Source organism: Melitaea cinxia, chromosome Z (assembly GCF_905220565.1).
Source record: "Melitaea cinxia chromosome Z, ilMelCinx1.1, whole genome shotgun sequence".
NCBI lineage: Eukaryota > Metazoa > Arthropoda > Insecta > Lepidoptera > Nymphalidae > Melitaea > Melitaea cinxia.
The window spans coordinates 18,262,806-18,334,894 of NC_059424.1; the positions used below are offsets into that span (position 1 = coordinate 18,262,806).

Below are 72,089 nucleotides of genomic sequence, written 5' to 3' on the forward strand. Positions count from 1 at the left end.
CTTTTGCTTCTGACCTTATCTCCTAAAATTGAGAACTTTGTGTAGTTATTTTTCTTCTTCGAGTTTCGTACAGTAAAAAGTCAAAAGTCAACTATATATATTAAAGGCATATTCAAGATAATATTAAATAAAATCCGCCGTTTGTGAATGCAAGATAAACTAGAAATTTAAATATTTAGAATTTAATTAGCATCGCATAAAAGATTCAAAGTCTTCCGCACCTGCTCTTAATCGTTTTCGCAATTACAAGCATCAAATATATGTGTTTTAATATTATTCTACGGTTCTTTATAATTATAAAACTATACAATAGCAGTATCATTTGACATTATTTTTATAATTGTCAGATAGGTATTTATTTTTAATTAATATCTTCGATTTTGAGTTCTTGAAGTTCTCTGTAAATGACCAAAGCTTTTGTCAAATATAGCTTGTTTGATCAAACGTTTGATCATTAGCAACTTTTTAAGCGTTTTTGGAGCAGTCTACATAACTGATCAAAACCTCACAATTTTAACATCATACATAATTTTTTTTTTTAATTTTTCATGTATTACATTAGTTATCCTATTAAATTATTGAAATGAACAAAAATTTGATTAAATTGTGTTCGCAGGCAAACGAAAAAAAAAACCGACTTCAATAATATCGACAAGTAATACAACGTAGGTAGACGAAAACATAGTCAAGTAAATATGCATTATCAAAGATTACTCCAAAAGTTGTAATCAGATCTCGATGAAATTTAAATGTGACCACATGATAAACATCGGCTTTAAAAATTATCAAAATCGGTATACCCTGTAAAAAGTGATGTGGATTTTCGAGTTTCATTATTTTCTCTGGGATCCCATCATCAAATCGTAGTTTCCTTATCATGGTATCACACCATATCTCCTTAAAAAAATAATTATTAAAATCGGTTCATAAACGACGAAGCTATCCCCAAATATACATATAAATATATATATACAGTTGAATTGAGTAACCTCCTCCTTTTTTGAAGTCGGTTAAAAATGGTCTTAACATATTCAATGTAAATTTTTAAATGAAATTAAAATTTTTCGCGTACGGTACGAGACTTTGCTTGAAAATATTGTTGCTATGATTGATTATACAATTGGCTTCGAACGTCCACCACGCTGCTCGAATGCGGGTTGGCTGATATATTCTCTACTACGAGTATGAGAAATATTCGCTATCAAGTGACAACAACACAATACAACAGTAAAAATACAAATATCCCAAACAGGAATCGAACCCTGTTCAGGAGTCGAACTGGTGTTTAGGCCCTGTATAGTATTTGTAATAATAATTCCGTACGAGAGTCATAAATCATATTACTAGAAAATAAGATGGGAAAAATGTTGCAAGAGACGGAAATGTTAACGATCTTACACAAAGCTTTTAAGGAGCGAAATAAGAAATTTGTTTAAAATTATCTGAAAATCCTGAGCCCCGGTCTAACGGGCGGAGTTGTTCCTAGTAATTTTGTTTTCCAAACTGATAACGTAAACAACGTTCAGGGTATAACACATTTAAAACTTTATTCATTTTGAAAGAAGCACCTGTATTACAATGTTAATATTTATTCAACCTTTTTTTTCCGTATAAATATGGATGTTTTACTTAATTTTTTTTTAGCATTCATATCCATACATATAAAAAAAATACACAGTCATGTGTATACTTTTGTACCTATCTCCTGTTTTAATTTTTTTAATTTTGCTCACTCTTGGTGTACAATAAATAGTTTTTATTATAATAATAATAATTATTAATATAGTATACAGACACCTCCTCTCCACACACACACACACACACACACACACACACACACACTTGTATAATAGAGACACGCGCAAACACAAACACCCTCGCATCCAGTTTAATATAAGAAAGTTGTGTAGAACACAACTGAGAACACTCAAGGAAACATTTATTTCTTACTTCAAAACTATAGTTAGATTCATTCAAAATACATACTTTCAACTAAATTTAATACGTTATCACATTAATCACTTATACGCCATTTATCGAGCAGCAACGCTAGCCACACAATAATTAAACAATAACTGCTATTTCATTTACAAATTATCATATTTATAGGGCAACACTGCCAATGTCATGACAAAGATGGCGACTGATCAAACAGAAAATTAGTAGGAACTATTCGGAAGATGGTCTCTCCATCTGTATGCTGTTCCCGTACTTCAGCGAGTAATAATCAGAATAAGAAAAATTAAATTATAATATTATTTATTGTTTAACTACCCTGCAAAATATATTACAAAGATAGTGTCGTAAATGGTTAATAGGTATTAACCGTTCGGTAGATGGCGTCACCATCTTTGCACTGTTCGGTACTAAGCGACTAAAAAATAAGAGTAATATCGATATAAAATCGAATATTTTAATAATTGTCAGAATTACAAATTTAAATGCTAGCAGTTGTGAGTTAATAGCTATAAAATATCACAGGCAAAGCGTTGCATCAACAAATGTCAAAATAATATAATATTGTTTAGAATTAGTTATATATAATACTGTAATAAAATTTCAGGAAACAAAAACTAAGATCAATCGATTAAATACATAACTACCAGTTAGTTGAGGCAATCTAAGAGTAATGCAAATATAAGAAGCAGTTCCAACATTTTCATCATTACAATCCTCTGCAGTCGTTGTGACGTTAATGATTCTGGAGTACAGTAGAGAAATTTTAATGTTCTTATAATAATGGATTTTTTCCTCATTTTTATCTTCCTTCCAACTTTTATGAAGAAAAAAATAGTCTTAAAGTTCGAATACCTACTTTTCAATGTGCATTTAAAGTCCGATAAAGTTTTCAACAAAGAATGAGAGCAATGTTATGATATTTATAATAAGATAATTTCAATAAGATTATGGAAAACGAAGCTATGCAAATATTATATACATGATTATGCAAATATTATTAAAAAAGAGTTGTTTGTGTTTCTCTTTATTTTTTTATACATAGTTTCTTTAAAAAAATGTCGGCAAACAAGCACACGGCTCATCTGATGGTAAGTGATTACCGTAGCCTGACGCCTGCAACATCAAAAACATCGTAATCGTATTGCTTACCTTACGACCTCTCCCCTAGGAGCTCTGTTCATCTTTCTCACCCCCCCCCCCCCGCCTAGGAGCGCTTTCCTGGTCACCTTTCACTCACCACAGGAACACAAGTACTATTTGGCTGTGATCTCCGGTACGGTCGAGGTTTTTCCTCTATTGGACTCCCACCTCAGTTAAATTGTATAATAAATTGCGTTACAGATAAACTCAACACTGGATCGATGTTAATAATTCTTTCGCTTGTAGAATTATGCGTTATCACTGAGCCATAGCGATATAGCATAGGCTATATTTTAATGGAAGTTATCGGACCAGCTAAAACTCTTTAATATACACAGGCGAAGCCACGGGTGACGTATGTACGTAGCATAAGATGTTTGTCTTTGGTTAGAGATTGGAAATCACCGTTAATACAATCTATATTTTTTCAATATCATCATCATCATCATCATCATTACAGCCTATACAGTCCACTGCTGGACATAGGCCTCCACAAGTTGACGCCAAAAATAACGTGAACTCATGTGTTTTGCCCATAGTCACCACGCTGGGCAGGCGGGTTGGTGACCGCAGTACTGGCTTTGTCGCACCGAAGACGCTGCTGCCCGTCTTCGGCCTGTGTATTTTAAAGCCAGCAGTTGGATGGTTATCCCGCCATCGGTCGGCTTCTTAAGTTCCAAGGTGGTTGTGGAACCTTGTTATCCCTTAGTCGCCTCTTACGACACCCACGGGAAGAGAGGGGGTGGCTAAATTCTTTAGTGCCGTAGCCACACAGCACACATCTATATTTTTTATGTTAATAATAAATGAATAAGACATTAATTTTGTGGTAAGACCGTTTTTTAAACTACATAACTTTTGTGGTAAGACCGTTTTTTTAAACTACATTAATTTTGTGGTAAGACCGTTTTTTAAACTACATTAATTTTATGGTAAAACGGTTTTTTAAACTACACAAATTTTGTGGTAAGACCGTTTTTTAAACTATTGAATTGAAACTTTTTTAGAATCGTTGTGATTTAAAATTCAATAATGCTATAATGTGTCACGATAAAGCAACAAACACATAAATGTATAAGAGAGTATGAGGAAGAATACATTACACAATATTTTAAATTCTCGGTGAAAAATATCTCTCATTGGCTACTTCTCGTAATTTTTAACTTCTGCCATTTATGAATTGCCCATACACATACTTTTTTCTTTTATTTTCCACATAACTAATTTTGTTTATAACTATTATTAGCGATATTCAATAAAACATTAACCGAAAATCAGAGACAGAGCAAAGCAAACTTATTTATTTGCTAAAAAGCGAAAAATTGTTTAAAACTCTCGTTATCGCAAAAAGTTAAATTATTTTCCTCGAAAATATTCATTATCAATATTTTTGTACGTCAAAAAGGTTCTTAGTTATAAATAAAATAAAAATATATCCTTGTTATAAATATATAATGAATATGTAAGAAAGTTTTTAAATCTTTAAAATCGTACCGAAAGCGAAATATTTGTAGAGTACTCTGCACTATGATTTAATAATACATGATAGGGAACAGCAGGAATTTCCTGTTCAAAATATGAAGACCAAAGCCAAATAATAATGTTTTCAAGCAGTATTGTGTTCCTGTTGGCGAGTATTACTGGGATTGGGAATTCGATCGGCAATGCGCTTGCGATGCTTCTGGTGTTGCAGGTGTCTATAAACTACGGTAATCGCTTACCATCAGGTGAGCCGTACGCTTGTTTACCGACCTAGTTTTATATAAAAAAGACAATATTTGCTTTTTTATTTGTTTCTAATTGATAAAATGAAAATAATGGACCTTATGTAGACTGTTCTTTCATCAGTAGAATGCTACCGAGAAAACGGAGCTGTCAAAATCTTATAATTATATAGGAATAGTATATCTGAATAAAATCACGCATGCGTGTATACAATAGCTATTCAATATATATTGTATATAGGGTATTGGATATTAATAGAATACACATAGAACAATTAACGGATTTCTGTCACCGTCACCTTGAGGTGCAATTCATCAAGTTAATGGTTGCATGGCAAGGTCTCCACAATCAATATGTCTAATCAGTTAATGTATACAAACTAAGACGGCATTTGTCATGCTTCTCTGACGTTTACTTAGATACATGTGTAATTTGAACGGATAATATTAATAAGACCAATGTAGTAGATAGTCGTGGCGCTGTGAATCAATTCAAGGTTTTAGTAAATCCTTAATTTTGCTAGGAATAAACTTTTATACTTTTAACAATTAAAGAGACATTGGTCTTTGTTAATGGAACTGTTTTTTTTTTTTGTATCAATTGTAATATACCTACTGATTTTCGATGGTTTGACTTTTTTTCACGATAAAAGCGTGTATAAGGCCAATCGTTGTTATTTCGTTTTTGTCAAGTTTTGCCTATTTGTGTTTGTGTGTGTTCTCCAACAGTATTTTCGTCGGGGTCGTTGAGTGCATGTTTATTATTTTAGACTCGCTGTTTAATAGTAAAATAATCGCCTACATATTTTCAACGTTATCAGTTCACCCAAAGTCCGAGGTATGTATTTGTCTAAATTACTATATTCAATGTCCTAGTATTTATAAAATAAAGGATAGTTTCTGAAATTGATACAAAAACAAGTCACAATATACGTTGTAGAGGAAATGTGCACACGCTGATGTATATTCTTGAAGTGAAGGCTATATCTCAATTTAAATAAACCTTATGCAGAATAAAGGTACATTCTGTCACTCCTTAAATGCAATTTCCGATTCTGAAATAGGTTTAGAGCATAAAATCATGTTAGTCACGTAACTATGGTATGACAAGTATGGTATGGCAGTATGTATTTTGTAGATTTAGTAATCATGTAGTTCCACTTAACCAATAATTCAGTCAACGCAGTTGTTAATAATAAACCTAAATTTATTTAAGTTTCAGTAGAAATGTAATCTGGACTTGTATTTGCTTGATTTTACTTAAAAACTGTTTAGAGTCACGTTGACAGTTAAAAGTTTTTATCTAAGTTGTCGAAAGAAAAACTTAAGTTTTAAAAACTTTTTGGAAATAGTTTTTAATTTATTAAGGATCTGTTATACATGTGATTGATAATTATCTTTAATAAAACCTATAACCTAAAGAATAGACGCAAGACGATTATGAGTATACGCTTATAAGTTTATGTACATTCTCGCTAGGATTCTGATGTTTGTAATTCCTGAACGGAAATTTTTGAAATACTTACTAAACAATCTTCGAATGATCTACTTAAAAAAATATGTCACTACTATACCTTAGCGAATTATAATTAATAACACATTTTGACGTTTATCGTCTTTGCCACGGAAGCAAATTTTGTCAAATGCTGGCGAAGGCTGAATTTTGTGATGAAATGTATACGCAGCGGTATACCTCCGAGTTGGAAGTCGAAATGTACCTAGTTTCATTTTTATTCGTCAAGTCATCAAGAAGACATTTGACGTAATGCTGCGACAGATACATATGACAAAAATTAAAAAAAAAAATACATTTCTGGTGTCAGAATGGACTAAAGAATGCCCTTCAAATGAAATTTTCAAATATCCTCAATGTCGAACTAGACTTGTTAAAGATTTATTGATATATATTTATTATATTATAAACATATACTTATGATATACAGGAATAGTCTGATAAAAAACAAGATAGTAAGACATACGTACTACATTTTTATTTCCACAACAAAACCATCCTTGTATGTAGCCATCGCTTCATGATCATTAAAAACGGTTGAGTTTCATCGATGAAAAAAAAGTCTCATGATCAATGAGGCGTCCCATTCCTTATAAATACATAAATCTAACCGATTTTCCGAATGTACGTAATTCTCGCATCAGCGAGAAAGATATAAAAATTGTGCAATAGATTACACTGACATTCTATCAACGGCAAGCCGAGTGGAAAAGATTGAAATGAACCAATACAAATCGTAATTCTATTGATTCGTATCGTCCAAAATTCCTTTGGGAGCTGTTTTTACTGATACTCTTGGTTTCGATTTTTAGAATACCGTTTTTTTTTTGCGGTTTCACTTACGTTGACATTATTTATTATTGCTTCAATTATTTAAGTTTTATGTAAGTCTCAAGGTCTATTACAATGTTAGCTGTATTTTTTGGTTAATAATCGTAGTTTATTAGTTGTAATGAGACGCACTCATACAAAAGTCGGTATTTTTGGCAGATTGGCAATATTTGTTAATTAGATTAGACTCGATAAAAGTGAGGGTATCCTTAAAGTAGTTTTTGAGTTTTGCGTTTTATTGCGAAAAATCGAATAATCTGACAATCATGTCAGATTATATTTGTTTAGGTATCATCCTTTCTCCTTCCTGTCTTTTCTATCTTACGTGACATTGGCAAACTTAATATTGCTCCTCTGGCACAACTGAAAGCTATTAAATCCAAAAATTAATTGATGATCTCGTCTACATATATTTTCACAAATAAAATATCGGCATATTATATATTATACGCATTTACAAGATATAAATAGATGATTTTTTTATAAAAATGTTATTAACTAAATCACCCGATAGACGCTGTCCTTTCTTGCCAACTGTCAAACGCGTAAAGTTTAAATAATCAGTAAGTTTTATATGAACAATTTTCCTTTTCCATAACAACCTTCTACAAATTATTTAAAAAAAAAGTGCCAAATTGGTCCAGTGGTTCATAAGTTTTACGTGTAGCTTTTTAGTGATTCATGTTTTCTTTATAAAGATAAACTAATAAAATTTAACAAAATAATTTTACTTATCTTATAAATTATAATGAAAAACTACAAAGGATTAACGAGATTTTAAATCAACTATGTAACACTGTCGATGATATTACCTTGCACGAACTTATGTTGTTCAGATAATAGGATGTTTAAGAAATTCTTTGAATTACTAACTACTCAGCGGCAGTCTTCTCTCAGTAAAGTGACATCGTTTATCATACACAGACATGGATCGTTGTATATTATATTCGTTAATTATACTCCTACTACTTCATAAACATGTGGTAAGAGTAATACGCTGTATAAAATATATAATAATTTTGTTTTCGTTTTTAAACGTAATTAACATTTAAATATAGAATGGTTTTAAAGAAAAAAAAGAAATAACTTCGGTGTTGTTTTATTCGATGTGTTGTTGTTGTTTTATATGACTTGTCAAATAAAATAAATCATCGCATACATTAAAAGCCATCTTTACTGCAGATAGTCACGAACAATTTAATATTATATAATATTTTTTGGTAAGTTCGAAATTTTATGAAACGAAAAATTGTTTGTCTTTAAAGATTTATTAAAATCGGAAAACGATATTTTCGTATGTTAGTCTCAGAGGTAAATTATTATGGAGTTAGTGTGAGTGATCTGAGTACGAAGTAATGTGATCTAAGTATAAACTTCGATATATTATTTTATTGTATACAAAGTACTATAAAAGTTTGTATATTTTTAATTTTTCGAATGACTTATGGAGAACTTTATCGAGGAGTAAGAACGGAGTATTATTTCAATATATATATTGTTATCATAGTTTGTATTTATTTTAATTGATTTCATTTAATTTATTCTCTTAGTTCGATTGTAGGATTGAGCTTATTGCTATTTGCAAATAACGTATAAATACTTTTCAGGTGCAAAGTCAGTCATATGACAAAAAAACTCTCGACGGAATGGTTTTGAAAATGCTATGGGAAAAGGTATACGCGCGTTATGATGCAAAAACGAAAGAAATGGCTATAAGAACAATAAGAGAAACTGGTGACTACGAACATCTCATTCAGCGTTTGATGAAGGTGAAGCGAGACAAAGTAAGGAAAATTATAAATTTAGTCGGAGAGGTTATGATAGTTTATATGAGCTGATTTTGAAATAAATTTCTTTAAATAATATTTATAACTTATTTTATTTTTCTTTTAGATCATAATTCATTCAGGTTTCAACTACGTATTATGAATTAATTATTTGATTATTTAATTAATTTTTATATCAAAATATTTTAGTTCTAACATATAAAAATCTGTTTCCTGTGTTTCTAAGTTTTTAATAAACTCCACGGGTGATAGGTAAATATTAGTGAGGATATGAACAGAATTATTTTACTTTTATCTGAATATTTTGTCACAATTCACGGAAGAGATAACTAACACATATTTGGAAGTTGCTTATTGTAATTTCTTTCTTAGCTTATGTCAAAGAAATTTCTTCACAAATTCATGCTAATTTCGTATAATCTAAATAAATCTGTGTGGTATATATTCTATATATTATATAATGAGAAATCACATCCGTTATTATCAGAGAATGACGATGCTTTGTGTTTTTTTTTTATTTTTGAATCGCTTTAAGGGATTAAGTATTATTGACAAAAAATAATAAGCTTCATAAAAATCATCATTACCTTCCAATTATTCCAGTTTTACAGATGTTCAAAAAAATATGCGACAGTGTTTTTATAATGAATTCCAGGATAAAAACTAGCCTGTATGTTGCTCCACAACCTCTTTTATCATCTATTGAAAGTCTCATAAAAATCGTTTCAGCCGCTCCGAAGATTAACCCGGACAAACAGAAAGACATGAATAGACAATTTTTTTATATCTTTTGTTTGTGTTTTAGTATCGTGTAAAAACACATTTTTAAATCACAGACATACATTTCAATGTTATTTTCATGTATTTAGATGTAGAGATTAATTAACTTCATTTAATATAATCACTCATAAATGACGATACAAAGGAAAAGGAATGAGTGTGTTCCAGTATTCTGAAAAGATTTATTAGGTACGAAATGCTAAATTTAATATGAAAAGGAAGTGGAGACAACACAGCGTGTACTAGATATGTTACAATACATCACGAGTTACACACAAAAAAAAATTTCAGACGTAAGACTGAATTATATTTTATTCCCATACAATATATTTAAGATATAATTTAATAAATAACCTAAAGATGATACGGCACTTTGTTTTTTATTTGTGGAATAATAATATTAAAAAAAATAATTGTGTTTGCTTCAAACGAAAAAAAACCGACTTCAATTACATCAACGAGTAATACAACGTAGATCGACAAAAAAATAGTCAAGTAACTACGCGTTATCAAAGATTACTCAAAAAGTAGTTATCAGATCTCGATAAAATTTATATGTGACCACATGATAAACATCAGATTCCGATTAAATTAAAAATTATCAAATTCGATACACCCAGTAAAAAGTTATTGCAGATATTCCAGAGTTTCCCTCGATTTCTCTGGGATCCCATCACTAGATCCTGGTTTTCTTATCATGGTACCAAACTAGGGATATTCTCTTTTCATCAAAAAAAAGAATTATCAAAATCGGTTCATCCAGTAGAAGGTTATGCGAAAAAAAGTGTCAAGTAAAAACGCATTATTAGATATAGCTCGAAAAGTAATTGTTAGATCTCAAATAAATTTAAATGGGATCAATTGACACACACCACCGTTCGATTTAAAAAAAAATGTCGAAATAGGTCTACCCGGTGAAAAGTTCTGATGTAACATAAATAAAATACAGTCGAACTGAGAACCTCCTCCTTTTTTGGAAGTCGGTTAAAAAACCCAAAAGAAGATGCATTGCACGCCTCCAAAGAGGCTTTGCTTTACTTTCTCAAAATGAAAAGTACGAGTAGCGGTTATTGTTAAGCTTCTATATTTTTATGGCAATGCATTAATATGCTATAAAATACAAACTTTTGTACTGAATACACATCATGCTATATATTAAATATCGTTTGAAGTTATTTTTGAATACTATTGTAGTCAAGCGAGAAAACGCGAGAACCATGAAATAAGCTATTTTTTATCATGCCAGAAAAATATTAACTAAGAATCCTATTTGATATGATGGCTGAAAAACTTTTATTCTATCGCCAAATGTTTTTTTGTTCATCCACCGCATGTCGCATGTCGCATTTGCAGCTATTCGCAGAGTAGGGATAAAGTGAAAGGCACATGGCAGAGTAACCAAAGCTAATATGGCAGCGCCCATAGCTCGCATCAGCTGACCCTGTAGCATTTATATGTATTTTTGTATTTTGATCTGTGAATTAATGTAAATATTTATATTCACTGAAGGTTCGCTTGTATATTGGTTTCATAAAACCACATACAAAATAAATATTTTTTTTACGTTTCTATCATAATAATATAGAATCAGAATCATCTGTCACTATCTGCAAGAACCATACCAACTAATCGACCTTATCACCGTTAAATGGTCGATTGTTAATTCCTAAACAAGCTACTAGACGGCGCGCGAAATAGTTTTAAAGACACCCACTAGGAGTGAGTGAAGTAGTGCACTTATGGATTTTTCAAATATGTAATAACTTTTGCTTCTGTTTCAATAACATTTTCTCTCACTTTATTTAAAAATACAATGGCGGTTGTTTTTCAGGTTGATTAAAATAAACATAACCGAGTACACAGATTAAAGGAAAAAAAGATCAATCAAATATTTTAGGATAAAATTCGAAAGTATTTCAAAAATTTCTTTGTATGAATTATTATTATTAAATATATTTTTTTTTTTTTTTTTTTTTTTTTTTTTTTGATATCGCAGGGTAACCCATTTACGGGTGATATCCAGGATGCCCGGGTAGGCATTCCTAGACCGTATGTCGGCTTAGCACTTGGGGGTGCACTACCGACCAAAACCCCTGCGGGAGCCTTCAGCCGCTTTAATTGGAGGGTCCCGGAACTGCAGGCAACAGGATCCCTCCAGCGACAGGCTGGCCTCGGCGAAAAGACCAGACTTCTCCTCCATGGGACTGTCCGGCTCACCTCTGAACAATCCCGACGACGCCATGTCTAGCAGGACCGGGTTCCCATCCCGGCCCGACATGGGCACAGGGGCGTTACTGGAGACGCATTAAGTAGCGCCTCCTACGCACCCCCGTTCGTCGCCTGCGGACGGAGGCCTCGTCGGCGGCCCCCTCTCTCATCCGTCGTCGTTCTCCTTCTGGGACATTACTGTCTCGCAGAAGGAGACCATCGCCTTCCAGGACTCGTCGTCACCGAGCATCGCGGTGATAACGCTCGGTAGTGACAAGTCCCCTCCGAGGACTGTCGTCAGATCGCGACGTAGCGCCGCCCATCTCGGGCACACCTCGAGGGTGTGCTGGGCAGAGTCCACCGCCGCGCCACAATCGTGACATTCAGTCGTCGGCTCCCTTTGGGCCGTCCGACACAAGTATTCACCAAAGCAGCCGTGCCCGGTGAGAACCTGCGTCAGACGGAAGGTGAGGGGTTTGCGCTTACGGCGCATCCACCGCTCAAGGACCGGGCGCAAGGCAGCCGTTACGCGAGTGCCATACGGCTGCTCCAACAGGTCCTCCCCCCACCTCCGCATTAATGCTTCTTGCCCCATCCGGCGCACCCGTAGGATCCCGTCCAACGTGAGGTTCTCACCGAGAGCCCTCCTACCCGAGACGTATGAGTAGGTCTCGGCAAGGACCTCCGCCACGAGCTCCCACGGGGGGTCGCCAGCTAGAGCAGTAGCTGCAGCCCACGATACCGTACGATACCCCCGAATCACCCTCACCGCGATGATCTTCTGCGCCGACCGCAGTGCGGCCTTATTCTTCGCAGTGAGGCGATCCGCCCAAACCGGGGCACCGTACGTCGCCATACTCCGGCAGACTCCGGAATATAGCTGCCTGCAGGCAGCGCTGGGTCCTCCGAGGTTCGGGAGGAGTCTGCCCAGTGCACTCGCCACCTTCACGACCTTCGGTCACACCATAGCGAAGTGTGGACCGAAGGTCCACCCTCCGTCAATGATGAGCCCCAAATATTTCATTTGGGAGCTCATCCGGACCCTCCCCTCTCCGATCTGCAGGGTAGCCCCCGGTGGGGGTCCCTTGCGTCCGGTCCCGCGAAAGAGGAGGGCTTCGGTCTTTTCAATTCTGACACGAAGCCCCAAACTCTTTATGCGGCTGATCACGAGGTCGAGTCCGACCTCAGCCAGCCGCGCCGCCTCCTTATAGTCTCGTCCCCGGGAGTAAACGAGAGTGTCATCCGCGTAGCAAATGACACCCATCCCGGGGAGGAGACGGCCTCGCAGGACCCAGTCGTATCCGATGTCCCACAGGATCGGGCCCAGCACCGATCCCTGTGGGACACCACAGCCGACCCGCCGCCACTCCACGGACCCCGACCGATTTTCGAGGCCTACTTTGCGATCGGAGAGGTACGCCTCCAGCAGCCTCCCTAGATACGGGGGTACTCCGAAGAATTTGAGTGCCTCCCGAATCACTGCATGCGGGAGGCTGTTGAAGGCGTTCGCGATGTCCAACGACACCGCGAGCACCACCTCCCTCTTGTGTTCTGCTTCACCCGTCACCGCCCGTAGGCGTTTGAGGGCGTCAATGGTCGACCGGCGCGCTCGAAACCCGAATTGGGATTCCGAGAGTCCGGGTCCCGAGCCCTCCTCCAGGTGCTGAACGAGCCGGGAAGCCACTATTCTCTCCAAGAGTTTTCCAGCTTCGTTCAGCAACACCACCGGTCGCACTGACGAAGCCGAGTCCGGGGTCCGCCCTGCCTTAGGAAGTAGGCAAAGCCGACCCTCCTTCCAGGCCCCCGGGAACTGGCCAGACCGCAGGCAGCGGTCAAACAGTTCCCGGAGGCTATCGCCGAGGTGCCCGAGAGCGATCCCAAGTACTCTCCCGTGCACCCCGTCTGGACCCGGCGCCCTCTTCTTACTCTGAAGGCGGGACAGAGCTGCCTCCATTTCAGCCTCTGTGACGGGTGGCGGAACACTCTCCTCCTCGTCCGGCGTCTGCCGAGCCATCCTGGGGGGCATGAAACCCTCGGGTTCGTCGGGAAAGAGTTCCCCGACGATCCTTCCCAGTTGCTCCGGCTGGAGCGTTTCGCTGATGGGGGCCGACTGGGCGCGGAGCTTGTTCCGCGCCCAATTATACGGTCGGCCCCAGGGGTCTCTCTCTAGACCCCCAACTAGCTCCAGCCAGGCCTCCTCCTTGGCTCGGCATATGGCCTGCTGCAGGATCTTCCTTTTCTCCACGTAGATCCTGCGCAGCCTGTCGTCCCTGTCCACGTCCTGGGGGCGTCTCCGCCTGCTCCGAGTATATTGCCTCCTGGCCCCGTTGCAGGCGGCCCGGAGACCGGCTATCTCAGCCGACCACCAGTAGAGCGCCCGCCGTTGGGGTAGACGCTTCGCGCGCGGCATGGCCGCTCTGCAGACAGCGGTAAATGTGTCGCAGAGCCGGTTAGCCGCCTCATCCACCCCAAACTCCAGCAATGGCGGGAGACTCCAGCGGCCGACGATTGCGGCCTCCTCTGCCAGTTCCCGGTTGAGCTTGGAGAGTGCCCAGCGTGGAAACTGGCTACACCCCCTGAACAACGTTGACGACGACGATGACGCCGGACGGACGGGAGCTGGAGACACCTCGAACCTTATGTATCGATGGTCCGAGAGAGTCTCCACCTCCGTTTCCACCCTCCACCCCTCCACTCTGCGTGCGATAGCTGGCGTGGCAAACGTGACGTCTACCACGGAACCTCCCGACCAACGCACGCACGTCTGGACTGTCCCCACATTGAGCAGGGATAGTCCGGCAGCAAGCGCCCACTCCTCCACCTCCCTCCCTTTTGGGTTCGTAACCGGATTTCCCCAAGCCGTGGACTTGGCATTGAGGTCACCGGCTACGAAAACCTGAAGGGGAGCTAGCTGCCCCACCAGCGGCCCCAGAACATCGAGAAACCGTTCCAGGGCCGCCAGGTCACGATTCGGGGAGAAGTAGACTCCGACGAAAGCCACCTCCCCCCGAACCGCAGCCACATACCCATGTCCCCTCGCCTTGATGACAAGGGGGGGTCCAGCTCCAGGCCTCACCACGATCGCCACCAAGCCCTCGGTGTCTCCCGCCCAGTGTGGGTAAGAAGGCACGGCATATGGTTCGGCGACGATCGCGACGTCAACACACCACTCCGCCATGGACTGCAAGACAAGGTCCTGGGCTCCAGCGCAGTGGTTGACGTTCGCCTGGAGGACGTTGAGATGCCCGGACATTATTCGGCCATCTCAGCGTCTGCTGTCACCACTTGGTTCCCCCCTTGGGATGTCTGCGAGGGGAACTTCCCGCGAGTTATTGGGGGTTTGCACGCCATGCCCCCCATCACGTGGCCCGCCGGCCTGCCAGCGTCCGCGCACACCGCGCAACGAGCGGCGGCCGAGCACCCGGCGGCTTTGTGGCCAGCCTGTCCGCAGCGATAGCACAGTGCGCTGCGGTCAGTGCCTGCTGGGCACGTGGCACCGACGTGCCCTAGTCCCAAACAACGGAAGCAGTGCCTGGGACGCGCCTGCAGGAGGTGGACGACCCCCCTGCTCCACCCCACCGCTATTTTCCCGGCTTGCAGCAGTTTTTTCCCTGCTGCTGCCGGAACTTCAATGTGGGCTGTTCCCGAGCCCATTTGCCCTACGCGAATGTTTCTCACGTGGACTTGTCCCGGAGAACAGCCCCCCTCCTTCGCCACCGCAGTAGCCAAGCGCTCCGCTGTGACCGCGTCGCTCAGGCCTGAGATTCGCATCTCTGCCCGCTTCTCAGGCCGGAGCACCTCCACCTCCTCAGCCAAGGCCTCCTTTAGACGAGCGGCGAGGGCATCGGCCTTCTCCCCACACGTGGAGCCGGTCACCTCGATAAGTCGCGCCCCGGTCGCCGACTGGCGAATTCGAAGCGGGCCTATTCCCAGCTCGTTGAGGTCGATATTGCTCTCGGCCTTAAGCAATGTCGACCCGTACGTGGCCCCCCTGGCTACTGCCTCCGGCCGTAACTTAATAATTACGGCCGCAGAGCGAGGGAGCGCCAGCCTAGGCTTCGGGGTCTCCTTCTTGGCCGGCGGCGTTGAGGCTGCCATTTTTTTTGTCACCGGATTCTTCGCCGGCGGCGCTGAAGCTGTCCGTTTGTTCGCCGCCGATTTTCGGCGGACGACTTCCGTCCAGCTTGCCCTCGGCTCCTCATGGGGTATGGCCACCTCTCCCTCCTTCCGTTGAGTGGCCGCTTGCTTTGAGGTGGAGGGACCGAACGCAGTCCACTCCACCTCCTTAACCTTTCCCTTTCCTTTGTCTTTTCCCTTCCCCTTTCCCTTGCTCGATGCTAGGGGAAGGGTGGGGGGCTCCTCCGAGTCTAATTGGGCACCCACGCTAGCGCTAGAGGCCGCCGTCATTCGGTTCTTATTCGCACTGGTGGCCCTTGTAGCTCGCGCCAGTGGTCTGCTGTCCCTAGCCATTGGGGTGCCGCAAGGAGGGGCAGCAGGGAGCTGAAGAGCCGCCATGCGGTCGTCCACAATGTTGCCGACCATAACAGCTATGTCCTGCATTAAGTCGGCAGGCTCCTTTGCACTCGTGGATTCAGCCACCTTTTTGCGGCTGTCCTCGAACTCCCGTCTGTAAGCCCGCACCTCCTCACGGCTCAGTTCCAGCTCCCGAGTGAGCCGACAGATGTCCGCCTTCAGTCTTCGGACTTCGTCCGTCACGTTGCGGCCCACAAGGGACTCCAGCATGTCCCTAATGGCGCCGGCGGCCCTTCTAATTTTGGCGGCATAACCCCCCTTCAGGTTGACCGACTTCCCAGTCAGGCCGAGGATTAAATTGAGGTTGGCCTCAGAAGCCACCCTCAGCTCCTCGGCCCCCCGGTTCTCGATATCGTCCAACTCGATAGGGGTCTCCTCCATGTGACCCCCCACCACCTTCTCCTTCCTGTATACTCTCTTGAGGAGGGACGCCTCGAACTCGTTCTCCCGGTCTTTCTCCACACGCTCTCTCAGAGCTGCTCTGGCGCCCGTAAGTGTGGGTGCCTTGCCCCTCTTGGCCGCTGGCCGGGACCTAGCCCCCACGCTCGCTCCCATCTCTATCTCCGTGCCGGAGTTTTCTGAGCCTCCCGAGTAAAGGCGCTTTCGCCCCAGCTCCGACTCAGACAACGAGGTGATGGAGATGTCCTCCAAGACCTCGATATCTCCTTGCGACTGGCCCTGAGAAGGGCCTTTGGGTTGGCCCTGAGAAGGGCCGTTGGGTTGGCCCTGAGAAGGGCCGTTGGGTTGGCCCTGAGAAGGGCCGTTGGGTTGGCCCTGAGAAGGGCCGTTGGGTTGGCCCTGAGAAGGGCCCTTGGCAACTCCACCTCTACTCTCGCGTAGAGGAAGCATCGTTTAACAATCGCAGTCACAAAGACAAAATAATCCACAACCAAGTATAGCCTATAGCATTCAGTCACCTGCCTGCCACCTGCGTTACCGGGGTCAGGACAGGGTCCAGGGGAGACGACGAGGACGTAGCTAGAAACACTTGGGGACTCCCCCATTATTAAATATATATAATAACGTAATCCAAAACCAAAGTAAATTTAATAAGTCTATCACAAATAAATTATAAAAACAAAATAATGTATTAGAAAAACGAAACTGAAATATACGTTCTAAATTAATCCTAAAACAAAACAAATACATTCGCATTAAAGTTACGACTCCCTGGCGAATGCTTCAGGACTGAATTCAAAGTTGGTATTTCAAGAGCATAAAATAGCCAATTGAATAGAATGAAGATCTTGACCACGATCCTTAACGGAAAGTGGTACCAACACTACAAAACAATTCAATTGTTACCCATGTGAATGACCTTAGGCTCAAAGTGAAATTGTTTCAAACTCGTTCTCAGTTTCCGAGATCTACGAATTTAGTTATCAATTTATATTGCCCCCAATAAAGCTTTTGTCAGAGTTTCGTTATTTAATAATTGTCAACTATTTGTATTCGAGGTACTCATTTATATCTCAGATATAATTATTGTAACTACATATTATGTAATACAATTCTGTGACTTTTAATCAACCAAATAAATTTAGATAATTTTCAAATACATTTAATTTTCGATTACACGAAATTAGAACGAATTTGTGTAAAATTTATTGTTTTTTAATTATTTTGTAATGAATACAGTTGGTTTTTTATTTGTATTTGACAACTATTTTAAAACTTTATTTCAATCGTAACAATGTACAAACGATAAAAAGTAAACAAGGATAAAATGTTACGTTTTAAATTTGTTTATAATTACATTCCTTATCCTCAGCTCAGAAAGAAAAGAAAGGACCTTGACATTTGAAAAACTAAGCAAGTGACATTCCCCATTTTAATTTTATCAAATTAATAATCTTTTAAAAATAATTATGGGTAGTATTTTTCATAATAAGTACATTTTGTTACTTATACATGTAATTTATGAAGAAGCACTATGTGAATTTCCCTCTTTATATACAAAAAAAAGCTTAACTGATGAAAACGAAAACTGACAAGTGGAAGAATTTTGTTCATTTATGTTAAGTTACAAAGAGTAAAAAAAGTATGAATAGGTATATTTAAAAAAAAAAATCTCAATTACTAAGGTAGCTGATGCAGTAAGTAGACAAAGGTTATTTGTACTACCTAACCTTGTATAGATCAAATTTCCTTGTATTTATGTAATGAAAGTTTAATATTAGATTACTAAGAACTATTTCTAAACAGAAAATAAACTAATAACAAGAACATTTGTAGTTCGCTAATAGGCCAATAGAGTAAAAATAAATTACTTATTATACAATCTCACTCATCAAGTTCGCGCCAAAAATGGCGTGAGCCCATGTGTGTTGTCCATAGTCACCACGCTGGGCAGGCGGGTTGGTGACCGCAGGGCTGGCTTTGGCGCACCGAAGACGCTGTTGCCCGTCTTCGGCCTATGTATTTCAAAGCCAGCAGTTGGATTGTTATCCCGCCATCGGTCGGCTTTATAAGTTCCAAGGTGGTAGTGAAACTGTGTTATCCCTTATTCGCCTCTTACAACACCCACGGGACAGAGGGGATGGATATATTCTTTAATGACGTAGCCACAGAGCATATATTATAGCATCTATAGTTGTTAAAAATTACTCTTTAACCTTTTATTTTTCTTTATATTATTGATTGTTCATTACTAATCTAATTACTAGTTTTTTTTTTATTTCTTTATTATTGATAAAACTAGTATATACGTATGTACACTATTTTTCAAGACTAAAGTATTAATGTATCAAATCTGTACAAATCACCTTAACTATGGGTTATAATTATACTTAATAACATTACAAAAGCTAAATATATAAAAACATAACACAATAAGAGATTAAAAAAAAGTAAAACTGGTGTTTCTAAAGTAAATAAGTTTAACATAGACTTAACTTTATAAATAATCGAAAATACCTAAAAACTCATAAAATTCGAATCCTACATTTATCATTATTTTCTTGATTTCTCATACCAGTATTTTTACTTTTTTTTTTTGATTGACTTACTTGTGTTTGAAGCAAAGCTCTGTTAACTCGTATGTATGAAATAAATAAATAAAGAGACCTTTTCATTGGACTCAGGTGGTGTTCGATCCCAATCACATAGCATTAGCGTTAACCACCAGCATATATCAAACAGGTCATACAATATTGTGTGTTTTAGAAAGCACATAAAACAATATTTTGCATTCCAACAAATACACAGCGTTGTAGCAAGGTGCTTGCTGATGCCAGTGCATTAAGACGCTTTGAGGTAGCGTGACAGACGTCAAGCGTTCGGTAGTTTTTGGTCGAAGTCCTACTGGTGGTTGAATAAAGGTAAAACTAAACTTGATTCTGTTAAGTCTAAAGCTTTATTCCTATATAAAGAGGGCAAATTCATATACTGCTTCTTCATACAACGCTGTGTATTTTATTCAACATATAATTGTTTTGTTGGAATACAATCACTGTTAATATTTCATTAACAATTTTCAGGTTTGAACCAATATCAATATCATTACAAAAGCGTTTAATTTAATTCAATTAACTCTTGTGTATAGATGAAGTTGGTTTTGGTAACTATATATTCACGGAAAAAAGTTCTTTACTACTTAGCATTCAAGGATGTAAATAGGTTAAGCGGGGTCAATATACTTGAAAAAGGTTTGCTAACGATAAGTACTTCAGCAATCTAGTAGACCAATACCCATTCATGCTGGTTCACTTGAATTATTAATATTTACCTTACAGGCAGTTAATCATAAAACATAAATATCATTTTGAAAAGCCTCTATTTATCTTGTTTTAAGCCTTGCTGCGGGTGTACGTAATCATGCGATATTATTAAGTTTGAATCACAAGTGATAGTTGGCATATAAATAGTTACAATAGTATCAGTGTGTCGTTGACATCGTTATGGAAAGTTTTTATGATTTTTATATTATTTGCACATAGAAATTTCAGTTTAGTACATATACTTTAGTGTGAGTAACGACCACTATCAGGTGTACATAATAACAACCGCGATCGACGGCTTAACGTGCTCTCCGAATTACGATGGGGAGACCTACAAGGACTGAACAAACACCCAGACCACGGCAAATGTTTGTAACAGCCACAAACTAGTGCTGTGACCGTTGCGCCAACGCGTCGTAAAGGTATTAGATTTAAACTGAATCGTTTGGAATTATACTAAAATATTTTTTTTTATAGCATATAAGGATTACCATTACAACTAATAATTATTAAAGTTATATTAAGTGCGATCATCACAAAAATTTCGGTACTTTAATATCATATTGTAACGAAATATCTTAAGACTATCATTTAGACAATCTTCTTGTTTATTATACACATATTTATTGTTAAAGTATACAGCGAAAGTATATTCTTGAGCAAATACGCCGATAGTTAGTACGCTCTTAGAATCCTTTGTTACGTTTTGTTCATATTAGTACCTTACTTCAGTCTTCATGTCGGAATACAGCAACACAAAACATCTTTGTTGCATACCTTGTAAATGATAGCTAGGTAGGCTTTATTATGGCACGATTACATGACGAATGCAGATAAAGAGACACGAGAAAGAACAACATATGTATGTGTATATTCTCTATTTACAGTAAATACCCAGCTTGTTGAGATTGACTCGAGTCAAGGAACTTTTATCCATACTTATGTATCTCGTTACTCTTGACTCTTGCACATATTTGGTCTTATTCACATAAATTATTTGATCGTATATTATTTACGAATGTGACATTAAGGAGTCTATATATTGGTTGGATCGATTGGATTAGTTCTTTGATGAAAATTAATATAATGTATATTTATTTTATTTAAAGAATATAATACCCAAATAAAAATACATAAAACATCAGATAACGAAACGAATTTAAATTAAATGAAAACATGATTTAATGATGATTTAATGTTTCTATGAAAACGCATTAATTATAAATTTAAAAATTCGATGTAAATAAGAGGCTCTTTAATATGTGGGCTTGATTTAAATTTATGATTACTAGTATTACCATTCGTATTTTTATATTAAAACTTTCATCGGATGTTTAATTGGTAGCTGTAATCTAGCTAAGAAGAATATACGTAATTTAATTTCGGTTATTTTTAATACTATTGATAATAAATAAATAATTATAACTATAATTATAAAAAATACTCTTTATTGTACACTACAAAGAAACGTTACAAAAAAAAAAGTAATACATACGAAGAAAGATGTACAAAGGCGGTTTTATCACTAAGAGCAATTTCTTCTAGACAACATTAGGGTATAAAGAAGGCTTATAAAATGAGAAGCGGTAGGGAAGTGTACAAATAGTTGATAAAGAATTGGCATGGAGTTTACAAGCTATATGATATAAAAATAAGTAAAAATACTGCATTATAATACATACATACATACACATATGTATATACATTACATATACATATACATTATATATACTACGCATCCATAATATTACCCGTAATATATACTACGTAATATATTGCGGAGATGATATTTAAGAGTTATTAAGAATTATTAAAATAATTTTCTATAACGATTGTTACAGAATTTTAAGCATTTTATTAATAATCAAACTCTATCCGTCTTATATTTCTATTCGAAACCTATTAATCAAAAATTTGAAGTATTAGTTGAAGTGAAACATGCTTAACCAAACAAGACCAGTTATCAGAAATTAGTATCACAGGCTATTCAGAGAAATAAAACCCTTTATATGCTTAGCGTTAGACTCTACCAGCACTCTAAACTAACGAGATGATATAACATTTTGTCTTAGGTTAGCTCATACATTACAAGTAAATTGTACGAACCGACGTATTCCCAGAGCGTGTGATATCTTGATTTGTAACGCTCGGAATTTCCAATTTAAATGAAAATTTAGTATTCATTAATGTAATTTGATTTATTTACAAATTATTCAGTTGGAGAGAAAAATACTAACTGCTTTATGGATTATAGCGACCGTTTTGGTATACTCGTAGTTGTGACTTAAGTTCGATTAGTGCTGATGATCGAGGGTTGACGTTCACTCGAATCGGATTTATATTTTACTAAGTTGCATTTGTATTTGATTATAAAGCATTGGAGTAAAAGTCATCGTTCTCAATTTTAATATCATTATTTTATTATTTTTATATATTATATAATAATTATCAGCTTTTGCTGTAGCGGCGTAGTGTCACGAACTAAGATCCAACCCGCTCTAATCGCTGATGGCCGGTTGTCATAGCAGCACATTCTCGAATCTTATGTTTCCTTACCTTCTGCTGTTACTATTACTAGCTAATATTCTTGGCTCTTTAAAACACAAATTCCTATGGGCTTAACACACAATAGTAGATAAATTATCAAATAAAATTTATGTACGTTAAAATGTACATAACAAATTAAAAAAATGTTTATGATATAATTTGACGAGACTGACTGAATAAAGACTTAGCTTTCGTGATGTCGCCTACTAATATTATATACTAGCTATACCCGTGCGAATAATTCACAGTAAATAGGTATAATACTAACTTTACAAAATTACAAAAAAGTATTTATACATGAGTGTTTACTTGTGTGTTTAAAAATACTGTCAATTTGAAAATAAAATAAATTATAAATTATAATTTTTCTTTATAGTCTAACTAGAATTTAATTGACACTTTTGACCAAGTTTACGTGAGTTGATTTGAAATTGAACAAAAAATGTATCGACCGTCAACCATGTTTACGTTCTTAATTATATCCATATATATATAGTTTTAATAAATTACAACATTTACAATAACAAAAGCAAACAAAAAATAGTTTTTGACGCCGGTAGAACAAGTAATTATCTATAAAATGATATATAATTTATGTGGAGTAATTATAAGGTTTTTGTCTAAAAAGGGAGGTAAACATCTCAACTTTAGCGTATTAGTATATACGTATGATTAAATTTTTACATTGAGGTATATATTTTTTAAGTCGGAGGCGCCTAATAATTGATATATATTTTTGGAACCTTTTGTGCATTAGGTACAACATATACCAGTTTATTTAATATTAATTAATTATGTAACGTAATCGGATTTTGACAGAAGTCTACTAAAGAGTTATTATGACTTGTTACATTATTTTTATACTATTTTGAGAGTTCACTAAGGCCTGTTCTGTCTCTTATTACGATCGGTAAGCATATTTTAAGACACTTAAGTAATATTGTTAAGTATTCTAATGAAAATATTTATGTTTTATTTTATTTACTTTAACTTCCAAAGTTCAATAAAGATATTCATATAGGTATATTAGTAAACAACTGTGGTGTGGTTTTGTAATTAAGCCATAACATTTATTTGTTCTCTAAGCGTCCATTATACAAGCGGTCCTCTTAAATGTTTGGCAAACATTGTAAACATCGTTATTGACTGTGAAATGCTCTGTTATTGGAGCTAGAAGTTGTTTCAATATAATGAAACCTACAAGTTGTTTCATTATATTCGCGTAAACGTCAAAAAAACTAAGTATATTTTAAGTTTAAACGAAAAATGTTTAAAATTCGTTTCGTAAGAATAAGTTCACTCGTTTGTATCATTTACCACAGAGTGTGATGGGGCAATAAAATAAATTCTATCATCAACGCAAGACGAGAACGATTTATTATCATTACTTACTTACAAGACAGTACTCCGATTTGCACTTTGCAGCCGGGCGCGAAATTAAGTCTGTACCCCTCCCAGAACTCTGATTAAGTGAAGTGGCCTTGTGTGTTTTGTTACACAATGTAGAATGTCGCTTTACACCGCGATTTTACTTGCATTACTAACAATCGCAAAGTAATTTTATTTTATCTCAAATTCCATAAAATAGTCTTTAAATGGACAAGTAATGGACCGTTCCACCCGTTCTTACAATTTTACAAATTTATTAATGCTACACAAATTAAGCATTATATTCTAAATCATAATACTCAGACCATAATAATAGCGACTGTTACTATGTATGAACAAGGCAACGCTTTGTAATTTGCAGTGTAGTGCGAAATTACACTTAAATCACAGAATGTGATTCTTATGTAGATGTTACTTGGCGTCGTGTTAACTTTGTATTTATAGCAACTGGTCATAAGACTTGCGGAAGCGGTTACAAGCTCTACTTGTATGCTATAATACATAGATATTTACCACAAGTAAGTATGCAACTGATGTAGGACATAGCAGGATATATCCCGCTCAAAATTTGAAGCGGCTCGACTGAGGAAGTACCTCGACCTTAAAGCCTTACAGAAGATCACAGGTAAAAAATGCTGATTTTTGGCTGGGTTGTGTACCTGTGGTGAGTAAGGAGACCAAAGTATCTGGAGGGGGGAATGGGTAGAGTTGGAAACGTGCTTGCGATTCTTCTGGTTTTGCAGGCGTCCATAAGCTACGGTAATTGCTGACCATCAGGTGAGCCGTACGCTTGTTTGTCGACTTAGTCATAAAAAAAAGTGTTAGTTAATGATAAAGATCTTGTATTTCAAGCAAAACGAAACTTATAACTATATTATTTTAAGTATAACACAGGAGTTTTGTACCGATTATTCTCTGTATATTTTACATTTTGAATCGGTGATAGCTTCATACAAAAACATTTAATCTTTATAAAGATTAAGATTATAATTGTAAGATTAATTATATGATTTTAATGATTCAATAGTGCTGTTGAAGCCTACTTGAATTTGGTTTTGAGTATTAAAATGGGCTAATATAATTATATTATATACATTTGTGTCTACGTTCTTTGTACGTCTAGTCTCGAGACAGTCTATCCGAGGCAACGGGCAGTTGATAGACGTGATTGAATGATATAGTATATATTCGCTAATATTTCAAATTGTTGCCCTAAAATTAAAAAAAAAATGAAACAAGTTACTTTCAATAGAACAAACAAGATTTATTTACAATTCGTCCTTACTATTACTAGATAATTCTGTTCGTCACTGTTATTATTATTGATTTATAGTCTTAAGAAACAGGAACAAAAGAGAAAGACACTTAATTATAGAATAGATACGTGAAAAGTCGAACTATTTCGGTCAATAACCTGTATCACAACAAAGATTAATAGAAAAGAAATTTTAAACTACTTAAAACTTCGCAGACCAGCGTTAAATTATATCGGAACCAATCAGAACTGATTAAATAAAGTAGCCAGAGCCCAATGCTGTGCAATGTTGTTACTTATGTATATAGACATAGCATGCCAATCACACCGAACTATCGAGTTGCGTTCAAACCTAATATAAATTGTGTTCACGCGAATATATAGCAGCTTGAAACTAGGAGTTCGTCGTTTTTCTATCAGCCTAATATATTTCGACTTGTGAAACTAATTCGTCATATGGTGTAAGTATCGTTGTATCGTATAATAGTTAATCGAGACGCAATTGGTTCAGCAGCGGTTAATTTTAATCTAGCGCGTTTTAGTGGATATACCGGTATATGATCTATTATACCACGTCTGCTTTACTTTGTAATGTTTGTATGTAGGTGTTTTTCTTGATTATGAGTTTTAAACTTCCGTGATTTTTATGCCGTACTAGCTTCTGACCACGACTTCGTCCGCGTTGAATAGTTACTTTGGGCTAACTGGAGAAGCTTTCAAATGGAAAAGAAAACCCAATCCCGCCATCGGTCGGCTTTTTAAGTTCAAAGGTGGTAGTGGAACTGTGTTATCCCTTAGTCGCCTCTTACGACACCCACGGGAAGAGAGGGGGTGGCTATATTCTTTACTATCGTAACCACACAGCAGTTCCTAAGATTAGGGTGTTCAAACACACAAACTCTTTAGCTTTATAATATCACTATAGATGTGTTTTTTTAATTTTCTCGAAGTTCCGACAGTTGAGTCCGTAGTTATCAGATCTTTATGGGTAGATATCACATAGAGTATTATCAAAATAAATATTTCATACAAGGATTATATAGATACATAAGATTATTTATTAAACACAATATGTGGTAGGCTTCTAAAATATGTATATTTTTGTCATGGTAGACAATCATAGGACTATCGTCAAGACAGTTGATTTTGGATAAGTGCTTAATTTAACACAAATCCAATATACGAGTCATACTTAAAAACTGGCATAATGATGTTTATACAAATGACTTTAATAATAGCTGGACAGCTTAAAAATATCATTGATTTTATAATATATTTAACGTTATTCGTTATTTAATTTATGATATTTGGTAAAAAATTTGGAACATTTTTGGCCTACGGAATACAGTGGATACTATTGCCGCTTCATCGGTTTGTGGTTTCCATTCGTTATACGGATGGACAGAGTATTATTAATTTGTAGTGATAACCTTAATTAATATTGTTGATCTGTGACGCAATATCAATCTTGTAACGGATAATATGTAGAATTAAACGGATTTTTGTTTCGAAATTAATAATTTTTAACTTCCAGTATTATTATAACTAAGACTAACGAAAGACTACGAATATCCAACCGTCTTGTAATACGTAGCAAATAAATAAATTATTGTATTTTTTTTACATAACTAGGTCGACAAACAAGCGTACGGCTCACCAGACCCTACCCAATTTCACCCCAGAAGCTCAGGTCACCTTACTCAAGAACATAACACTGCTTGAAAGCAGAATTATTTAGCTTTGATCTTCTGTAAGGTCCAGGTACTACCCTAGTTGAGCTGCTCCATATTTTGAGCAGAAAATTTCCTACTGTATCCTACCTCAGTTAAATATTAATTGATTGTATCCTACGATCTAGACGCTTACAACCATGTGATATTTATCTGAAAATATTAAATAAAATATTCGAAAAGTTATATGTTTTAGGCCATCAGAATTGGAATTGCTGTAAACGTTGGATACAAATACAGGAATACCGTATCCAGCAGCAGACCGTAATCTTTAATTGAAAACACACTAAGCGATCAGTATGTCTATGGCTTTGACATAATTTATGCCTAATTCTCTGCTATTATAACTCATATAGTAATAATTAGAATATTGTACAATGTAACAATTTCAAAGCGTATATTTATGACAATCCTACTAATATTATAAACACGAAAGTTTGTATGTATGGATGTATAGATGTATGGATGTATGGATGTATGGATGTTTATTCTTCTATCACGTTAAAACTACTGAACTGATAAAAGCAATAATATAGTTTATACATGAGAATAACACATATGCTATAATTTTTTGAGATAGTGTATGAATTCTCCAAAATATAACGATAATTATCAAGTAAGTCGGAAAAAATCTGCCATCTATAAGCTATGATGGCGTACGCTACAAAAACTGCGGAGTTTACATTGTATATAATGTATAGGATAAATGTTTATCTTAATTAGTCTTACAAAAAAGTCCGCGACAGCATATATCTATCTTTTATGAGTAAGCCATTATCTCCAAAACAGTGAACCATAAATATAATAAAAATTGATAATACATTTTTAATGCATATTTGGTAGTAACAAATTGATTTTTATATCAAAATAAATACTTTTATTAAACTTCGTCATTTACATTACACCATTTAGACGATAATTAAGATTGATTAAAACGAAAAAAAAAAAAAAAAAAACTTAAGTGTCTGTTTGCAATATTAAGAGAACCGCTTGATACTAAATTCATATGGATATATACACGGTACATATACCAAAATAACATTTTTTACAATTTTTGTCTGTCTCCCTGTCTGTCTGTCTGTTTGTTAATCTCTGAAACGACTGGACCGATTTTGACAGGACATTCACTGGTAGATGTAGCTATGTAGCTAATGTAGCTACCGGATGTAGCAAGGAGTAATTTAGGCTACTTTTATTACATAAATTTATTCATTTTATATCTCGGCGAACTGAACAATAACTTTTTTGTTAAATTCCACGCGGATAAATTCGTGGGCACAGCTAGTTAGTTAATAGTTTAATATTCTTTTCATTGTTAAACAAATTTTCATTTGCAAAAATACTGTTGATGTATATACAAATTTTGCTTGATACGCTTGGTGTAAAATCCAGATGAAAGTATGAATGATAAAGTGCTTACAGATACACAACCTTAATAAATATTGTCAACGAAGAATAAATCAATAAAATAAAATAATAATTCACAAAGAAGACGTATGATTTCATTAATTACAGTTAAATCACGCTCGAAGAACAGTAACCGGTTCACTGCCTCTTAACAAAGCATTCTCATAACTATTTAAAATACTATGAAATAATTTTATCAAAACCATTATTTCACATTTGTAATTAATGCTTCGTGTAAGGCAAGTTTGCTCTTTGCTACGATTCGGCTACGAAGTGAACTTACAATATATCTCCATAAACGCAGACAACACTGAATACTGAGGGAGTAGTATAATGCATAATAATAGCTCCTAGCGTGGCTTAGGCCAGGGTCGAGCAACTTTTATCAAATAGTTATAATACTCGGGCGTTGTGATTTTATTTTTCATTTCAACTTTCCTAACATCGCGCAGTGTATAAACTTCTCCCAGTAGACCCGATAGGCTTATCTTCGCAACTTTTTAAGGTCTAAAATTTTAAGACGCTTTGTTCGAATTTTACAAATATTTTCTTTTAAAGATATTTTTTTAAATACTGTAGATAAGTATTTAAGGCAATTTTATTTTTACTAATCCTAAAAAAAATAAAAATTATGTAAAGCTTTAAGCTTTATTTTCCTTTTTTTACAAGGGAAAAATGAAACAATTCTATCTGAAGCCATTTTTTTTTAAATTCTCAAAAATATTTGTTAAAGTTTGAAAAATAAAAGTAATTATAAATTGTTATTATAAAAACGAATAATAAATTTCTTGTTTACGTGAAGCGTATTTTATATTACATTTTTATTTTTAATTTATCCGATTAGAAATTGCTCCAATATTATCGGAAAAAAATAACGCCCCAGCTCATTTCTAGGCTTTTTAATGATTGTTAGATTCAAATAAAAAAAGGTATGAATTTGGAAAGAATGAAACTGATCATATTTATGTAGGTAGTTATAAAATGTTAGTTCGTTAGCGTCAGTTAGTTACATTAGCGTTAATCATTATCATTTAAAAATTTATGGTTTATCAAAAGTAATATTAAAATAAAAATCGAGTGTGCTTTAGATCATGCGACCGAAGTGAAACTTCTTTAGCTCCTTCTAACGTATATCTAGCTCTTAACTTCTGTTCACCTCACCCGCTCACACTTTTCGTAACGCTCTCGTCACGCATTCACCAGTTTACTCTCCAAGTCAAGCGTGCGTAAAGAAGTTTTACTAAAAAAAATGTAATTTATTCATATAAAAAGTAAACTAAACAATATTTCATGTATCAACGCCTCCTCAACGCGATGTGTCAGTAATGAATTCAAAGCTAATTCAAGTTAACGTTCGCTTTCATAAATACAGTTTTCATTAAAAAAATATTCCACAGCAAAGCCGTCGTAATTAGTGAATCATTAAATTTCTCGCTATTTCAGTAGAAAAAAAAAAAATCACAAGGAAACTTGGCCTCGCATTTTGTACTAGTTTCTTTAACCCTTCATGATTTCCCTGTATTTGTATCTATAGTGAATTTTATATTCTTCCAAATATCACAATTGTTGTCAAAAACAGATTAGTGATATATATTATTTCTCATTACTGTGTGGTTACGACATTAAATAATATAGCCACCCCTTTCTTCCCGTGGATGTCGTAAGAGGCGACTAAGGGACACTCTTCAACTACCACTTTGGAACTTAAAAAGCCGACCGATGGCAGGATAACTATCCATTTGAAATACGCAGGCTGAAGACGGGCAGCAGCGTCTACGGTGGGATAAAGCCAGCCAACCCGGCGGTTACCAACCCGTTTGAACAGCGTGGTGACTATGGGCAAAATACATGAGTTCACGCCATTTTTGGGGCGAACTTGTGGAGGCTATGTCCAGCAGTGGATTGCGATAGGCTGAAGTGATGATGAAGTGATTATTTCTTATTTAAATGAAAAAGATGATCGTTAAACACAAATGTTCATAGCAATAACGCTGACGTTCTTAATTTCCACTTTTATAATTAGTCATATTATAACGAGACTTTTTAAATAGACCTCTTAATTTAAAGTGAAGTGTAATTGCTAGCAGTACTACTAAGTGTTCTAACATCTACTTGACTTTTCTTCAACGGTTATATATATAATACAGCTGGATACATGCCAAGTCAGTGTTGCTTAATTGTATTATGCAACGTTCACCTGGGTCCAATTTAAGATGATGGTGAGGATTTATTTCTATTGGTTAGTAAATGAAACAATCATTTCAGCTCATAACTGACAGTAGAAATTGAATGACATTTTCGTGTTCTGTAAAGATTTTTTGTGTGTTTATTATAAGTCTGTATACAGTTTTACAATGGCTATAAGCTGTATGGTGAAATCAGCCGTGTCTCACTGAGACTATTGAGAGCCTGTCAATCTATGAATCAGATTTACAACAACTGTCGTACGTTTTTGTTGATATCTCATAATGTCTTTTAGTTGTATTATTGTTGCTTATTATTGATTTTGTAAATTAAAATATTAAAGGAGAAAATTAGAGGGCGCTCTCTAAGGATATCAAAACCAAACAAACAACTAAAGATCAAGGCCCGGAAGGTTGAACAACGCAAGGCAAGGGCCGCACCTGAGTCTAAGCCGAGCTCGATTGGCGACCTTTATCCAGGCAACCATCTCTCCGAAACAAGGTAAGCTCCCGCATCGACCCTCTCCCAAAAAAGCTGGACAGGGAGAGCGACTATCGGGGGCGCTGAACGGATTCAACAAAGACGACACAAGTCAAACAAGTCCGAGGCACCTGGAGGCGACACTAGCCGCTCGAACTAGGGTCGACATGGGACAAGTAGAATCACCAAGACTTCGAACTGCGTCCACACTGTTTCAACATGCGGAGAACGCCCTAATCGAGTTCCTGGCCATAATAAAGGCAAACGGCGAGGTAAGCCTGGCCACCTCCAAAAAGATTATGCAGGCCTACCACTACGATCACCAAAGGTTACTGGAGGTGGAACTCGATGAAGACGAAGCAGCTATATACAACAGCGAAACCCGACAAATGCTCAAGGGCACGATGTCGGGTAGGTATATAGCTGGATATAACATCACAGCAGGGTTCGTGAACGCGGTCGAGTCTTAGGGGGGGCGCCGAGGAGCCATAAACCTTCGACGCACCCGAAGGGGACCCGGTGGTGGTAGTGGCCAGATGCACGAAAGTAATGCTGGGGGACCGAATGCTGCGGATGGCGAAGCCATCTTAGGCGACCGGGAAGCCAGTTTACCTTCCATGACCTGGGGTCTACCATCGCTGGAGTGGTTAAACGGTGTACCAGGATGCGGCACGACAAGTCGCATAGTCAGGGACTTCAATGAGGGCACGGAGATCGTGATTACGACCACAGTCGAGGCGGCCAAAGACCTAAAAGAAAAATAATTTTTAACAAAAAAAAAACCGACTTCAAAATGGAAACTAAAAAGTGAAAAATAAATTTACTTAGTACAAAGTAATTCATATTTTGATTTAGTTAATCAGAAATGATTAAATAAATATTTTATAATTTTGAAGTCGGTGCCAAGTAAAACAATAACTACTCTAGTATCTACTCGTAAGTTGTATTCAGTTTTCTTTCATAATTTGTTTCATTGACTATTAGGTTGAATACTGTTATTATTCTGTTATTGTTTTGACATATCTAATAATATTTTTTGTACTTGTTTGTTGTGTGTGTGTTGTTTGTATTTGTTATTGTAGCCAGGTTGTTGTAGTATTTACTTGGCACCAACTTCAAAATTATAAAATATTTATTTAATCATTTCTGATTAACTAAATCAAAATACGAATTACTTTGTACTAAGTAAATTTATTTTTCACTTTTTAGTTTCCTTTTTGAAGTCGGTTTTTTTTTGTTAAAAATTATTTTTTTTTACAATTTTTAGTGATGGGTAGACCTAACAAGGATGCTTTTTCTCTTATGTCGGGGGTTCGGAAACATACACAATACACAAGCACAAACATCCAGATCATGACAAACATCTATATGGCCAATACAAATGTCTGTCGTGCGCGGGGATTGAACTCACTAACGTCAGCGCAACAGCCGGTGCTGTGACCGCTGCGCTAACGCGTCGACATACTATGAGTAAAGTACGCTATCAGGTGTACGTAATAACACCCGGGACTGACAGCCTAGCGTGTTCTCCGAGGCTAGGTTTGGAGAACCACAAGGATTAACAACTAGACCGAAAATAAATATTTGTATAAACATAAATATCCACTCCGAGCGGGAATAGAACCCGCGACCGTCGGTGTTTAGGCGCCGCCGACACGGCACATGCACCATTATATCAAAGCGGTCGTCAAACAGCAAAAGGTAACTGCTGTAAATTGTTGAGAAATTCCCTCGAGTGTTTATGGATCACACAGCAGGTAATTGCTATAAATCGTTGAAAAGTTCCCTCGACTATCTTTCGTCTCCATCATCAGACTTTAATGGCACTTGTAACTCATATAGGTGCAAAGTTCTCATCAATAGAAACGAATTAAGTTCAAACAGCAGGTAATTGCTATAAGTCGTTGAAGAGTACCCTCGACTATCTTTCGTCTTCATCATCAGACTGAAATGGCACTTATAACTCATATATATGCAAAGTTCTCGTCAATAGAAACGAATTAAGTTCAAACAGCAGGTAATTGCTATAAATCGTTAAAGAGTTCCCTCGACTAACTTTTGTCTCCATCATCAGACTGTAATGGCACTTATAACTCATACAGGTGCAAAGTTCTCATCAATAGAAACGAATTAAGTTCAAAAAGAAGGTAATTGCTATAAATTTTTGAAGAGTTCCCTCGACTATCTTTCTTCTTCATCATCAGATTGACTCCAGACTTTTATTAAGTGCAAGTAAGTAAGTTTAGTAGTGCTTTATAGTACTTAATGAAAACATGATTAAATTTACTAGTTATCCTTACGATTTTTGAAAGTTTCCCTCGATTTCTCTGGGATCCCATCATCAGATCCTGGTTTCCTTATCATGGTACCAAACTATGAATATCTCCTTTCCAACAAAAAAAGAATTATCAAAATCGGTTCATAAACGAAGAAGTTATCCCCGAACATACATAAAAAAAAAATATATATATATATACGGTCGAATTGAGTAACCTCCTCCTTTTTTTGAAGTCGGTTAAAAAAACTGGCGCACCGCTATGGCAACAAAGCCAAGCAAAGGTGCGCACTATGGCATCCGTTCTGGTAAATGGTTTCCATGAGGGCTCAAAAATCAAACGCCTAATGGTGGACGAAGCCCTCATGAACCATTTCGGAGCCATAGTAATGGCCGACTATCGGGAGCAGAGAAAGACGTCGTTTTTGCCATTAGTGAGGTTTACAAGACCGTGTACAGCTCAAGCACAAAGATCCGATCTTTGCAAGTGGAGAGTCACACGGGCGCGTGCATTCCTGTAGGAAAGGACTGGGTATTTACGCATGAGGCGAAGAGATTGCTGACTGACCAGGGATATGGGTCCGGTGAGGGATCGCGCGTCCTCCAGACAAATACAAGGAGGCTCAAGATCCACGACAGCGTTTCGCACGCTGTAGTCGCGGTGACTAGACATACCAACACCTGTGTCTATTACACCGACGACCGTGACGACGCAATTGGTCGCTTTGTGGCGAGGGCAGCGGAGACGACGGCCAGAAAATCCTTGAGCATAGTCTCAAGATGGCCATTCACCATAGAGATGCAGCCTCCATTGAGAATGTATATATATCTACTTAAAAGGAAGTCACGAGGACAACTTGAAAGTTATATGTTTTTAACACATCTCTTAAAAAGTAATCTGCCTACTTTTTGTCTGAAGCCCTATCATTTGTTTCTTAAATTATAAAAATAGCGATCATATTTTAGTTATGTCATAACTACTTACTCGTCTTCTCATTATCGTTACATTGTGTAAAACAACTTAGGTCTAAATTTGCTAGGTATGGAATAATATAAAGTCATTTGTAAAAATGTATTATATTACATTTTGTCCAACGCGAAGGAGAAACAATGCGATATTTTAAAGTAGCGATTATTTATTGCACCAAGTAATGTATTATCGTTGATAAGCCTGTTTAACATCGAATAATAAAGAATAGTTTCTGATTGCGTATTGGTACGGTCTAAATAACGTATTGAAAATCAATTTAGACCACACTTATGAAGCCAGTTAAGAACAAACAATATTCTAACCAAACCTCATCACATAAGTGACTATAAAAATACAGTACAACCTTTCATTTTCCATGGTTTTCGCGTGAAAACAAATTACACTTGAGTTTAATTTAAGGTCATCGTTGTGCAAAATAAGTCCAGGCGAGCGCTGTCTACAAAATTTATATAAAAATTTTATACCGGCCAGTTCGTTGTTTTTTCTTTTATTTTGTTTATTTCATTGTAATTTTCAGGTTAAATTTTTGTTGTTTTAAACAATATTTAGTAGCTTAATGCTATTGAGGTTTGATTAAAAATTACCACAAGAGACACCTACATGTTATTGACACAGTAATTTCAGTAAAAGAAAAGAAATATATTATATATGTAATGTAATGATCGTTCTTCGGACGTAAAATTACTACTAATTTATAATAAGTTTTTAATTAGACTAGTTTCTGAATTGATGACTTTTTCTTCCTGTCGTTTAGATAAAGATTTGCATTGTTTTATTCACAGTTGGATAAAAAAAACTTAGTTATTCTGATATTCCAAATGATGTGTAGGAACAGCCACGCTATTAAAATTGGGTCGCCCGATGGTGATAATTAAAAAATGCGTGTCACTAAATTTAATCTTATTTCATTATTAAATGTTAAAATAATGAGGTCACAAAAATGTGTGATTACTTATTACAGTACTAATGAAATGCTATAAATGAGATTCTGCTTCCCATTAATATATCATTACATCTGCTGTTAATATGGATATTAAGTTCATTATTTATATTTCGATAAAATCCGTCATAGGTAACAAAATATAAGAAAAATATTTCATAAATACTAAGCTGAAATAAGTAAATCCAAAGTGCTAAAAATAAATTTATTTAATATATAAACAAAATACTTAATATCTATATACTAATACGTAAAGCAAAAACTTTTTACCCAGTGTTACGAAAATTGCGCGGATGTAGGAGTATGAAATTTAACACACTTACAGTATATATATAGGAGGAGTTCAAAATACTAATATATTTTTAATTACGCATAAAAATACATCAAATCAATAAAAAAAGATATTACATTCAATTACCATGTATTTGACACAGATACACGCATATATACTCTTTCCTTTATTATTATAGAAGTATCGTCTTTGACAACAGAACCTTAATAATGCTCAAACTTATAATTAAAATTAATTATGGTCGATTTTCGGCCACTAGGCGACCACTTATACACCATATTTAATACACATACTATCTATCATGTATACGTAAAACCGGACTAATTAATACACAATCATTGTCTAACTCCGATGTCTATAAAGTGGAAGATCAGCCATGGAACTGAATTCAATCAAAATCATTGTGACAATCAACGATCAGTACATACAATAACCAATGCTATCGCAGCGAAACGAAACATTATCTATCGATACACACATCTAAATGCCGACACGTTCTGATCCATTTGATGAATCGACGAGATCTGCGCCGCAAACCCATCTCTGCTACAATACACGGTACAGTACAGCTGTCTGATAAATCTTATAGATTTATCTATGGCAATGTGATTTGACTCAGTATCGCTTTTTCCCTACAGTATTTTTATCTTGGACAACGTAATAATTTAAGATGACCTCCGCTTGATCGCTTTTTTATTGTTCTTCTGACTGGTTTAATGTGTTATTTTAGGTGTGTTATGAGATATCTCAAAGGAAAAGAAAATGAAAAGACAAATATATCAATATTAATATATAGTGTTTATATAATGTCTGCCTGGTCTCATAAAAACTCATCAATCATCAAGTTTCTTAACAAAAATGAAAAGGACATGTCTCATCTAGAAACAATAAGAAACGGTCTACAATTAATGTGGATTACTTTTGATTTTATTTTTTGAAATGTGTTTTTTTTAGTTTGCGTTATATGTAAGGTATTTTCGGGTGTTAATTTTCCTTTATTTGCAAACAGTAACATATTTTATATAAAAAATAATAATCCGACGTATATTGTTGCATGAATTAAGTGATAAGGGGAAAATATCAAAAAGGAAATTTGGGCGTCTCGGCATAATTAACTGGCTCATGGTAAAGCGTTATGGTTGACTAAGCTTCAAAAGTTTAAAAATAGGAAATAGTTTAAAAAAATAATGTAACTGAAGAAACTGGGTTGCATTTTTCTTTTCCGACATTATGTTTTTGTGGATACTTCAAATATACTTTAAAACTTTTAGTAACTCTCGCACTAAAAGCTAGGTCACGTTATACGAGCGATTGAATTGTGGTCAAAGCGCTAGCGTGAAACTAATGGAGTGTGATCGTCTTAAAAGAACTGATGTATACATTAAGTGTCTTCGAACCACTAAAGAAGTGGAACGACCGATTAAAATATGCTGAGTCACTGGACTCGCGCTCTGAACTAAAATTTTACGTTGTTTACTCGAAATTCTGAAGAGCGTAATGTTTGTTTCTGGATTTTCGCAAGTTGTTGAAGGTATAGATGGATAGTCAAGTACTGCTAAAGTTCAAGAGTTTGATTGCATCTAAGTTGGTATTTTTTTATGAGAGTTTTGGAGCAATGGTCTCGGCATCTGACTATTGATTACAGGTTCAATATCCGCTTATGACGAATGTGGTTTAAGTTCAGTATGCCTGTATATTACGTGTCTTAGTATATTCGAGATGAAAGTAATTTGTTAAAAATTAAAGTGCTATTATATAGACATATAAAAAAAATGTATATTTAATCACTGTTAAGATTAAACTTGGCTTTTTGTTATATTCCAAAATAAGTTCCAACTTCACTTTTATATAATGTAGGTAAGTAGGTATTTATATAAATTTAGAGAAAGAAAATGTTTTATGTACCTTAACTGATAAGTATAAAGCAATTTAAAAATTATTTTCCAAATAAATGTATTCAAATCACAGCCACATGGAACACTTTTTCCTTTTTCATTCTTTATATAAGGATATTTCGTACATTGTCGAATAAATATACAACTTTATAATCCTAAATTTACTGAATAAATCAATCAATTTTTAATTTGCGAATTCATTATAATCTATCAAGTACTGAATCAGAAGTATAAGTGAACATAATATGTAATAATAAGAGTCGATTTCATTGTATTCATAATGCCTACGTATATTAGTATCGTAAGATTGGCTTGCAATAAAACTATACCGGCATACATCTTATAATTGAGACTACCCTTATTACGTTCAGGATTGGATTCGGCATTTTTATACCAAATTTCTCATTAGATATAGTTTTTTGGTTTGGCTTCAGTTATTTTCCTCTCGATTTACATCCTCAGTTATCTCTAAGCGTGCAAAAATCTTTTCGGCATTGTTTAGTCTAGCTTCATTCATCCCGTTAATTAACTTTTTTCTTCCAACCGCTTTTAATTTTGTTGTAATATCAAGAACGACGTGATTCTCTCCTGATACTAAGCTGAGTTACACTTTACGACGATTTTAATTTTTTGTTTCAAGTCTCTTAATTACCTATTTTTTTGTTATTTTTATTATTCATATTTCGTTAAGTCTGTTTTCTGATTGTTATTTTCAACTGAAAAAAAAAAATTGTTAAACTAATTTTAGTGTTAAAATTTTTAAAAGTCTTCAGACATTCATTTCTTCTCTTTGTGTATGTAGGTAAATACTATACTCTGTTACTTTTATGTGTTTGTATCAGGGTTCATGAACAAAAATGTATTATTAAGTTTACACCATAATTTATATTTTTTGTTGTTCTAATAACTACAAGCGTTTTTTACATTTTACATAATACCGTGTAATAAAAATTAAGTTCTCGGAGATTTTGTAAATAAAACAATATCATTATTGAATAGTGTCATTCATTCATTATCATTCACTCTTAAAAAAATCTAGTGTGGCATACATAAAAAAATACAATCCAATTGAGAACCTCCCCCTCTTTGTAAGGCGGTTAAAAACACACTTAAAAGTTTGACTAACTTTAAGTCTGCATTTTTATGTATATTCGAAAACTTGTATACGATTAATTTATATTTAAATTTATTAAAAAAAGCTTCTCAGTTCTACAAACACTACGTATTTCCTTTCAAGTACCTTTTACAACAATAGGAAAAATTACGCCATGTATTTATAACTCAACTTTTATATATAAAATCAGGAACTTTCACTTGAATTAATGAAAAAAGTTCTCAACGAACCCCAGGAATCAAGATATTCGTAATATTTTATACAAGATCGATTTCATACTTTTTTATGTTCCTTCCACAGAACAAGGAGTTACAAATGTTCGTAAATTGATATGGTACTAAGTTATATGATTTTTAGGCAGGCAATCAAAAAGGGCACCGTAAATATTTGCTATATTTAGTGATTTAAAGAGCCGTTAAGTTTCTTGTTATATCATCAAATATTGTCAAGTATTGTAATTTGGCCTTACTTTGATGAGTACGTAAACACGCGTTTGGACTAAGGCGCTGTTACATTGTTTTACGGATTTGATTCCCATTAATTTGAACCTTTGTATCAATTACACAAATGTTTTTCATAATGTAGGTGTTTCTTTGTGTTTCTAGATGTAGAAGTAAATCATACCGAGGGTGAGCCATTTATCTATTTATTTAATTTATAGTTACATTTAACTTTAAGTTTTTAAACAAAAACAGAATAATTAATATTATTGTGTTTTGTCCTTTTCAATGATATTGACCTTGTCAATGATATATAAAACGTTTTACTATTACATCAGGTAAGGCACAACATGTTCTGCTCAAAATATGGAGCAGCCCGACTGGGGTAGTAGCTTGACCTTACAGAGATCATAGCAAAATAATAGTGCTTCAAGCAGGGTTGTTTTCATGTTGGTGAGTACGGTGACCAGAACCGCTAGGGTGAATTGGGGGTAGGGTCGCAAACGCGCTTGCAATGCTTCTGGTGTTACTGGCCTCTATCAGCTACGATAATCGCTTACCACCAGATGAGCCGCACGCTTGTTTGCCGACCTATTTGTATATTAAAAAAAAAACTTTAACTGTAGTATTTTTATTTTATTAATGACAAATCACAAACATTAACTACTTTTGCAGGTACCTTAAACTATGTTGTCACATCGGATTACTACTGAAGCTACTTGTTTAGATTGTAGCTAATAATTTTCAATTTGTTAACTTTATTTACATAACATATCCTGAAAAAAAAAACACGTAAAATATAAAACAAATATGTAACTTTTTAGATTAAGTAATTGTTTGCATTTAATACAAACAAATATTGTGTTTTGTGAATATCCGAGCAGCACTCCGGATATTTAACTGTTGCAAACATAATTATAAGTCGTTAACAAAACACTATTAGCACAGATTCGTTAAATTTATTGTTATTCTTATAATATATTCAGTATTGAGAGCAAGAAAAGGCGTGAGAATTCATTCTCGGGCCAAAACGTTTCTTTAATTAAGCAAGCTCCTTTTTTGTCGGTTAACGGCTGAAAGTGTCCAATAGTCGTAATTAATGCCTCAGCGCGATGCTTCGGAATACTCTTCTCGCAATTGATATTTTATTGAGTGTAGTTTCCGAGAGCAGTTCCTTTCAATTTCGACTGTTATGTATGGTAATGTTTTTATTTAAATTAAGTATTTTGTTTTCTTTCCGTGAAGGTGAATTCACTTCAATTTCATCAAAGTTTTAATTAAAACAATTCCACGATATACCAATTCGTGTATCGTACTTTAAATAGCAATTAACGCTGAATATTCACACATGTATATAAAGAAGCATATTTGTGATCAATGACTCGAATAACGTCAATCATTAAAATCACGATTCTTAACGAATGCAGTATATTTTTAATCGACTTCAAAAAAGGAGAAGGTTACTCAATTCGACCATATATATATATATATGTATATTATGTATGTTCGGGAATAACTTCGTCGTTTGTGAACCGATTTTGATATTTTTTTTTTTTTGTTGTAAAGAAGATATCCCAGGTGTAGTGAAAGTGTAGTGTGTAGGTGTAGTGTTCCATGAAAAGGAAACCAGGATTTGATGATTGGATCTTAGAGAAATCGAGGGAAACCCTTGAGAATCACAACTTTTTACTGGGTGTACCGATTTTGATGATTTTTAATTTATTCGAAAGCCGATGTTTATCTGTGGTTACATTTAAATTTCATCGAGATTTGTTTACAACTTTTGGAGTAATCTTTAATAATGCGTATTTACTTAGCTATTTTTTCGTCTACCTACGTTGTGTTACTTGTCGATGTAATTGAAGTCAATTTTTTTCGTTTTCCGACAAACACAATTATTATAGAATGTATTCATTTTAATATATTAATACCCCATACAAATTTCTCAAAATTGCTAAATCTATGGTTATCACAGTAGAATATATACTTATAATATAGTATAATATATATTCGACCATTACTTGTAATGACTAATAATAACTAATATGTAATAACAAATGTGTAATAAATGAATTAATAATAATTATTTTGACATTCAGTAAAGACATAAAGACCTATAGTATAAGTAATTTCTAAAATATTCCTTATAGCAATCTCGAGAAACTTTAAACAATCTTGTATTATATTAAGTAGATGATACTCTATATAAAACTTTCGAAGTTATAAGTTGCGCCAGCGAGTTTGTTTTTAGTTTTACTCTAATCATGCATCCTATCCGGAGCACTTTCTTGAACGAACCCCCTTCGTGTGACTAAGAGATTTTCTCAAACTTATTATATCAGTTACGTCTTTTTATTACAATAGATTGAACATCTAAGGGCCCTGACGATTAACGATTAACGATGGACACTGTTAAACGGTTACATTTTGTGCCCTCTTTAAATCCATTTGTTAAAATGGAAGTCATAGTACGTACCCTAGAGCTCAGTTATTGTTAAAAGACTGGTTTTTGTTTTTATCTCTTGAGGAGAATATTCAGCAAATCACCATAGTTGTTAAACATTCGCTAGGGCGAGCTAAAATTGCGGTGCTGGAATTTTTTGTTTACCAATGTTCTTTTTTAAAAGGCTCGATGAATCGAAATGATCGTGTTCATAAATCAACGGATTTAATAATTCAGTTTTATAAAAAATGTTACGAAAGATGCATATATACGATACTATACGATAACTTTTTTAATATTTAAATTTAAAATTTCGTAAAAAAGAGTAAAATCTAACAGCAACATAAAGGTGAAATTTTCGAAGTATTTAGCTTCTAATTAGACTGCATAAAATGTTGTGCAAAATTTTCGGTTGCAAGTTAGGGATAAAAAGTCAGCCAAGTGTACTCACTTTTTTTATATAAATCTCTGTCTCTTTAGTTAAAGATTTAATTATGAAATACAACAATATTTTGTCTCTTCCATTTTTTATCTATTCCTCTAAGGCAGTGAAATATAAATAAAGTGCTAAGTAATAAATTAAGTTAGTTTAAAACTGTTTTAAACATTATTATTGTGAAATACTCGTAAATTTCACAACTGGATACAACTAACAAATGCCAAAAGGGTCTACGTGATCTTATAAGTTTATATAAAAATCATTGATTTTAATATATCATTGTTGTCAAATTTCAAGCTTGTAGCAGCGATAAGCGTCTACAAAAAGATCTAATCTTGCGACAGCAGTATTAAGAAGATCGAAAGCTGACGAAATATTTTATAATAGTTCCTAATTTTTGTGTTATAAGCTTGAAACTGGATACAGAAGTAGTTTATAGTAGTTATGTGTAGTTAGTAGACGTCTCATATGAGCGGATTTTGTGGCGGGACTGAATTAAGGTGGCCTAAGGACTCGAACAATTTTGTGTGAAGGTATTTCATATTCCGTGCAACAAATATTACAAATTTGTTATAATAAACGTGAAATAAGAATAAATTTTGAAAAGCGCACACTTTGGATTCAAGTTTTTATATATCGTTTTTTTTTAAATTAGAAACATGAAACTTAATATTTGCACTATTGATTTAAAATAAATAAATAATTATGCATTTCAGCATTAGTGGCCAATATTATGGGATTAAAGGGATGAAATGGGGATTGAAAGTTTAAAAGAATTCGTCACCAAAGCTGAAAATATCAAATTTTAGTTCTGAACTAATAATACTGAATGTGAAGTAGCGGATGAAATTTGCATCGAAATATTATATTATATCTGGAGCTACAAGCTTTAAACTTTTTCCCTAGACATTTGTTCAGCATTTTTGAAATTGCGGGTAAATCACTCACATCAAAATGATTGACGTTTCGTGTAAAAGTGGGTCTTACTTTTATGCAAAATATTATTGTTTTTTTTTATTTATTCATAAAGAAATGTATTTTTTTTACTCTTGATGTAACTTTCACGCCTCAATTTATCTTAGGCGTTTTCCTCTCATATCGGAAGTAAAAATTTAAGAAGCATGAAATTTTATTTTTAGTGTAGTAATTATATATAACATAAATTAACGAATTGTTGTAATATAATGGTTATATAGCGAATATATTTATGATAAAATAATAATAGCTTTTGTAAAGAACGCAATCCTTATTCGAAATATGTGTATAACGAATAACTTTTTCCGTTTCATTTAACCGTAAAATTCAATTATATAGGAAAGGGTTCAGCGTTATTTTTAGCTTTCATAATATAACTAGGATTATAGAAATATTCATATTTAATATGAGTGAATATAATTTCATCAAAAGAAAAGAATAATAGTTACTGTGCGTACCAATAGGGAAGCTATTTCTTTAGTTAAGAAATAAATAGATAACTTTTACACATTCGACATCTTATTATTTTAGTTAGTGAACAGTATTAATGACTGCATTTTATGTCGACTTTTCACTTATATTTTATTTCCTTGTATAATATAAAAATTGAATAAATTGTTTCGTGCCAATACTAGGAAGTACTGACTACTGTTTGTTACTGATGATTCAGAAATAAACAATAATACTTTTAAGTAATTGCTGCTATAAGCCTAGAATTGACCCCAAATCGGTTTGTTTTTTCTTTTTATGGCAAAACAATCCTCTTATTGACCTCTTGAGCAGAAAGTTATGGGAGTCCGTAAAATGTGCAATGTAGTGAAAAGACTCCGCAATACACCGCGACTGTTTCCTAATACGTAAGAGTAGCATAAGAGCCAATTGTTTGAATCCAGACTTACGGCAGGACTTTTGTTTTTGGCAGCGTTCCCACCCCGTATTTATTGCGCATCGTTTATCAATTATCTAGAAGCGTCGAAATGTGGTAATACGTTAAGTTTTCATATATATATGTATATATATATATATGTATATATGAATATATATTCCGAGTTCTCGATGATTTTTTTCTAACATATTTGTTTATCTCATTTATATTTTTTTTTGTAGAAAACTAATTTTATCTCGCGGATGATTCTACTTCTTAATGATTCCACTAATTTATAATTAGAGGTATTTTAAATATCGTAATATTATATTGTATCTACAGATTTTCTTCGCGTCAGCTCAAGTCTTTCAAGTTAAGCCGAAATGAATCCATACAGAAAATCGACGACATCAAATCGCTACTAGCTCTAAAGTAGAGTGTACTCACATAACACTATATTATACACTATTGTTCAGTTCGCAGAGTCATAAAATAAATAAATTTCAAAAATGAATGTAGCCTAAGTTAAACCTAACTAAGGATAATCTGTTATTGGCCTTGTTTTTGTAATTGTTTATAGTATGTATTAACTGTAACGCTGTTGGTTTTCTTAATGAAAAAAAGAAATGTTAGCCTTAAACTACATCAGCTATCTGCCAGTGAAGTCCCGTCAAAATCGCCGCCCAGCCGTTTTAGAGATTAGCCGGAACAGACAGACAGACAGACAAAGATTGTAAAAAAAATATTATTATGGTATATGTACCGTATATACGTCCATATCAATTGAGTAAAAAGCAGTTATTTTAATATTACAAACAGACACTTCAATTTTATTTATTTGTATAGATAAAAGCTTGTCGCGACATTTAAGTACAAATATTTACTTATAGTCTAGGATCCAGTGTCAATTTTTGCACTTGATTACTATCAAGCTAATTTTCCGTGAGTATCTTCATTTTGATGAGACGCCCAACAATTTCCCGTAAGAAAACTCTAGATTGTGGTAGGTAATAGGGGTGCAGGGATAAAATATGTTGATTTGATTACTCTCAAAAATTTATAACTAACTGTTTTTTTTTGTTAAATCTGATTTATTTATTTATTTATTCCATCATCTTACATCTAACCTTACAGGATATTATCCTAATGCGTTAGTGTCGTTGTCGTATTAAATACATGATAATTTTTCAAATTATTTGAAAAAATATAAATATTGACTAAGTTAAAAAAATCAGCTGTTTAGTAATCATTTTTTATTACTTCGTTATCGATACATATTGGAATGAGGGGACTCTTTGATCAAACCATACATTTTGTAGGACAAATATTTTTTCAAATAATTTAGATTTAATTAATTGAGATTTAACAAAAAAAAAAAAAACAGTTAGTAATACATTTTTGAGAATCATCAAATCAACATATTTTATCATCGCTACGTCATGTCTAGTTCATATCTTAGATTATAATTAAAGTACAAATGCCACACAATGACAAAAATAAACATAGATTTAAACAAATATTAAGATGTAAATGTTTAACTAAGGAATTTAGTGTGAATAACATGTCACTTGAAAGTGTTTAAACATAGTAATGAAGTTGGCGATAATTTTCATTTCCATCGAGCTCGAAGTAAGGCGTAAATTAAATTTCAGATGATGAATAAATGGTCCGACATTAATGTTTAAATCCTTCAAAAGTTTGTCTTCAGATATAGTGGCAACGCTACTACGCTAGTATTACTATTTTCAAACAGTTAGTAATGTTTCATTTTATTGAACTTTTCATGCCAATACACACGGTAATTGATAATTACGAAATCGCCAATTTGAAATATTCTATGCAATTTGTTACTGGCATCCGAGAACATAGAAATTTTATATCTAAAAAAATAATAAAAAAATTACAAATGGAATATCCTAGTAAAACATTTAAATTCACACCAGTTCGATTTATTATTCAATACTGAAAAAAAAATATCGTGAATATTTAACGTAATTTAAAATTTTCAGATTTTTTTTGAATTGTAAGAAAAGTGGAGAAGCGTAATAGATTAAGATCTCAGCCTTTTCCTTTCATAGAAATAGTTGTCAGTACTAGTTAAAGGTAATTATTATCGTTAAGTAGTTGTCAAGTTAGTTTATCCTATATCCTTTCTTGTCACCTATTTGACAAAACACGTAAAGAATCCTTATAAAGAGATAAAGTTTTAATGGAAATTTTAATTACCGAAAAATTTGGAAGGACTATTTTAAACTTGCAAATTCATTCAACTTGCAAGTTGGCTTCAATAAAGAATATGTAATTTTAGATGGACCAAGAATAACCTATGCTTCTATTTCATAAGATATATCTAATAGCCATATTTATTATTATTGAAAAAACCTCATAATTCCAATTATAGGCAAGGTATCAAGCTTAGTTCGATACTTTAATATCGTTACTACAACCTTCAATGATAGAGGGAGCCTAAACGACGATGTCTCGTTATACTTGACCAGCCACAATCCTGTGTAATGATCGAAAACTATTAATGTGAGCGGATGACAATAGACTATCCGATGGAGCGATGAAAAGCATTCTCTATTCTGCTACCAGGTAGGGTGATCCAAAGATCGGTTCGACAGTGCAATGTGTCCTCTATGGCAAGTACAATAAGGACTATATACGTCCCAATAGTGGTCCGTCTATCGGTCTTTATACAATGGAAGTTATTTTACTTGGTGACAATAATGTAGTGTACAATGGCTTTTGTATAAATGTTTCCCTATTTTTGATGATCAAATAATAGTTTCTAAAAATTGTTTTAAATTTAAACGGTTCGATTTAAGTTTGACACATAAGAAGTTTTATTTCAGAAATCATCATCATCATCATCATCATTACAGCCTATACAGTCCACTGCTGGACATAGGCCTCCACAAGTTTACGCCAAAAAATAGCGTGAACTCATGTGTTTTACCCATAGTCACCACGCACATATTTCAGAAATATTTAATTCAATTCAAATTCAATTAGTTAAAACAATATTATTATGCAATTTTTTCAAAAATATTTGCCGTACTAACTAACACAAACGAAAAAGTAACGAAAAATAACGCCTTAAAATGTTAATTCTGTCACGTGATGATCATCATAATTTTAGTGAATTATCACGAATTCCAACTGCTAATTCAAAGATAATTCCACAGATTCTACTAGTTACATATTATGATTATTATAATATTATATTGAATCAACTGATTTTATGTCAATTATTATAAATTTTAAAAATAATCTTTGTTTCGAAACACCTTTACGAACTTGTCATACATATAAGAATACTAGCTGACCCGGTAAACGTTGTCTTGCCGCTAAACGCTATTAAGAAATAGGGGTTGGTGGTAGAAGGGTGAAAATTTAGAGTTGTATGTATTTTTAACGCCAAATCACAATAAAATAAAAATAAATAATTTATCTTAAAAAATAGGGTTGGACTACCCTTAACATTTAGGGGGATGAAAAATAGAAATTGTTCGATTCTCAGACCTACCCAATATGCACACAAAATTTCATGAGAATTGATCAAGCCGTTTCGGAGGAGTTTAACTACAAACAATGCGACACGAGAATTTTATATATTAGATTCTAGTAGCGTGTACCTGAACAAAAAGAAAAAAAAGAGAAAAAATAATATACGTACAACATTTTTTTAACATAAATATTTCGAAGTTTCAGAGAATTGAGAACCATACGAGTACAAAAGTGGCTCTGCTAATATGGACGATGGAACTAGCGAGGCTTCAAGAGGTTGGCCACTCACTAAAAAAATGCGGTTACATTTCAGCACTCGAATATACACCGGAGCGAAGTCTGTACGTACTCGTTATGTAAATAATTGGCTTTATTCCGTTTTTATATTACAACTATTATTTTCGGCTGTTTGACTTTTAAAGTTTTCTTGCGGTTTTTGTAATGAAATAATGAAATAATTTGTTTTCAAATAAGGTGCTTTTTGAAGTCTGTTCTGAGATCAAATTCGTTTGCAACAGAATAAGTTTGATGTCATCATTACAGCCTATACAATCCACTGCTGGACATAGGCCTCCCACAAGTTTACGCCAAAAATAACGTGAACTCATGTGTTTTGCCCATAGTCACCACGCTGGGCAGGCGGGTTGGTGACCGCAGTACTGGCTTTGTCGCACCGAAGACACTGCTGCCCGTCTTCGGCCTGTGTAATTCAAAGCCAGCAGTTGGATGGTTATCCCGCCACCGGTCGGCTTTTTAAGTTCCAAGGTGGTAGTGGAACTGTGTTATCCCTTAGTCGCCTCTTACGACACCCACGGGAAGAGAGGGGGTGGCTAAATTCTTTAGTGCCGTAGCCACACAGCACTAAGAGCACAAGTTTGATGTCCTTGTTACGTATTTGGCTTTTTCTAATGTATTTACTTTTCAATTTATATCTTATAAATTGTCGCAATCGTAAAAAATAATCTTTAAATATCTTGATACAAATAAGAGTATCCTAGTCGACTATAACAAAATTTAATCCGTACGATATATTTCATTCTAATTGAACAATAGAACAACTAATTATTTTTTAAAAGTTAGCATTTACTAATTTAACTTATTTCACACAGCATGATCGTGCTGCAAATATTATCTTCTTGGTATTTTCTCTTCGTCGGATTAAACAAATTGATCTGAACCTTTAACGTGTTTATTGGAATCACCGCCATTAATTTATTGTTTTATTGTCATCGCATCATTCATTGTAATAAGAAAATATTGCGCCACTATATACATGTGCCAATAAAGTTCAGTAGTTAACTTCGATTATAGAATAAATGCAATGTAATTACACTCCATTCTGAATATTGTTTTTGTCTAGCTTTTGCGCACGACGTTCCCTCTACATTACATATTTTTATATAGATTTGTAATATTCATAATTTTGAATGAAACGGACTTATATTTTGATTATAGAATACAAAATAATTAAAATAAAAGTTAAAAATCAAGTTTCAGTGACTAAAAGTGACATTTAAGATATGTAACATAAATGTGTTTATAATTCATTTAACATTAATTTTGTTTGTTATTATAACACAATATTTAAGGACCGTAAGGAAATGAGTGGGCAGGGCACATATAGCTCAAAGGACCGATGGCCGATGGGGCGGAAATGTTCTCGAGTGGTGACCACGTACCGGGCGCCGCAGCGTTGGCTGGCCCCCCATGAGATGGATCGACGATCTAGTCAGGATCACGGGAAGCCACTGGATGCATGCTACGCAGGACCAATCGTCGTGGAAAGCATTAGGGGAGGCGTATGCTCAGCAGTGGGCGTTCGTGAGCTGATATGATGATGAAGGAAATGAGTCCGAGATACTAATATTCAAATAAACAGTTAGGCGTGTCGTTGTACATTAAACTCTTATCCTACTCCTCAAGAGTCTAAAGACAGGCGTTTAATGCGAAAATGTGCACATTTTCTTTTAAAAAGTGGGCTTACTTGTGATACATTTACAGGCCATTACATGTTGCACAGTCTCATAAATAATCATTTTAAGACGACATTCTATTTTTATCTTATCATCCACCTACATTGAATATCTATTCTATTTTAAATGTAAGTCAACGTTTTAGTCAGTACATTACTCTGGACGCAATCTTTGGGTATGGACGATTTTATGGCTTCGGCGCTGGCTAACAGCGATAAAGTCAATAAAATAGGTTTGAGGCAAAAGTGCATATAGTTTGCAATTGTAAAATGTCTGGCACGACTTCTTGGCGACTGAAATATGATTGCGGCTCACTGTTGATCGAATTTTGGTACATTGTAACCGCTTTGATAAATTGTTGGTGGAGAATATGTAATGGGATTAGAAAATTTGGTCTTAGATGGGGATAAACCATGATGATCAATATATTTTGGTGGCGTACGCAATATACTGAAAATATGAACCTCGATCGCTTGGGAACATCCAATTACGTGAGCTCAGAATGGGGGGAGGGGTCCAATGAAATCTTACCAAAACTCATTTAAACCGAGGGGGGATAATCGAAAATCTCATATCGACTTCAAAAATGTAAAAAATTACAGATATTAAAAAAATATTTTGAGTGTTCATTTTGGCCGCTATCATAAATCTCATGGCTATTAATATCTTTTAGTTTTTGCTTTGAATTTTAGTTAAATTATATAAATTAACTATAGTATACTGAAATATATTATGATGATGAACTATAGTATAAGTATACTATAGTTTACAGTTTACTAACAGTTTATTATTTCCCGTCGATCTCACGTAGGGGGTCACAGGGGGGAGGGGTCCAGGCAAATTTCAATAAATCTCACCTAAGGAGGGAGGAATCTAAACTGGTCGAAAAATAGCTCACGTAATTATTGGATGCCCCCTTCTACTTTACTACATCACTATTTATCATACATTACGAGTGAATATGCAAGGGTGCGCATGCGCGCGAGCACTTTTGTGTGTGTGTGTGTGTGTGTGTGTGTGAGAGGGTGTGTATGTGTGTATGTGTGTGTTTGTGTGGGTCAGTCTGCTTTTTTTGCTTATCGTTACCGAAATATGTTTATCGTATTTACTAACGAAATTCGTATATTGTTATATATTGACATCTTTCAAATCGTACCCTTATATAATATAATGTATGTTAACATTTTATATGCAGAATTATTATAACATTTAAATAAGAAATTTTGATTTTTTTTTCACGACATAAGGTAAACTCCATCAGGTAACTCCTCAGGTAACTCCATCAGGTAAACTTCATTACATACACAATCACATAGAAATATTAAAAGGTTATATGCCTCAACGACCGAGTTTATTGATTATAGCAAACAAACTTCATAGACTTGATTACGGAAGTCTGACCATTTCTGTTGATAACGTGTCATTACTCTCACTTCGCTGGGTTTCGCTCATAACCGATTTACTTAGTCACTCTGATACCTCTAATCCTAATGCGAAACACCCACCAAGAGTTACACTGGTTAGGTGATTTAGTTTATATATAACGAAGTCGGCAAACAAGCGTACGGCGCACCTGATCGTAAGCGACTACCATTCCTTATAGACATCTGCAACACCAGAAGCATAACAAGCGCGTTGCCGACCCTATCTCGAATCAGCTGTGATCTTCTGTAAGATCGAGCGGTTTACTACCCCAGTCAGATTGCTCCATATTTTGAGCAGGAAATTTCCTGCTGTGTCCCAACTTAGTTAACTAGTTTTAAAATTATATATACGGTCAGGGTAATTGGTGAAAATTAATATCTTTAAAAATGTGATTGAAAAAATAAATAACCATAGCTAGTTAAAACCGTTATGTATATAAAACGCAATCCTTCCAGTGATAAATTCATAAAAAATATTATAAAACTGTTAACAAATTGTTTGAAACAACAAAAAATTAAATTATCGCTTAATTTACCAACAGTTTAAATAAAAATATAAATTTAGCATTGAATTCGCGCAGACAAAAAATATAAAAAACGAATCCACGTTATTCGGTCGTTACTTTCAAAATGTCATTTCGTAAAAATTCTATACCTAAAACTAAAATTGCCGCAAATAATAAAATATTTGTTGAAAGTAAAAACTTTGACGTGTCATGTCAAAATCTCTTTTTAATGAGCCCTTGCGCCAATCGAAACATCGCAAGTTTTAAAATCAAAACAAATAAAAATGAATATTATATTTGAATATGTGATTTCAACGGAATGAATATGTAGGGAAAATGAACATTTGAACGATATTTCACGAATAAATTTTCGAAAAAAAAAAAAAAAAAATTTAGTGGTTAATTCTATAAGGATGATATTAAAGGAAAAAATATTGCATCATTGTTATGATTTCTTCTACTGATAAATTATCATGTACAGTATATAGATGGTCTGTATAATATAATACCAATATCAAGATTAAATATTACTCGCAAACCACGTAAAACTGTTGGTGCCGGTTGTTTTCATAGACGCCTGATAGCGATCGTTACTCATAGTAGAGAATACATCCGCTAACAGTAGTAGGCACCCTAATCACCATATATAATGCCTGCTGTGGCACGATAATGGCTGAATAATATACAATTACTAACGAAGTCGCTGGCACAGCTAGTTATTAATATTAATATTTTATCTAAAATAATCTTGAGCATGACATAATCTAAAAGCGTTGTTTAGTATTTAGTATCACAAATCTAACATAATCATCGGCTTCTGATAATATATTTCTAGATATCAAATAACTGCCCTGTAGGAGTAATCAGAGTAAGCAATTAAGAGACACTTGACAATTACGAACATACTAAAAACAACAATTTAAAGATTTTATTTGTAACTAAAAACTTAACAAGTTTTAAAGCTAAATGCTAATAAAGCCAAGCGTTGAGTTACAGAACGATTTTTTTAAATGTTATACTCGTATTAATGACTAACCATCTTACACGTCATATTTTTGGTTTACAGAGATTGGAAAGGGAAGTATAACAGTTTTTTTTGTATGACACATGATGTTTTATTTAATCGCAAATAATTTTCAATAATTGTTCTTTTTTTTAAGTGTGAAAGTATAACCCGATAAGTCATATGCGCGTTGATAAATTATTAATAAACCATTAACCAGAGTAAGAGATGATGGGTAAATTTTTTTTTATCATTTTTTTAAATTTTTTTCTAAGTGTTTGACGTTGCTTTTTATTTGTCCACAAAATAAATAAAAATATATTAATTACCTTAAAAAAACAAAAGCTTCTTCTTCTTCTTCTTCAGGTTAAAATAGCTTGAAGAAGAAGAAGAAGAAGCTTTTGTTGTTTTCAAGTAATTAAATATAATAACAAAAAAACTTCAAATGTAAAAATATTTCAGAAATGTCATCAAAAATTTCACTTCAATGTAGTTGAAAAAGTTGCACATCCAAAGGACAACGCGAAGATACCTTAGGGACATTCGTGTAAATAATAACTTCATGAATAAAGAATGAAAGTCATCTCTACTCGCCTTTCATCTCGGAAAACATTCATAATTTTCTTACGTATCAGCGACAACGTTATATCTGACCATTTTATTTTCTATTCTTGAATTGTTTATTTCTTTTTCTGGAATGAAAAGTGTATTGATCGATGTAAATTTTTGACCAAATTCAAACATCGTTCAAAATAATTTCAAATTAATAGAATGCATTCTATCAGACTAATCGTTTTGACTGTTGCTCTCGGTGGTGCATGTAATTGCCTAAATCTGGCGGTTGCAAGTTCAATCCCCGGTCAATATGGATATTTGTATATTTCTATTGGCGAAATATTTAGTCCGAGAAAACATTTTTGTTTATAAAATATCTCAGACTTCTTTTCCTATCAAGCAGACTCTGAATGTATATCTATACAAATAAATGAAATTGAAGTGTCTGTTTGTAATGTTAAAATAACTGCTTTTTAATAAATGCATATGGATGTATACTCGGTACATATACCAAAATACCATTTCTTTTACAATTTTTGTCTGTCTGTCTGTCTGTTTGTTCTAAATTATCTCTGTAACGGCTGGACCGATTTTGACGGAACTTTTACTGGCAGATAGCTGAAATAATAAAGAGTAACTTAGCTACTTTCTTTCTAGAAATTTATTTATTTTATAACTTTGCGAATTGAACAATAACTTTTTTGTTAAGTCGCGGGCACAGCTAGTATGAATATATAATATACGTAAATTACATACTTCTCCAGTATAAAATAATCTACAAGAGGCAACACCCTCATTGATGGTTTTCTTACCAAGCAGTAACATTTCATAAATAAAATTATTGTGTCTAAATTTCTATACATAAAGGTTAATTTATGTGAAACAATTAAAGATACAGGTGTTTGCTGGGCCATTTAGGGACTTTCTGAGATTCATAATTATAATTTATTGATGGTTTAAGCACCTTCAACGTAAACTAAAACTACCGTTAAATGTATAAAGTGGACCGGACCAACTTTGAAAGATCAAAATCGAAACAAAGATATGAAATTTTATCGGTCAAAATCTATCTGTAATAATATCTGTCAGATCAATAGAAATAAGCCTTCTATTAGAACAAAACGTTTACAAATTTATGCATTCAATTAAATTCCCTTTATGGGAATTGGGAATGACCAGGATTGATATTTACGAACCCTGCTGTTTGTCGATTTTTTTCCTATATTAAATTCTGTTACTGTTCAGTGGATCAGTTGATTTCAAGATTCAACGACCAGATATAACTATAAGCACATTTGTCACAAGTGCTCTCACAACGAAACGTCCAGTTTTGGTAAATATAATTTTGTTAATAAAAAACTTTGATTAAAATTGTGAGTTTTATTTTACTGTTATGTTTAATAATATGTCAATTAAACAAACGATAAGAAAAATCTTATATCTTCGAAAAATAATCTAATTAGTACACATTTCAAATTATTATAACACTCGATACAACTAAATTCCTTCTACACGTGTATTGTCAATAACTAATGGAGGTTTCACTCTGATTGAGATCTAATTTATTGGTCCACATTCTCTGTACAGCCCCAATCTAAATCACAATAATGGCGTACGGGTCTGTTCGACCCGCAGATTATGGTATTTCAAAACCCATCCGGAGCCCCCTTTTGTTCTACGCTTAAGGGCCAGCTCGAGTTCGGCTTGTATATTAAATTTAGTAATTGTTATAAGGTGTCAAATTCTGATAGCTATCTACAATTAAGTTTTATGTTAGTTATAACTTACGTATCGTATAGCTGAGTATCTTAATGTACATTTAGACCTGTACTGACATCTTATGATAAATATCTTATAAAAATAAATGTTGCTAAGCGCATAACTCGAGAATATCTCGACCAATTCGACTTATTTTTTTGTATGTTCTTTAATGCCCACGGATGGTTGTAATACTAAAAATAAAATAAAAAATACTATAAACTTTTGACAGAACTAAGTCAGTCCGAGCAGAGAATAGAATGGAGAATAGAGAATTTTATATAAATATTCTTAATTGAAGAAAACCTTCTTGAAATCAGCAGTTTTTTGTCTAAAAAGAGGAAGTTATAAAATAAAGTGTTTACAAAATAAATTTAATAACTTTTATACACCCAGTAGAAGAGCGACTTTTAGTAAATAATTATAGTAGCCAATAAGTTGATTGTTATTTGCGTCTACTAACGTGGCATACCTACATTATTTTATATTAAGTACACATATTTCATTACTACGAAAAAGTCATAAAAAGGCGAAAATAATGAGCACTTATGTATTTCAGATAGATGCATAAGTTCAAAACGACGTACCTAGTTAAAATGCAAAAAAATAATAATAGGAAAGTAAAGCTAGTGAACTACAGTAATAATATATTATAATAAAATATAAATACACAAGATAAAAATAAAATAAAATAAAAATAACATGAAAGTAAAATAAAATAAAATAAAATAAAATAAAAATAATATGACTGCAAAATTATAACCTTAAATTATTCACTTTTCACATTACAAAACTACAAAGTCTGTTAGTTTTAATTTAGGTTTTCAAGGAGCAGTTAGAATAAATTCAAAAAAGCTAACTCAAAACTCAGTTTGAATAACATCGAAATATTAATTAATTAGATCTTTTGTTCCAAATATGAAAAGTATACATCAAGACAGGACTCTTTACACTTCTGTAACAAAATAATTCGATTGTTGGTATTTTAACCATGATTAAGTAATGAAATTTGTTTACTTTTATTTTTTTCCGTTTTTAGACCACGTTTTTTTTTTGTAATTCTGCGAGTTCATAACCACTTGCAACTAACTAGGACTATCAAAAGACATTTATTTTTTTTACCCCTCTACGAACTATGGGGCATGGATCTGAGTATAATTAAACGTAGCGCTGTGGTGTTATTTCTAGCTTAAAAATCCGCTTTAAACTGGATTTAATCAGAACAAATACACATTTTCGCTTACATTTCGTTTAAAAGCACTTAAAATGAGTTTGTTTTGCAAAGCAGTGATTACGTAAAGAAAAAACTGTAAAACTGTGTTTTTAGGGCAGACACTCGCATTGATCAAAACATTCCAATTTTTTTTTAATGTTAACACAAAATATTCTTGTCATTAATTGTAATGAGAACTAGTACAAATACAATATAATTATTCATGTGTTTGTGAGAAACGGTGTTAAATAACTCACATATTTCATCGCATCATTTTATTAATTTTATTTTATACTTATTAAGCCCAAATTCAAAATAGGGTTGTTATAAGTTTAACCGGTCCATGTATCCGTATGACATCGTTACTCTTAAACAAATGAACGTATAATTATGTTTTTTTTTTTTGTTTAAGGATTGACATGATCGAGGTGGTACTTAGCTACAATTTACAGGTATCTTTTTATAAATTTCAAGTAAAAAAGTCGGAATAAGCCTTTACGTCGTACTGCTGGGATTTACCCCTTTATCCGCGTATAAGAAGGATAAAGCTTACTACTCAACGCTAAAATTATTTTTATTAACTTACTCAATTTTAAGTCTCATTATAGAAAGTGCGTCTTCCTACACTCGAAAATATCTTTTAAATTAATTAATTTGTATTCTGCGATTATTAATTTCATAATCAATTTTAAATAAACAAAATATTTTTTGTATATGTGGCGAAATTCGAATAAAATTTTATTACAAATAAAGCAGTTACTAGTTAATGTTTTGATCATAAAGTGATATATTATGCAAAACGTCAAAAAGCAGTTACAGTAAAACAATCACCATGCGAAGTGTTAAACATTATGTACATAATATGTACTTCTGTATAATTGACAATAAAAAAACTTGTAATAATTTTAATGTTTAATAAAATAATTATTTTATTTATTTACATTTTGAATACTTTTCATCGTTACTGTTTACAACACATTGAAGAGGAATGGGATACCTGATTAGGTACTATTACACGAACAACAATTTTACATCTCCATACATATATATATTAATATATTTATTGTAACAACTGCTAGTAAAAAACATAAAAAATAATAAAATATATTAGAGTTAGGTTGATGGTCCCAGAAATTTCTTTTGAAAAAATTCTAACGTAAACCGAAGGGCACTCTAGTCATATATACTTTTGTACGTATGGCGTACAGAAATTTTCTCACGTTTTCATCCCTATTGTATTGAATTTTCCATCGCGGATTGGACGTGGTCAACCGGATGAATATTTGTAACAGCGTCCGTTTAAAGAATGTCATTGTTTACTGTAAGCGTACTCTTGTGAGTTTCCTCTAGCGATGTAAAAAAAGCAATAGATTCTTCTATCAGCCCTCCAAGTCGCGTATGAAAAAATTACGTGAGTGGTCGCGTGGTACGCATATGTTATCTTTTTTAAGCTTGAATTAAAGAAGAAAAAATGTTGACCTACCATTTTTATTAGTTATAAAAAAATATTCACTGCATCTTTATTAATATCTTGATCATTTTCGTTAAACACTTGAGATGTATTTCATTATACCGGATCATAGAGTATATATTTATAATAGAGGCATGTTGGTAGACAAATGTTACTTTTTAATTCCCCGTACATATTCATCGTAAAGGAGAACAGCTTAAATCGGAAGCAACATGGCTAATGAAATCTCCTGGCTGCTGACACGCTCGACATATGTTAGAAATTCCGTCTTTCACGATATGTATTCTTGACATATGACAGGAGTTCCGCCTTTGATACAATATATGTGATATGAAACATTCAGTCTTGATAATATCGACCATAATTGCATATAAAACACTTTTTGTATACTCAAAAATAGATAACTATTTTTATATACATTTCTATTTTAATATTAATATTATTAATATTTTGTAAGAAAAAGGTTAGTGGGTACTTGAAACGTGTTACTTGGAAATAAGATTTTTTTAAATAATTCCGATACTTATCTGCGTACTTTTTTGAAATATCAGTAGATATAAATTAGTACGATTCTTATTCGAAGTGGAAATTATACGAGAAAATGGATTTCAATAAAATCGCTTTTCAATTACTGATTCACTTTAGTCTTAAAGTATGAATGTTTAGTTGAAGATAAATATTAAATGATTAAAGAAATGGAATAGTTTCAACAGAATTGAACACAAAAATTATATAAATGTATTAATAAAGATTCGTATTTTTAGACCCTTACAAAAAAACTCGTCAAACTATTCTGAAGAAAAACCCGTCACGTAAATTGCAATTTTAATATGTGTAACATAGAAATATAAAGTCTTGTATGAGATAAGTTAGACCTGGCAATATTTATATGAAACACGTTGATATATTTGAAGACGCGTCCAAAATAAGTAATTATTAGTAGCAAAAGCATGCACTGAGTACAGCACTGTTTAATTGAACTTAGTTTTGTGTGAGATCAGCTTAACAACTTATATAAGTTGAATAACTGTTCACGTGCTAAGTAACTTGAAGTTTGCTAAGCTGTGGACAATCATCTCTATAGTCCATGTTGAAATGTAAATAGAGGGTTTAGTGTGTGCTTCGAAACGATATATCTATTTGGAGTTAGTTCAAATCCTAGGTATCGTACAAATAGTTAAGCACAGAAAAATACCGCTTAGCAATGTTGCCTTTCAACAACACTTAATTAAAATAAAATAAAAGTTAAATAATGTAAAACAATGTCGCTCTTTTTTTGTCACCCGTGTTACAGATATTGCAACGGTTTTCATTCTTCTCGATAAATATTTTAAAATATTTTTTAATAGAAAGTATATTTAAGTATTTGGAATAGAGGTTTATAGGGAGTTTGGTACATAATACTAATATTCAGACGTGGTTATAAAAAATATTATAGTGTAGGATAAAGTACAGAAAAAATATCGCAGCTATGAAATCAAAATTATGAACGCCCAATAATTTATTCACAGTGGAATGAGCGGCGCGCCGATGTCGCTTTCTATGTAGTTATAATGCAATTATGTTTAGTAGGTGAGTAAGTATGAATATAAATTCTAATTTTTGTCGAGAGTGGCGAGACTTAGTTATTAGGTACTAAAAAAATGAAAAAAATTTCAGTTTTCTTTTCGTCATTTTTTGTTTACGTACTATATGCTCCGTATTTATAGTATAAGGTTGACTGGTAAAGTATGCTTTCAGTATTTTAAGCCCTTTTTACAATTAAATATACATTGTGCAAAATACAAATATAACTATATGTATATCAAAATATTAAATATATCCATATACGTTAACTTTACATGTAGCATAATATTATAATAATATTACTTAGCGAGTTATCTAAGATACTGCTTTAATAATTCAGACTTCCAAAGGTTTCTGCAATACCATAATCCGAACTTGTGAAGTTCTACTAAGTTTGATTTTACGTTGTATTCAACATTTCGTATTACAAGTCACCCAAAGGCGGATGTAATCTTAATTCCAGTATAATTTATAAGGAGTTATAAGGCGTATTCATTTATTTGATACGTGAAACAGCATTCGTAACTCATAACCAAATAAATGAAATTATCATTACAATTTTCGAGGCTTGATCGAAGCGTTCACTGTGTGGACGCTTACGTACCGGCAATATCAGGTTCGATTCCCGTTCAATATGCTTTTTATTTGTATATATTTGTATTTGTACAGATATTTATTTAAGATCTGGTTGTCTGTCCTTGTGGATTTCCCCAACGTGCCTCGGAGAGCACGTAAAGCTGTCCTGGTCCCGGACGAAATATATCCGCAAACCCGCAGTGGATCAGTGTGGTGGATTAAGCTCCAAACCTTCTCCTACATGAAGAAATAAGCTTATGCTTTACAGTGGAATTTTCCACGGTGAATCGTTTTTTTATTAGACTTCAAATTTACTATCTTCACAAGTTAAATATTTACAGCAATATTCAGTCTTTTTAATAATTTTTTTCTTCATTGTCTTCTATATAAACCTAACTTTAGAAGAGGGATGTTTACCTCAAAAGAGATTATTAATTTCTAACTTCTCGTCCTTTTTCTTCGGGTGACAGGAAGTCGAATACATTTTTCGCATTGAGAATTAAATTGCAACTAAACGCTAGCTTCTAGCCACTTTTTGAAGCAATATTTGAAATGAATATAGTGTATAGGTCAAACAAAATTACTTATTGGTTTATATAAACTTGACACCGCGTTGGCGCAACGGTTACAGCATACATATCGTGGTCGCTATGGTAGACGATATTTTAAAGTAGTTTTACTTGAATAAATAATCCAATGATCCATTGATTGCAATTTATTTGTCTAAAAAATTTCAAGGATTTTTTTTTATAACTTCTATGAGTGTAATGAAATAAATCTAATACTTAAAAATAGGCTATGCCCGTTCTCTCTCCATCATCTCCATCTCCATTATCCGCTCTGACTACTAATCTCTCCTCTTTTAGTACAAATGTTTTACATCTCGGCTCTTACTACATATATATTTTTATTATTTAAGTACGTACATTCTATCCTTCCGGACAGAATTGGTTCACTTTTAAGTTTTTAAATTTCAAGTCCTTTGTCAGAATGATATTTGAAATATCATAATTCTCTCAAAAAATTGGCCGATTCCATTATATCCTTTCACGTCTAAACCTTGAATATAAATTCTGGAAACCAAATAAAACCTAAATTTTAAATCGGCTTTTACCGCAACGTCAATGAGTTATGAGTTGGCTTATGCTTTTTGACACGTTCGTAGTCCTGAATGAAAGGCAGATCGCGATGATTTCAGCTAAGCGTATTGTCAATTTTTCGAATGCGCATTGATTAATTTTTGTAAAGAACATAGTATTTTACGAAACGGTACGAAACGACCTTAGGTGAAAATATTGTCGAATTTATTCGTATTTCTATATTATTTTTGTAAAACGGGAGAACTAAATAAGAATTAGGATTGCAAAGGATCGAATAATTGGGATTTCATTCTCGGTTAGATATCGGGTATACTTTAGAGAAACTCACAACAATAACTAAAACTAAGTTATTCAGACAAGATTATCGAAAGTGGATTTCCATTTTGAATAAATTAGGATTGTAATATTAGTTGATATCAACAATTTCACAAGTTTCAAGTGAAATGGTTTGTCTTGGCAGATAGCAGATTTCGTAGTTATGAAAATTACCCGAACAAACTTGCGTATGCGGTCAACTAATATGTATCTCGAATTGACACGATAGTTACAGATATTACTAAAACCCCTACAAGTTACATATAATGAAATGTTTCCCATTAAAATCCCTTAATATAATTGTTCATAATATCTATAATATAAAAATGAGTCGCTGAATGTGTTGCTAAGCGCAAAACTCGAGAACGGTTGGACCGATTTCGCTAATTCTTTTTTTAAAATATTCCTTGAAGTACGAGGATGGTTCTTACGGAGAGAAAAATTCTAAAAATAAAAAAAAAAATTAAATTTCCTGAAAGTCTAAAAACAACACTTTTCTATACTCCCATACAAAAGATTTGTGATAATACTTAAAAGTCAATTTGAACTTTAATACCATACGATAAAGTTTGTGTTATGCGATACGAAGTTCGCCGGGTCAGCTAGTATGTTAATAAAGTAGTTCTTTGGCAGTTTGTTTTGTCCGATTTTTATTACTACGGTATGATTAAAAACAAAAAAAAATTGAAAATTAAAAAATTGTGTGTTAGTTTTGACACGTGACAGGAGTTGACTCGTCAAGAATGATTATCGTTATATTTAAAAATATGCAATTTGTTTCTCGTAAGTGACTACGGGGTCACACTCTCAAGGTAGTCTCAAAACTCAGTCGTAGTTAACTACGACCACTACTACTATTTTCTTAAGAAGTAAACTTATACATACATACTTCAAGTAAATTTCGAATATAATTGTCAACAGTTAAATCAATTTATTAGCTTTAAATGGTAAAGGTCGTGAGGATAGAGATTCCTTCCCACAATACAAACATTTGCAGTTGTGACTTTAGACTTAGATATGGTACACTGCGGTTACGAGACAAAGTGTTTGCTACTCAATTACTTAATGCAGTAGATCTACTAAATGATAACGAGCCGTTAGTTAATTTGTAGAAGAAAAAAAGGTTATTATTAAAATGTATTTTTTTTTTAAATAACTTGTTAATCAATATGTGAAAAGATAGAACGAAAACTCATAGTTTCAATTATAAGTGAGTAAATTATAGTACGGAAGCTGTTTACAATTGGTCTTTTACTTGACAGTGATGGAATAAGGAATCTAAACTCATACATATTTTAACATATTCATTGAAATAAAACTAATCTTTGCTAGATTACTGTTGTAGATTATTAGAATATGGAAGAATAGGTAATAAATAGGTATTTTATAAACAGTAAGTATTACCGCTTAGTAGTAGTATAACACCGCTTTTTAATCGACTTCAAAAAAGGAGGAGGATTCGATCTTAACTCGCCAGTAAATATGTATATACTTTTTTATATGTTCGGGAATAACTTCGTCGTTTATGAACCGATTTTGATAATTCTTTTTAGTTTGTAAGGAGATATCTCTAGGGTGGTAATATGATAAGAAAACTAGGGTCTGATGATGGAATCTCAGAGAAATCGAGCAGAACCCTCGAAAATTGTAGTGAAGGCTAGTGCGTTTGTTAATTTTTTTCATCTACTTACGTTGTATTACTTGACGATGTAATGAAGTCGCTTTTTCGTTTACTAGCAAATACAATTATTATTGATGTAATATAATAAAGTATACTTACCATTAATAGTTTAATTTATTGAAAAATACGTGATTTTTCTTTGATTTTTTAATTTGTATATTAGGAAATCTTATATATAAAATCCTCGTGTTACAATGTTAGTTAAAATACTCCTCCGAAATGGCTGGATCGATTTTTACGAAATTTTGTGTGCACATCAGGTAGGTCTAAGAATCGGCCAACATCTATTTTTCATACCCCTAAATTATAAGAATTAAGGTATTTAATAACATACATGGCAAAACAACGTTTGCGGGGTCATCTGGTAGCTTTATAAAAATAATAAAGAAAAATATAAAATCTGTGAAATTTTTATTTCATTTAAAATACGATATAATTTTTCCATAAACGACACAGTCACAATAAGCAATTACACAAGCTTTAAAAACATGTTATCGATTGAAGCTTTTGTCTTAGAAATAATGCAGGTGGATGGAAAATAACGAGACTTAATGCGATCATAGAAGATGTTGCACCAAAGCTAATCTGAGCGAGCGATGTAACAGAGAGAACAAAATCTTGTATGGTCACAAGTAAGCCAGTGATATCAAGTATAGCTAATCCGAGTTGCTTTCCTAAGTAACGAAATTCGAAGTGATATCTAGCTCATAACATATTTGCTTCGACTAGACCCTGAAGACCCCCAATAAAATAAAATAGAGTAGGCGTTTGGTGATATAATAATGTCATTCTGTTAAATAGTTTTTAATTATATATTGTTAAATTTTTATATAAAATTACCTTATCAATGTTCATACCTCTATTGCCATTGTTATTCTTTGTACAGTTATTCTTGAAAAATGGTGAAACAATATACGAATAAGCCTAGAAAAATTTGATTAATGACCTCTTTGAAAAAATATTTATTGGATAGTTATAAATACACAGTAATCTATTTTTATCGACATTGAACTTTTCGGTGGTTTATAGTCTGATAATCATTTATCAATAATCAAGGAAAGTCTTGCTAAAAACTTAGGGCATCCTGACTGCAGTAGTACCTAACAGAATATCATAGCCAATATTTTTTTTCTTATTACTTTTGTAATCAATTCTTAAGGTAGCATGAATTCCTGTTGATACGTGTGTCTACAAGCAGGAGCAAGGTAAACAACACACCAATGATGTCCCTAGTGTTGAAAGTGTCTACGGGATATACAAACCGTTTTTCACCAGGCAGACCTCAAGCCTCTGCTACTCCAGCATCTGATGTAATAATTTGTTCATGATGATTTTCTCATTTAATATCAAATTTATGAAATTTTAGAAAAAGTTTATCTATGTGGAGAAAAAACATTGACTTTATGATAGTAAAAGGCTTTTTATATACAGTCAAATAGTATTAGCCACTAAGAAAAAAAAAGTGTATTGATATGATTTAATACAGAAGTTGGCTGCTGTCCAATAATATTTTAGATTCTATCTTTGAAATTTACATGGCCCTAAAACCTTATGTCTGTGTAATATGAAAACTACTTCAAAACATTATGATTATAGATCATAGAGACTGACAAATTTCTTTCAGTTTCCTTGTATTATGTAAGTGTGATTGTTGCTCGTTTCTATTTGTGACAATTAATAATATCAATAACAATAATATACATCAGTTTTATTAATAATAAAATAAAATAAATATATTTTATAAGCGCAGATAATAATTGGAAGAAGAAATTGGCGTTAATTTTATATATGTGTATTTGATTCTTTCTAATCCTGCATCTAAATTAGTTATAAAGATATATTGTATGTTTTCAAAATTAATAAGAAGAAAGTAATTTCGTTATGTAGAACATGGAGCTGACATAGTCGCTGGACAACCTAATAATATTTTATAAATAAAGAAAAAAATAAATATTTTATAATTTTGTAGGTACATCTGAGCAAATACGATGTATCGGATTGCAGATGACATCTTGTTCTGTAGCTGCATTATCTTTGCTGCATCTATCATCTTTGCTTATCTGTGCTGCTTGCTACTGACATTAACGTTCATTTAATATTATCTGTCAAGTTTTAGTCCCGACGTAACGCAACGTCATCTCTTATGGTAGTTGTGCACTTTATTTATTTATTTATTTATTTATTTACTATAATGCGCGAACAAGGTAGGCACTAACAAATTCACTATAATCATCAGCACAGGGTACAAACAATTGAGTGTTACCTCAATTATAGGCACATACATACAGCTTACATGAGAGTATCTCATTACAAAAACATATAGAATTAAATCAATGAAAATTAAATTATTATCAATTAACAAAATTAACAATTATACGATAGAATTAAAATTAATACTACAAAATTAAAATAATACTAAAGATTAAGAATAAAACAATCAATTATAAAATCATAATAAATAGAATAAATTCAACATTAAAATCAATGCCATAAAAAAAGTTAAGATTAAAATCAATACAATATAATTTGATTTGATACAATAAAATCAAAGAAATTTATATTACAATAAAAATAACGAATAAAATAGAATAACCAAATTTAATTAATTAATTCAACAATACAAAATTAATACAATAAAAGCCAAAACTGATACAATACAATACATAATAAGTTAACATTAAAATAAAATTTAATTTAATTCTATAATGAGAATAACAATAAAAATAATAATATAATATAATATTAGGAATAATACAAAAAAGAGAGAAAAAGTTACACACTTATTGGTTTAAATATAAATATTAATTCAATTATAATAATTATTTTCGCATGACGTGTATATTTCTGGTAGGTGAGCACATTTTGTCAAAGCTTATTAAAATTTGGAAAGTGAGCGTTTATATATTTATGAATAAGAGTTACGTTGACGTCTATACCGTTCTATTAAAGTAAATTTTGTCTTAATTAATTATATGCTGCTGCTACATATATAAATACATTTAATATTCATATATTATATATATATATATATATATATATATATAGTTACATATTGTGCGGATATATTGCTTGAGAAATACGGCAAGATGTTCAAAGGTACTTTTGACAATAGCAATAAATACACCGCAGGATTAAAAAATTTCGAAACAATAGCAAAATATTATAAATAAAAAAAATCTTGAAATTTATTGCTACGTTTTTTTCACATCTGAACTATTATATGGAATTGGGTGCTAACACTCAATCTGGTGTCGTAAACGTCAAATGCAATCGCTCTTTTTCACACCACAAAAAGTCGGCCTGTTTCAAATGGACACTTCAAATAATAATAATAATAAAAAAACTTAAGAGTTAGCAGAGAATGTGTTACTAATTGACAAAAACTGGATTTTTATTTTGTTATTGTAATAATCTAGTTTATTATATAAATTAACTGCTTTCTACATTTATTGTATATGACTGATTATATAAAATAGTAGGTATGTAAGAAATATGAGAGTATGTTCATGTATATTAAATAATTATATCTAGGACTGGATTTTATTAGCAGCAGTGATCATAAAGCTGTAATATAAATAGTATATGTTTCACAAAATAGCAATTAGTACGGTTTTCAAAGAAAAAAAAAATGGTGTTATTTTAATTTACCACTGTAGGTGGCATATTAAGGAAAAAACTAGATGTAATATCAACAGTTCTCCAATGAAATACCCAAACAGCAAAATTTCAAATTTTTTTATTTCAACCGACTTTAAATGTAACAGAGTTTTCATACAAACCAAAAAATCACGCCCCATTTCTCCCGCTCAAGAATAATGGAATTTCAAAAAATGCTGAAACACATCTTTATTTCTTTTTAGTTAAAAGAGTTATTCGATCGCTCTGTTAGCCATAACTGTTATTTCATATGTAACAATGACTGCTTATATTATGATTTTTAACATATCGTAAATGTAAGTTACGAAGCAAGTAATAAGTAAAGTGTGATTAAAGATATAACAATTTAAATAAAACGGAAAAGCAATTCGATAAGAGACGGCAAAATTAGCCCTTATAGAGCACCGACCAGTAGTCGGAGCTGGACTCTCCCATAACCGCGAAGTTTGCGGGACAATCCTGGTTTGATCGTCAGAAGAGCTTCCTTGGTCTGCCTACATATTTATAGGGATATATTTTGAGCGTAGTATGTCATACGCATCGAATGAACGTGACAGATTAGTTTCGATGTACATCTAAGTGGTATAAAAGCACTATAGATATCTTACGAGGGAAAGTCTAGACGAATCTCATGATTTACCTGTCTATAAAACAGCCGAACATATAAATAAGTCGAAAGATTGCTTGACATCATTATTCCGCTTGTATGACACGAAGGGTATTTTGTAAGATCTTTCTCAAGAATCTCTCCGCATTTATTTTACAAACGTAATGGCTGTCAGAAACTGTTAACTTTTTATAGAAAAAGTAGGTACGACCTTGGTTAATATATAATATTTATTTTTTATACTCTATTATAAATTTATACTTTTTATTAGACAAGAAACTAAAATAAATGTAAAAAAAACTTGTATTTTAATAAAATACTTCAAGAGAAATAATAAAATTTTCAAATAAAATTAAACGTTAATTATCTTCAATTATATCCAACATTAGTACTGTACTAAATTATAGTATAAATAAAAGCCAGTAGCTCTCGGAAACAACCGAAGAACGGGAACTTTTTCCGCTTCATTAATCTAACCATTCATTTACAGCATGTGCAGTGGAAATCTTAACACAATATTTACCTAAAAACTTTATTCCCGCTAGACTGACCGCTTTTCATATATTATGTAAGGCAAACGCGAACGTTGTGCAAGACTGTCGCGAAATTTTCAGTTACTATAAGACATATGAACTAATAAATATACTAACAGAGTTACTAAGATTGTTTTTTTTTATTTGATTGAACGCGCCGAACTCAAGGTCGACTAATGCTATTTACGGTCCGAAGATTGTTTATCGATTATCAAAATTTGAAAATATCACAACATTGAATCAATTTAACAATCAACGCTTTCTTTGTTATGTCCTGATCGACGAATACACTTTCGTCAAAGCTATATTTTCACAGATATATTGACATATTGACAGTCATCTTCCAATATTATTAAATAATATTTGTAATTTTTCAAGAACTCGACATAATATGACATAAGGAGAAAGTTATTTAATAAAAAAATGTTTTCATTGAGTAAGAACGATATTTAACCTTACTACTTATACATTTTTTGTTCAAATATTAGTCCAATAAACTTCTCCATAACTAATATCTACGTACTATGAATAATATTTTATTACGAAAACATAACAATTTATTAAACTAAGATTTTAGCCGGATCAGTCTCTACTTCCGATCATAATTTATTAAACTGTAGCTTTATTTATTAAAAAATAAAGTTTTACATACAAATATTGAAGAATATAACTTAAACGTGGATATTTACATTAGAGACATCACAAACCTAAAGCTTAACGAGCTGAAATCTTTATGCTTTGATTGTCTACAGTTGAACTTCATTTAAAGTATGAAAATCTTTAATTTTATTTTTTATACTCGTATATAAAAATAATCACCAAAAAGTATGTAAGCCACATAACTTCCAAGCGATTGCATTAAATTAGATATTTATTTTTTGTTTCTACTGACCGAGCTATTTAACGAGTGAAGTAATAATAAAAAATTCGATATCTCCACCGAATTTTTATTATATAGAAAAATTATAGTATAAAACAATGTTCAGTTAGCAAAATATACAATATAATTCATAAATTGTAAAATACATATTATAAAGAAGAATTCAAAATACAAATTCTTGATGTCTATAAAAAAAAAAAAAAAAATTGAGTATGTATATGTGGATAAGCCACATGATCATTAAACCCATTATCAGGACAAGTTTTATATAAAAGAAAATTTAAAAATTTATATTTTTATGAATATGTATCGCTTCAGCCTGTAATATCCCACTGCTGGGCATAGGCATCTTTCCCCATGTAGGAGAAGTATCAGAGCTTAATCCATCACGCTGCTCCAATGCGGGTTGGCGGATATATTCCCTACTATGAGTAACGATCGCTATCATGTGTACATATTATGTATAAATACTACTGCGGTAAAAAACTAGAATTACCTGTAAAGATACACAAATGAGTCAATGGTATAATGGTATAACTATGTCATCCCACTGTATGGAATGCTGATATTAGCCGAAAAACTATTAGCAGACAATTTTTCTTTCAACAATTAATGACAATTACAATAAGAGAAGCCATGCTTACAAATCTAAATAACAATATATCCATTCTTTATTTTGTTTAAATATCGTAGTAAAAAATAAAATTCCGGCAACACCACTACCGATATCGCTACTGTATCTTCCAAGTGGATCACGACTGTAAGTTTTTGGATAATGGATTTATGTAAACACTACATCACTGACTGAAAGAATTGCTAAAGGCTGTATATGTATGTGTCATAAATCTTGCAACGCTACCAACATAAAATAATGTATTCTCATCTTGCAGTCTGGCGTTACTCCAATATTTATTTATTTAGATAAAATACGAACAATTGCCTTGCTGTCTGCTCGTTAAGAAATCAAAATATTTTCTAGATAAGTATGTCAAGTATATTTTAAAAAATTTAATGGAGGCTATATGACCTATTTGCTTATTCATCAACCCATGGTGAAGCAGTGCGGCGACTTGGTCAGATATAAATTAATATATGGTATTGTCTTTCATAGCGTTCAAGGAGTAAGTTCTCAATTTGAATGTATGATTTTTTATGTGTGCTACCTCATAACTTTTTACCGAGTGTAGCAATTTTTATAATTATTTTTTTATTCGAGTGCTGGTACGTGTTCCCATTTACTCGTAAATATGAACCAGATTTGACGAGTAGTTTTTAATTATCATTAATAATATAGATTTAAATAGCCTATGTTTTCGTCTACCTACATATATATGATAACGACCCCATTATTTAGATATTTATTAGAACAACGCAATCCAATTATTTAGAATAAAAGTTATAATCTACTGCATAATTATTTTATAGTAGCTTTTTGCCACGTCTTTGACTGCGTTTTTTATACTCACTCACTCACTCACTTCAGCCTATCGCAGTCCACTGCTGGACATAGGCCTCCCCAAGTTCGCGCCAGACATCCCGGTCTTCCGCAATCCTCATCCAGCCGACACCGGCAATCTTACGTATATCGTCGGTCCAACGGGCCGGAGGACGTCCCACACTGCGTTTGCCAAGACGCGGTCTCCACTCTAGGACCCGTCTACTCCAACGGCCATCTGTCCTGCGACACAAATGACCAGCCCACTGCCACTTCAACTTGCTAATTCTGTAGGCTACGTCGGTTACTTTCGTTCTCTCGCGGATAGTCTCATTTCTAATCCTATCTTTAAGAGAAACCCCAAGCATAGCCCGTTCCATTGCACGTTGAGCGACCCTAAACTTGTGGACCAGTCCCTTCGTCAGTGTCCACGTCTCGGCTGCGTATGTTAACACAGGCAGGACCCATTGTTCGAAGACTTTTGTTTTCAAGCATTGCGGAATCTTCGAAGTGAAGACTCGACGAAGCCTGCCAAACGCCGCCCAGCCCAACCGAATCCTCCTATCGGCCTCCCTCTCGAAGTTGTTGCGGCCCAGTTGGATAGTATGGCCTAGGTAAATATAATCCTGAACAACTTCGAGAAGGGTACCATCGACTGATACCGGTATCGGTATGACTTGGTTGTTAAACATGACTTTCGTCTTATCCAAGTTCATACAGAGACCGACACGTCGGGAGGACTCGTTTAGGCCGGCCAGCATTTGGCCTAACTCAAAGATGACAATATCGTCGGCGAAACGAAGGTGAGTGATGAATTCACCGTTGACGTAAGTTATATCGTTTAAGTTATATCGTTTTTTTTATCGTTTTTATTATCGTTTAGTTATATCGTTTTTTATACATTATATGTATTTTACTTCTTCCGGTTTTTCCCTTTATAAATTATAGCATATGTCACTATAATATCATTATTACTGATAAAAGAATTTTCAAATCAGTACAATGTTTTTTTTTTATAGTTTATCTCTTACAAACAAACTAACAAATAATCAAATAGTCTATCTTTTTAATCTATATATTAATACGTGAAGCAAAAACTTTGTAACCTTGTTTACGAAAATTCCGCGGACGGAGGAGGACTATATGTAGTGGGAGTGCAGAATGCTAATATTTTTTAAAATAATGCATAAAAAATAAATTAAAGCAATTAAAAAAAAAAAACATTACACACACTGCCATCTTTTTGACACAAACACACACATATACTCTTTTGTTTATTATAAAAGTATCAAAGTATTATAAAAGTATCGTAACAACAACAACAACATAACAATACACTTTATTGTACACCAAAACAGAAATAATACATATTATGAACTTAAACAGAGTATCATCAGGCACAGAGGGCGGCCTTATCGCTAAAAAGCGATCTCTTCCAGGCAACCTAGGGGCAGAGGAGATGGTATCGTCTTTGAAAACAGAATATTAATAATGTTTAAACTTATAATTTAAATTAATTATGGTCGAATTTCGAATACTGGGCGACCACTAAGTATTAGTTGATATGTAAAAATTATATAGTTTTTTTTTTTAAGTCTCGTTTACTTTAGAAAATTAAACAGCTGATAAAGAATTATCAGGTGTATAATTCAAGTCATTTTAAGGTGTATAATTATATTGATACAATGTTAATTTCTATCCCAAAGTATCGGTTGTATAATTATGTAAATAATTACGAAATACGTTTAAAACAATTTTGTTAATTTTGAATTAAATCATTTCTAAGATTTAGATGGAATTTATTCCATTATGTCTGCTAAAAATTATGTTAAGTATTATACAAATTTATATAAATCAGTTTGTTAAATGAATAGGTCGGGGAAAAAGTATTTTGTATTTTGTGGTAAAAAGTTGCAATAAAATCTTGTTGGGTGTGTTATTTGTAACTGGCTGCTTTTGATACCGTAAAGAGATTATTCTCTGGTAATGAAAAGTAGATAATCTACAGTAAGAATGTGTGAAAGAGAAGTAGTCAAAGGTAGGTCAAGCTGTACAGACTATCGCGAAACTCGGGTTGACATGCAATAAAGTGATGTTGAGTATATGGTGGGATTGGAACGCTGTCATTCGTTATGAGCTTTTACTGCCAGGTAAAACCATCGATTTGGTATACTGCTGTCAACAGTTGATGAGAATAAGGCACAAAAATGATAAAAAGGGATCAAAATTGATTAACAGAATGCCCGTCCGCTTACGTCTTGACCAACACAACAAAAATTGAAAGAGTTTAACTGGGGAATCTTACGTCAGTGCATTCACCATTTAGCCCTGATCCATTCGCCTGATAATAAGCGATTACCGTAGCGTATAGACGCTTGCAACACCAGAAGTATCGTAAGTGCGTTGCCCACCCTGTCACCAATTCCCTCCAGGAGCTCTGGTCACCTTAATCACCAACAGGAACACAATAC

At 33.7% G+C, this 72,089-nt stretch overlaps 2 protein-coding genes across 3 annotated transcripts; one reads left to right on the forward strand and one right to left on the reverse strand.

Annotated features, from left to right (window-relative positions):
* Positions 1–5,272: 5,272 nt before the first annotated feature.
* On the forward strand, positions 5,273–9,032 carry LOC123668742. 2 transcript variants are annotated; one of them, XM_045602436.1, is made up of 2 exons: positions 5,273–5,661; positions 8,775–9,032. In XM_045602436.1, exons 1-2 carry the CDS (start codon positions 5,578–5,580, stop codon positions 9,003–9,005), a joined length of 315 nt encoding a protein of 104 aa, XP_045458392.1. In that variant the 5' UTR covers positions 5,273–5,577; the 3' UTR covers positions 9,006–9,032. The 2 variants fall into 2 exon arrangements, with proteins under 2 accessions (XP_045458392.1, XP_045458393.1); XM_045602437.1 differs by lacking the exon at positions 5,273–5,661 and adding an exon at positions 8,032–8,150.
* A 6,162-nt stretch (positions 9,033–15,194) lies between these two features.
* Positions 15,195–17,479, reverse strand: LOC123668894. The gene is made up of 2 exons (XM_045602586.1): positions 17,393–17,479; positions 15,195–17,153 (listed from the first exon to the last, which is right to left on the reverse strand). Exons 1-2 carry the CDS (start codon positions 17,477–17,479, stop codon positions 15,195–15,197), a joined length of 2,046 nt encoding a protein of 681 aa, XP_045458542.1.
* Between the last annotated feature and the right edge of the window lie 54,610 nt (positions 17,480–72,089).

Excerpts from the sequence above, each read along its gene's own strand:
- LOC123668742 (XM_045602436.1), top strand. The coding sequence starts at position 5,578 with ATGTTTATTATTTTAGACTCGCTGTTTAATAGTAAAATAATCGCCTAC. Across the intron at positions 5,662-8,774 it reads CAGTTCACCCAAAGTCCGAG|GTGCAAAGTCAGTCATATGA; the intron begins GTATGTATTTGT and ends AATACTTTTCAG.
- LOC123668894 (XM_045602586.1), bottom strand. The coding sequence starts at position 17,479 with ATGGGGGAGTCCCCAAGTGTTTCTAGCTACGTCCTCGTCGTCTCCCCT. Across the intron at positions 17,154-17,392 it reads GTAACGCAGGTGGCAGGCAG|GGCCAGTCGCAAGGAGATAT; the intron begins GTGACTGAATGC and ends GGCCCTTCTCAG.